The 72,089-nt window shown below is 43.7% G+C and overlaps 1 protein-coding gene across 2 annotated transcripts; it reads right to left on the bottom strand.

The window, feature by feature from the left end:
* Window positions 1–30,569: 30,569 nt before the first annotated feature.
* On the bottom strand, window positions 30,570–49,825 carry LOC148473154 (axin-related protein-like). 2 transcript variants are annotated; one of them, XM_088460029.1, is made up of 12 exons: window positions 49,601–49,825; window positions 46,149–46,274; window positions 42,726–43,366; window positions 41,716–41,838; window positions 40,436–40,526; window positions 39,674–39,814; window positions 38,537–38,826; window positions 38,184–38,378; window positions 37,072–37,251; window positions 34,761–34,850; window positions 34,000–34,161; window positions 30,570–33,908 (listed from the first exon to the last, which is right to left on the bottom strand). In XM_088460029.1, the coding sequence occupies exons 2-12, from the start codon at window positions 46,251–46,253 to the stop codon at window positions 33,782–33,784; spliced, it is 2,145 nt and encodes a 714-aa protein (XP_088316155.1). In that variant the 5' UTR covers window positions 46,254–46,274; window positions 49,601–49,825; the 3' UTR covers window positions 30,570–33,781. The 2 variants fall into 2 exon arrangements, with proteins under 2 accessions (XP_088316155.1, XP_088316154.1); XM_088460028.1 differs by having other exon boundaries at window positions 46,149–46,278.
* Window positions 49,826–72,089: the final 22,264 nt, after the last annotated feature.

A 72,089-nucleotide genomic window follows, 5' to 3' on the forward strand; every position in this document is an offset into this window, starting at 1 on the left:
CACTGTGTAGGATGGGGAAGGGGAGCACAGTGTGGGATCTGGATAGGGGAATGAGAGCACTGTGTGGGATGCGGATAGGGGAACGAGAGCAGTGTGTGGGATGTGCATAGGGAAAGCAGAGTAGTGTGTGGGATGTGGATAGGGGAAGGAGAGCACTGTGTGGGATGTGGATAGGGGAAGTGGAGCAGTGTTTGGAATGTAGATAGGGGAAGGATAGCAGTGTGGGGGATGTGGATAGGGGAAGGAGAGCTGTGTGTGGGATGTGGGTAGGGGAAAAGGAGCACTGTGTGGTATTTGGATACGGAATGAGAGCACTGTATGGGATGTGGATAGGGGAAGTGGAGCAGTGTGTGGGATGTGGATATGGGAAGGAGAGCAGTGTGTGGGATGTGGATAGGGAAAGGAGAGCACTGTGTGGGATGTGAGTAGGGGTAGGAGAGCACTGTGTGGTATGTGGAAAGGTGAAGGAGAGCACTGCGTGCGAAATGGATAGGGGAAGAAGAGCACTGTGTAGGATGGGGATGGGGAGCACTGTGTGGTATGTGGATGGGGGAAGGGAAGCAGTGTCTGGGATGTGGATAGGGGAAAGGGAGCAGTGTGTGGGATGTGGATAGGGGAAGGGGAGCAGTGTGTGGGATGTAGATAGGGGAAGTTGAGCACTGTGTAGGATGGGGAAGGGGAGCACTGGGTGGGATGTTGATAGGGTAAGAAGAGCACGGCATGGGATGTGGATAGGGAAAGGAAAGTACTGCATGGGATGTGGATAGGGGAAGGAAAGCAGTGTGTGGGATGTGGATAGGGGATGGAACGCAGTGTGTGTGATGTGGATAGGGAAAGGGGAGCAGTGTGTGGGATGTGGATAGGGAAAGGGGAACAGTGTGTGGGATGTGGATAGGGGAAGAAGAGCACTGCAAAGGATGTGTATAGGGGAAGAAGAGCAATGTGTGGTATGTGGATAGGGGATGGAAAGCAGTGTGTGTGATGTGGATATGGGAAGGAGAGCAGTGTGTGAGATGTGGATAGGGAAAGGGGAGCATTGTGTGGGATGTGGATCGGGGAAGTCGAGCACTGTGTAGGATTGGGAAGGGGAGCACTGTGTGGGATGTGGATAGGGGAAGGAGAGCACTGTGAGGGATGTGGATAGGGGAAGGAGAGCAGTGTCTTGTAAGTGGATAGGGAAAGGAGAGCAGTGTGTGGGATGTGGATAGGGGAAGGGGAACACTTTGTGGGTTGTAGATAGCGGAAGTTGTGCACTGTGTAGGATGATGAAGGGGAGCAGTAAGTGGGATGAGGATAGGTAAAGGGGAGCAGTGAGTGGGATGAGGATAGGTAAAGGGGAGCAGTGTGTGGGATGTGAATAAGGAAAGGAGAGCACTGTGTGAGATGTGGATAGGGGAAGGGAAGCAGTGTGAGGTATGTGGATGCGGGAAGGAGAGCACTGCGTGGGATGTGGATAGGGGAAGCAGAGCACTGCATAGGATGTGGATAGGTGAAGGAGAGCACTGTGTGGTATGTGGATGGGGAAGGGAAGCAGTGTGTGGTATGTGGATGGGGGAAGGATAGCAGTGTGTGGGACGTGGATAGGGAAAGGGAAGCAGTGTGTGAGATGTGGATAGGGGAAGGGGAGCTGTGTGTGGGATGTGAATAGGGCAAGAAGAGCACTGCAAAGGTTGTGTATAGGGGAAGGAGAGCACTGTGTGGTATGTGGATGGGGGAAGAGAAGCAGTGTGTGGGATGTGAATAAGGCAAGAAGAGCACTGCAAAGGTTGTGTATAGGGGAAGGAGAGCACTGTGTGGTATGTGGATGGGGGAAGAGAAGCAGTGTGTGGGATGTGGATAGGGAAAGGGGAGCAGTGTGCGGGATGTGGATAGGGAAAGGGAAGCAATGTGTGGGACATAGATAGGGGAAGATAAGCACTGTGTAGGATAGGGAAAGGGGAGCATTGTGTGGGATGTGGATAGGGGAAGAAGAGCACTGCATGGGATTTGGATGGGGGAAGGAAAGCACTGTGAAGGATGGGGAAGGTGAGCACTGTGTGGGATGTGGATAGGGGAAGGAGAGCACTGTGTGGGATGTGGATAGGAGAAGGAGAGCAGTATCTGGTATGTGGATAGGGAAAAGAAAGCAGTGTGTGGGATGTGGATAGGAGAAGGAAAGCAGTGTGTGGGATGTGGATAGGGGAAGGAGATCACTGTGTGGGATATGGATAGGGGAAGTGGAGCAGTGTGTGGAATGTGGATAGGGGAAGGATAGCAGTGTGGGGGATGTGGATAGGGGAAGGAGAGCAGTGTGTGGGATGTGGATAGGGGAAGGAGAGCACTGTGTCGGATGTGGACAGGGAAAGGAGAGCACTGTGTGGGATATGGATAGGGAAAGGAAAGCAGTGTGTGGGATGTGGATAGGGGAAGGAAAGCAGTGTGTGTGATGTGGATAGGGAAAAGGGAGCAGTGTGTGGGATGTGGAAACGGAAAGGGGAGCAGTGTGTGGGATGTGGATAGGGGAAGGGGAACACTTTGTGGGATGTAGATAGGGGAAGTTGAGCACTGTTTAGGATGGGGAAGAGGAGCAGTATGTGGGATGTGGATAGGTAAAGGGGAGCAGTGAGTGGGATGTGGATAGGTAAAGAGGAGCAGTGTGTGGGATGTGAATAAGGGAAGTAGAGCACTGTGTGGGATGTGAATAGGGGAAGGGAAGCAGTGTGTGGTATGTTGATAGGGGGAAGGAGAGCACTGCGTGGGATGTGGATAGGGGAAGAAGAGCACTGCAAAGGATGTGGATAGGGGAAGGAGAGCACTGTGTGGTATGTCGATGGGAAAGGGAAGCATTGTGTGGGAAGTGGATAGGGGAAGAAGAGCACTGTGTAGGATGGGGAAGGAGAGCAGAGTGTGGGATGTGGATAGGGAAAGGGGAGCAGTGTGTGGGATGTTGATAGGGGAAGTCGAGCACTGTGAAGGATGGGGAAGGGGAGCACTGTGTGGGATGTGGATAGGGAATGAGAGCACTGTATGGGATGTGGATAGGGGAAGTTGAGCAGTGTGTGGGATGTGGATAGGGGAAGGAGAGCAGTGTGTGGGATGTGGATAGGGAAAGGAGAGCTCTGCTTGGGATATGGGTAGGGGAAGGAGAGCACTGCATGGGATGTGGATAAGGGAAGGAAAGCAGTGTTTGGGATGTGGATAGGGGAAGGAAAGCAGTGTGTGTGATGTGGATAGGGAAAAGGCAGCAGTGTGTGGGATGTGGATCGGGGAAGTGGAGCAGTGTGTGGAATGTGGATCGGGGAAGGATAGCAGTGTGGGGGATGTGGATAGGGGAAGGAGAGCAATGTTTGGGATGTGGGTAGGGGAAGGAGAGCACTGTGTGGATTTGGATAGGGAATGAGAGCACTGTATGGGATGTGGACAGAGGATGTGGAGCAGTGTGTGGGATGTGGATAGGGGAAGGAGAGCAGTGTTTGGGATGTGGATAGGGGAAGAAGAGCACTGCAAAGGATGTGTAAAGGGGAAGGAGAGCTCTGTGTGGTATGTGGATGGGGAAGGGAAGCAGTGTGTGGGATGTAGTTAGGGGAAGTTGAGCACTGTGTATGATGTGGAAGGGGAGCACTGTGTGGGATGTGGATAGGGGAAGAAGGGCACTGCATTGAATTTGGATGGGGGAAGGAGAGCAGTGTGAGGGATGTGGATAGGGGAAGGAGTGCAGTGTATGGGATGTGGATAGGGAAAGGGGAGCAGTGTGTGGGATGTGGATAGGGGAAGTCGAGCACTGTGTAGGATGGGGAAGGGGAGCACTGTGTGGGATGTGGATAGGGGAAGGAGAGCACTGTGTGGGATGTGGATAGGGAAAGGAGAGCAGAGTGTGGGATGTGGATAGGGAAAGGAGAGCAGTGTGTGGGATGTGGATAGGGGAAGGAGAGCACTGTGTGGGATGTGGATAGGGGAAGTGGAGCAGTGTGTGGAATGTGGATAGGGGAAGGATAGCAGTGTGGGGGATGAGGATAGGGGAAGGAGAGCAGTGTGTGGGATGTGGATAGGGGAAGGAGAGCAGTGTGAGGGATGTGGATAGGGAAAGAGAGCACTGTATGTGATGTGGATAAGGGAAGTGGAGCAGTGTGTGGGATGTGCATAGGGGAAGGAGAGCAGTGTGTGGGATGTAGATAGGGAAAGGAGAGCACTGTGTGGGATGTGGATTGGGGAAGAGAAGCACTGCATGGGATTTGGATGGGCGAAGGGGAGCAGTGTGTGGGATGTGGATAGGGGAAGGAGAGCAGTGTGTGGGATGTGGATAGGGAAAGGGGAGCAGTGTGTGGGATGTGGATAGGGGAAGTCGAGCACTGTGTAGGATGGGGATGGGGAGCACAGTGTGGGATGTGGATAGGGGAAGGAGAGCACTGTGTGGGATGTGGATAGAGGAAGGATAGCAGTGTGTGGGATGTGGATAGGGAAAGGAGAGCAGTGTGTGGGATGTGGATAGGGGAAGGAGAGCACTGTGTGGGATGTGGATAGGGGAAGTGGAGCAGTGTGTGGAATGTGGATCGGGGAAGGATACCAGTGTGGGGGATGTGGATAGGGGAAGGAGAGCAATGTTTGGGATGTGGGTAGGGGTAGGAGAGCACTGTGTGGGATTTGGATAGGGAATGAGAGCACTGTATGGGATGTGGATAGAGGATGTGGAGCAGTGTGTGGGATGTGGATAGGGGAAGGAGAGCAGTGTTTTGTATGTGGATAGGTAAAGGAGAGCACTGTGTGGGATGTGGATAGGGGAAGTGGAGCAGGGTGTGGGATGTGGATAGGGGAAGGAGAGCACTGTGTGAGATGTGGATAGGAGAAGTGGAGCAGTGTGTGGATTGTGGATAGGGGAAGGAGAGTAGTGTGGGGGATGTGGATAGGGGAAGTGGAGCAGTGTGTGGGATGTGGATATTGCAAGAAGTGCAGTGTGTGGGATGTGGATAGCGAAAGGAGAGCACTGTGTGGGATTTGGGAAGGGGAAGGAGAGCACTGTGTTGTATGTGGAAACGGGAAGGAGAGGACTGTGTGGGATGTGGATACGGGAAGAAGAGCAGTGTGTGGGATGAAGATAGGTGATGGGAAGCAGTGTGTGGTATGTGGATTGGGGGAAGGAGAGCACTGCGTGGGATGTGGATATGGGAAGAAGAGCACTGCAAAGGATATGGATAGGGGAAGGAGAGCACTGTGTGGTATGAGGATGGGGGAAGGGAAGCAGTGTGTGGTATGGGGAAGGGGGAAGGAGAGCACTGCATGGGATGTGGATAGGGGAAGAAGAGCACTGTGTAGGATGGGGAAGGAGAGCAGCGTATGGAATGTGGATCGGGAAAGGTGAGCAGTGTGTGGGTTGTGAATCAGGGAAGGAGAGCACTGTGTGCGATGTGGACAGGTGAAGGGAAGCAGTGTGTGGGATGTGGCTAGGGGAAGGGGAGCAGTGTGTGGGATGTGGATAGGGGATGAAGAGCACTGCAAAGAAAGTGTAAAGGGGAAGGAGAGCTCAGTGTGGTATGTGGATGGGGAAGGGAAGCAGTGTGTTGGATGTGGATAGGGGAAAGGGAGCAGTGTGTGGGATGTGGATAGGGGAAGGGGAGCATTGTGTGGGATGTAGTTAGGGGAAGTTGAGCACTGTGTATGATGTGGAAGGGGAGCACTGTGTGGGATGTGGCTAGGGGAAGATGGGCACTGCATGGGATTTGGATGGGGGATGGAGAGCAGTGTGTGGGATGTGGATAGGGGAAGGAGTGCAGTGTATGGGATGTGGATAGGGACAGCGGAGCAGTGTGTGGGATGTGGATAGGGGAAGTCGAGCACTGTGTAGGATGGGGAAGGGGAGCACTGTGTGGGATGTGGATAGGGGAAGGAGAGCACTGTGTGGGATGTGGATAGGGAAAGGAGAGCAGAGTGTGGGATGTGGATAGGGAAAGGAGAGCAGTGTGTGTGATGTGGATAGGGGAAGGAAAGCAGTGTGTGGGATGTGGATAGGGGAAGGAGAGCACTGTGTGGGATGTGGATAGGGGAAGTGGAGCAGTGTGTGGAATGTGGATAGGGGAAGGATAGCAGTGTGGGGGATGTGGATAGGGGAAGGAGAGCCGTGTGTGGGATGTGGGTAGGGGAAGGAGAGCAGTGTGTGGGATGTGGATAGGGAAAGAGAGCACTGTATGTGATGTGGATAAGGGAAGTGGACCAGTGTGTGGGAAGTGCATAGGGGAAGGAGAGCAGTGTGTGGGATGTAGATAGGGAAAGGAGAGCACTGTGTGGGATGTGGATTGGGGAAGAGAAGCACTGCATGGGATTTGGATGGGTGAAGGGGAGCAGTGTGTGGGATGTGGATAGGGGAAGGAGAGCAGTGTGTGGGATGTGGATAGGGAAAGGGCAGCAGTGTGTGGGATGTGGATAGGGCAAGTCGAGCACTGTGTAGGATGGGGATGGGGAGCACAGTGTGGGATGTGGATAGGGGAAGGAGAGCACTGTGTGGGATGTGGATAGAGGAAGGATAGCAGTGTGTGGGATGTGGATAGGGAAAGGAGATCAGTGTGTGGGATGTGGATAGGGGAAGGAGAGCACTGTGTGGGATGTGGATAGGGGAAGTGGAGCAGTGTGTGGAATGTGGATCGGGGAAGGATAGCAGTGTGAGGGATGTGGATAGGGGAAGGAGAGCAATGTTTGGGATGTGGGTAGGGGAAGGAGAGCACTGTGTGGGATTTGGATAGGGAATGAGAGCACTGTGTGGGATGTGGATAGAGGATGTGGAGCAGTGTGTGGGATGTGGATAGGGAAAGGAGAGCAGTGTGTGGGATGTAGATAGGGAAAGGAGAGCACTCTGTAGGATGGGGAAGGAGAGCAGCGTATGGGATGTGGATCGGGAAAGGTGAGCAGTGTGTGGGTTGTGAATCAGGGAAGGAAAGCACTGTGTGCGATGTGGACAGGAGAAGGGAAGCAGTGTGTGGGATGTGGCTAGGGGAAGGGGAGCAGTGTGTGGGATGTGGATAGGGGAAGAAGAGCACTGCAAAGGATGTGTAAAGGGGAAGGAGAGCACTGTGTGGTATGTGGATGGGGAAGGGAAGCATTGTGTTGGATGTGGATAGGGGAAAGGGAGCAGTGTGTGGGATGTGGATAGAGGAAGGGGAGCATTGTGTGGGATGTAGTTAGGGGAAGTTGAGCACTGTGTATGATGTGGAAGGGGAGCACTGTGTGGGATGTGGATAGGGGAAGAAGGGCACTGCATGGGATGTGGATAAGGAAAGGGGAGCAGTGTGTTGGATGTGGATAGGGGAAGTCGAGCACTGTGTAGGAAGGGGAAGGGGAGCACTGTGTGGGATGTGGATAGGGGAAGGAGAGCACTGTGTGGGATGTGGATAGTGGAAGGAGAGCAGAGTGTGGGATGTGGATAGGGAAAGGAGAGCAGTGTGTGGGATGTGGATAGGGGAAGGAGAGCACTGTGTGGGATGTGGATAGGGGAAGTGGAGCAGTGTGTGGAATGTGGATAGGGGAAGGATAGCAGTGTGGGGGATGTGGATAGGGGAAGGAGAGCAGTGTGTGGGATGTGGATAGGGGAAGGAGAGCAGTGTGTGGGATGTGGATAGGGAAAGAGAGCACTGTATGTGATGTGGATAAGGGAAGTGGACCAGTGTGTGGGATGTGCATAGGGGAAGGAGAGCACTGTGTGGTATGAGGATGGGAGAAGGGGAAGTTGAGCACTGTGTATGATGTGGAAGGGGAGCACTGTGTGGGATGTGGATAGGGGAAGAAGGGCACTGCATGGGATGTGGATAAGGAAAGGGGAGCAGTGTGTGGGATGTGGATAGGGGAAGTCGAGCACTGTGTAGGAAGGGGAAGGGGAGCACTGTGTGGGATGTGGATAGGGGAAGGAGAGCACTGTGTGGGATGTGGATAGGGGAAGGAGAGCAGAGTGTGGGATGTGGATAGGGAAAGGAGAGCAGTGTGTGGGATGTGGATAGGGGAAGGAGAGCACTGTGTGGGATGTGGATAGGGGAAGTGGAGCAGTGTGTGGAATGTGGATAGGGGAAGGATAGCAGTGTGGGGGATGTGGATAGGGGAAGGAGAGCAGTGTGTGGGATGTGGATAGGGGAAGGAGAGCAGTGTGTGGGATGTGGATAGGGAAAGAGAGCACTGTATGTGATGTGGATAAGGGAAGTGGACCAGTGTGTGGGATGTGCATAGGGGAAGGAGAGCAGTGTGTGGGATGTAGATAGGGAAAGGAAAGCACTGCATGGGATTTGGATGGGCAAAGGGGAGCAGTGTGTGGGATGTGGATAGGGGAAGGCGAGCAGTGTGTGGGATGTGGATAGGGAAAGGGGAGCAGTGTGTGGGATGTGGATAGGGGAAGTCGAGCACTGTGTAGGATGGGGATGGGGAGCACAGTGTGGGATGTGGATAGGGGAAGGAGAGCACTGTGTGGGATGTGGATAGAGGAAGGATAGCAGTGTGTGGGATGTGGTTAGGGAATGGAGATCAGTGTGTGGGATGTGGATAGGGGAAGGAGAGCACTGTGTGGGATGTGGATAGGGGAAGTGGAGCAGTGTGTGGAATGTGGATCGGGGAAGGATAGCAGTGTGGGGGATGTGGATAGGGGAAGGAGAGCAATGTTTGGGATGTGGGTTGGGGAAGGAGAGCACTGTGTGGGATTTGGATAGGGAATGAGAGCACTGTATGGGATGTGGATAGAGGATGTGGAGCAGTGTGTGGGATGTGGATAGGGGAAGGAGAGCAGTGTTTGGGATGTGGATAGGGAAAGGAGATCACTGTGTGGGATGTGGATAGGGGACGGAGAGCACTGTGTGGGATGTGGATAGGGGAAGTGGAGCAGTGTGTGGATTGTGGATAGGGGAAGGAGAGCAGTGTGGGAGATGTGGATAGGGGAAGTGGAGCAGTGTGTGGGATGTGGATATTGCAAGGAGAGCAGTGTGTGGGATGTGGATAGCGAAAGGAGAGCACTGTGTGGGATTTGGGAAGGGGAAGGAGAGCACTGTGTGGTATGTGGAAACGGGAAGGAGAGCACTGTGTGGGATGTGGATAGGGGAAGAAGAGCAGTGTGTGGGATGAGGATAGGTGAAGGGAAGCAGTGTGTGGTATGTGGATTGGGGGAAGGAGAGCACTGCGTGGGATGTGGATATGGGAAGAAGAGCACTGCAAACGATATGGATAAGGGAAGGAGAGCACTGTGTGGTATGAGGATGGGGGAAGGGAAGCATTGTGTGGTATGGGGAAGGGGGAAGGAGAGCACTGCATGGGATGTGGATAGGGGAAGAAGAGCACTGTGTAGGAAGGGGAAGGAGAGCAGCGTATCGGATGGGGATCGGGAAAGGTGAGCAGTGTGTGTGTTGTGAATCAGGGAAGGAGAGCACTGTGTGCGATGTGGACAGGTGAAGGGAAGCAGTGTGTGGGATGTGGCTAGGTGAAGGGGAGCAGTGTGTGGGATGTGGATAGGGGAAGAAGAGCACTGCAAAGGATGTGTAAAGGGGAAGTAGAGCACTGTGTGGTATGTGGATGGGGAAGGGAAGCAGTGTGTTGGATGTGGATAGGGGAAAAAGAGCAGTGTGTGGGATGTGGATAGGGGAAGGGGAGCATTGTGTGGGATGTAGTTAGGGGAAGTTGAGCATTGTGTATGATGTGGAAGGGGAGCACTGTGTGGGATGTGGATAGGGGAAGAAGGGCACTGCATGGGATTTGGATGGGGGAAGGAGAGCAGTGTGTGGGATGTGGATAGGGGAAGGAGTGCAGTGTGTGGGATGTGGATAGGGAAAGGGGAGCAGTGTGTGGGATGTGGATAGGGGAAGTCGAGCACTGTGTAGGATGGGGAAGGGGAGCACTGTGTGGGATGTGGATAGGGGAAGGAGAGCACTGTGTGGGATGTGGATAGGGGAAGGAGAGCAGAATGTGGGATGTGGATAGGGAAAGGAGAGCATTGTGTGGGATGTGGATAGGGGAAGGAAAGCAGTGTGTGGGATGTGGATAGGGGAAGGAGAGCACTGTGTGGGATGTGGATAGGGGAAGTGGAGCAGAGAGTGGAATGTGGATAGGGGAAGGATAGCAGTGTGGGGGATGTGGATAGGGGAAGGAGAGCAGTGTGTGGGATGTGGATAGGGGAAGGAGAGCAGTGTGTGGGATGTGGATTGGGAATGAGAGCACTGTATTTGATGTGGATAAGGGAAGTGGACCAGTGTGTGGGATGTGCATAGGGGAAGGAGAGCAGTGTGTGGGATGTAGATAGGGAAAGGAGAGCACTGTGTGGGATGTGGATTGGGGAAGAGAAGCACTGCATGGGATTTGGATGGGCAAAGGGGAGCAGTGTGTGGGATGTGGATAGGGGAAGGAGAGCACTGTGTGTGCTGTGGATAGGGAAAGGGGAGCAGTGTGTGGGATGTGGATAGGGGAAGGAGAGCACTGTGTGGGATGTGGATAGGGGAAGTGGAGCAGAGAGTGGAATGTGGATAGGGGAAGGATAGCAGTGTGGGGGATGTGGATAGGGGAAGGAGAGCATTGTGTGGGATGTGGATAGGGGAAGGAGAGCAGTGTGTGGGATGTGGATTGGGAATGAGAGCACTGTATGTGATGTGGATAAGGGAAGTGGACCAGTGTGTGGGATGTGCATAGGGGAAGGAGAGCAGTGTGTGGGATGTAGATAGGGAAAGGAGAGCACTGTGTGGGATGTGGATTGGGGAAGAGAAGCACTGCATGGGATTTGGATGGGCAAAGGGGAGCAGTGTGTGGGATGTGGATAGGGGAAGGAGAGCACTGTGTGGGCTGTGGATAGGGAAAGGGGAGCAGTGTGTGGGATGTGGATAGGGGAAGTTGAGCACTGTGTAGGATGGGGATGGGGAGCACAGTGTGGGATGTGGATAAGGGAAAGAGAGCACTGTGAAGGATGTGGATAGAGGAAGGATAGCAGTGTGTGGAATGTGGATCGGGGAAGGATTGCAGTGTGGGGGATGTGGATAGGGGAAGGAGAGCAATGTTTGGGATGTGGGTAGGGGAAGGAGAGCACTGTGTGGGATGTGGATAGGGAATGAGAGCACTGTTTGGGATGTGGATAGAGGATGTGGAGCAGTGTGTGGGATGTGGATAGGGGAAGGAGAGCAGTGTTTGGGATGTGGATAGGGAAAGGAGAGCACAGTGTGGGATGTGGATAGGGGAAGGAGAGCAGTGTTTGGGATGTGGATAGGGAAAGGAGAGCACTGTGTGGGATGTGGATAGGGGAAGTGGAGCAGAGAGTGGAATGTGGATAGGGGAAGGATAGCAGTGTGGGGGATGTGGATAGGGGAAGGAGAGCAGTGTGTGGGATGTGGATAGGGGAAGTGGAGCAGAGAGTGGAATGTGGATAGGGGAAGGATAGCAGTGTGGGGGATGTGGATAGGGGAAGGAGAGCAGAGTGTGGGATGTGGATAGGGGAAGGAGAGCAGTGTGTGGGATGTGGATAGGGAATGAGAGCACTGTATGTGATGTGGATAAGGGAAGTGGACCAGTGTGTGGGATGTGCATAGGGGAAGGAGAGCAGTGTGTGGGATGTAGATAGGGAAAGGAGAGCACTGTGTGGGATGTGGATTGGGGAAGAGAAGCACTGCATGGGATTTGGATGGGCAAAGGGGAGCAGTGTGTGGGATGTGGATAGGGGAAGGAGAGCACTGTGTGGGCTGTGGATAGGGAAAGGGGAGCAGTGTGTGGGATGTGGATAGGGGAAGTTGAGCACTGTGTAGGATGGGGATGGGGAGCACAGTGTGGGATGTGGATAAGGGAAAGAGAGCACTGTGAAGGATGTGGATAGAGGAAGGATAGCAGTGTGTGGAATGTGGATCGGGGAAGGATTGCAGTGTGGGGGATGTGGATAGGGGAAGGAGAGCAATGTTTGGGATGTGGGTAGGGGAAGGAGAGCACTGTGTGGGATTTGGATAGGGAATGAGAGCACTGTTTGGAATGTGGATAGAGGATGTGGAGCAGTGTGTGGGATGTGGATAGGGGAAGGAGAGCAGTGTTTGGGATGTGGATAGGGAAAGGAGAGCACAGTGTGGGATGTGGATAGGGGAAGGAGAGCAGTGTTTGGGATGTGGATAGGGAAAGGAGAGCACAGTGTGGGATGTGGATAGGGGAAGGAGAGCACTGTGTGGGATGTGGATAGGGGAAGTGGAGCAGTGTGTGGGATGTTGTTAGGGGAAGGAGAGCACTCTGTGGGATGTGGATAGGGGAAGGAGTGCAGTTTCTGGGATGTAGATAGGGAAAGGAGAGCAGTGTGTGGGATGTAGATAGGGGAAGGAAAGCAGTGTGTGGGATGTGGATAGGGGAAGGAGAGCACTGTGTGGGATGTGGATAGGAGAAGTGGAGCTGTGTGTGGAATGTGGATAGGGGAAGGATAGCAGTGTGGGGGATGTGGATAGGGGAAGGAGAGCAGCGTGTGGGATGTGGATAGGGGAAGGAGAGCACTGTGTGGGATGTGGATAGGGGAAGTGGAGCAGTGTGTGGGATGTGGATATGGGAAGGAGAGCACTGTGTGGTATGTGGAAAGGGGAAGGAGAGCAGTGTGTGGGATGTGGATGGGGGAAAGGAAGCAGTGTGTGGTATGTGGATGGGGAAGGAGAGCACTGTGTGGGATGTGGATAGGGGAAGGGGAGCAGTGTGTGGGATGTTGATAGGGGAAGCGGAGCAGTGTGTGGGATGTAGATATAGGAAGAAGAGCACTGTGTGGGATGTGGATAGGGGAAGAAGAGCACTGCATGTGATGTGGGTAGGGGAAGGAGAGCAGTGTGTGGGATGTGGATAGGGGAAGGAGAGCACTGTGTGGGATGTGGATAGGGGAAGTGGAGCACTGTGTGGAATTGTGGATAGGGGAAGGATAGCAGTGTGGGGGTTATGGATAGGGAAAGGGGAGCAGAGTGTGGGATGTGGATTGGGAAATCATGGCACTGTGTGGGATGTGGATAGGGGAAGTCGAGCAGTGTGTGGAATGTGGATAGGGGAAGGATAGCATTGTGGGGGATATGGATAGGGGAAAGAGCGCCGTGAGTGGGATGTGGATAGGGGAAGGAGAGCACTGTGTGGGATGTGAATAAGGGGAAGGAGAGCACTGTGTGGGATGTGGATAGGGAAAAGGGAGAAGTGTGTCGGATGTGTATAGGGAAGGAGCGCTGTGAGTGGTATTTGGATAGGGGAAGGAGAGCAGTGTGTGGGATGTGGGTAGGGGAGCACTGAGTGGGATGTGGTTAGGGGAAGTGGGGCAGTGTGTGGGATGTGGGTAGGGTAAGGGGAGCAATGTGTGGTATGTGGATAGGGGAAGGAGAGCAGTGTGTGGAATGTGGGTAGGGGAAGGGGAGCACTGTGTGGGATGTGGATCGGGGAAGTGGGGCAATGTGTGGGATGTGGGTAGGGTAAGGGGAGCAATGTGTTGTATGTGGATAGGGGAAGGGGAGCACTGTGTGGGATGTGGATAGGGAAAGGGGAGCACTGTATGGGATGTGGATAGGGGAAGGATAGCACTGTGTCAGATGTAGCTGGAGGAAGGGGAGCACTGCATGGGATGTGGGTAGGGGAAGAAGAGCACTGTGTGGGATGTGGATTTGGGAAGGGGAGCAGTGTGTGGCATCTGGATAGGGGAAGGGGAGCATGGGGAGATGGGGAACCAGAGCACTATGTGGAATGGAGATTATTATTCATATATCAAGATATACACATTAACATAGGAAACCAAGAGCACTCACTTTAGAAAAAAATCCACCATTGATTTAATATGAAATGAACAAAGTACATTATACTGATCATGTCCGGTACTTATCTGAAAGCAGCTCGTCAGTAAATGTCAACATAATCTGGTCCGGTACACATGTATATATTTGTAAATATACACACCCATACATAAATATATAAATAATAAATAATAAATTAAATGTATTTAACATTTGTACTTTATCTAGTTTTCTTCCTTAGAAAAGCCAGGGCCAGTTTTTGGTCCCCTAGCCCGAAAGTTGCCAGCCAGCCCCAGCTAAATGCATCCTAGCAGTCCAGGTTTAAAGGCTATACATGCTTGCACACAGATGGTAAAATTACATTGACTAATTAAATCACCTGTGCTTAAGCCTGAATATCCTTAAAACCTGGACCATTAGGTTGCCTTGAGGACCAATGGCCTGATTCAGACCCGCTCACTATCTGCGTATGGTCGCTGGATGCGTATGCAAATTTGTCAAAGTGACACCACGGGAAGCGAACGCTCGCCAAGGCATAAGCACACCCACCATGTCTTAGCGATCAGCCACTTTGTCTGTGAGTACGCCCAATCGCACAGGCAGAGCCGCCCACCAGCACATGTCTTCTTCAGGAAGTGTATTAAAACATTGGTACATCGAGCACCATCGAGTGCTAACGCAGTGCTTGCGGTTGCTTTACCCACAAGCATTGCGAGGAAATCAGTATAAAAAAAAGGCAAGTGACGTATATTATGATGCTGCCTGTTAATTATGCACGCCTTTTAAGCGGCATTAAAACACTCAGGCACGCCTGCGTTCGCATCTCCAACCCCCCGTTATTAGTGCCCTGCCCTTGTTACCTCCCACAAACTGTCACTCATTACCCTGGGCTGCCTTTGCTGGGCGAACGAGAGGGTTGTGATTGCAGTGTGTAATTTGCGCACGCGCAGAACGAATTGTGCGCATGCGCGTACGCAGAACATTGGGCCGCTTGCGAATGCACAGTGCGAGCAAGAGGCTCTGAATCAGGCCCCAAGTTTGGGAACCACTGGTCTAGGGGGTAAATTTACTAAGAATTGTGTTTGGCCAAGAATAAACACGATAGACGTAGCTGGGATTTGTATGTGTTTTTCAGTGACCAAACTCAGGGATTTACTATGAATGTGTTTGCCTGTCTATTTTGATCTAATCGTGATACTGATCATGTTGTATTGTGTGCCAGTTCAATCGTATTGGCCTATTCACAATAGCCTTTGCTGTGCACTGCACAGATAAGCGAGATCTGTGCAGTGCTTTTTTGTGTGACTGTGTAATAAAAGGGTTAAAAATTAGAAAATAAATCAGCATAGGGGCCCTCCCCCGAAAAGCATAACCAGCCCAGTACTTATGGTACCGGAAATTTGGGATGGGGGAATGATGTTTACTGCACCGTGCTGAACCAGCCAGGGGTTAATGCCATAGTATGGGGACACACACATCACAGGGTGCCCAGCCCCAAACTGGTCACCCCAGCCCTGGGATTCCTCGGAAAGTGGGGACCCGCTTCACAAAAGGCTATTTCTTGCACCCTTGGTGAAACTTGTTGCAGGGTTAATGTGTGATAAATATTTCAAAATATTTTCCATTACAGTGGGACTACAGGTCCAGGCAAGCCTGCTTCGGCATGGCGGCACTTGGAGAAACACAGGTGCCACAACGGCCAGGCAAAAAGGGACTGGTGACACCTATGCCCTCGTTGTATTGTAAAGAAAATATTTAAAAAAAAACAAGACACCGAATAAGTTTACCTTTTATTAACCATTCACGCGCACTCACACTACAAACTTAAGATACCTACTCCATAGCGCCGGTCAGTCCCATTCTCCTGGTAGACATCCAGGGGGCTTGGCAAAAAAAAATACAAAATCGTTATCCTGATGCCATGGACAAGCAAGCACTGTATATACATACAGCGCTTCCCGGAGAATGACAGGACCCATGTGGTTTCCTGAAACTTAGTGCTGATTATCTAAGAGTCAGACCTCTCTCAGCCAATCAGCAGCTGCTGCCATAGAAACTGACCACATGATCACTCCCAGGGGGTCAGTGTAGGAGGAGGAGATGCATTCTGCACATGTGTAGAATGGATATGCTCCATACGAGATGGGGGAGACAGCAGTATTGCATGGCCGCATTGGATGTGATGGTCATCGGTAACATCCTATGCGACAGGAATGTGCAGTCAGGGTAGTCAGGGGAGGCTGAGCCTCCCCTGTCAAACTGCAGTAGTTTTGACTATAAAGATTTTTAGAATAATAACAAAGAAGATATTTATAACTTACAAATATCTTCTTTGTATTATTATGATCATTTTTATAGGCAAAACTCTCCAAAATTGCAGAACTCCCTGGAAATACAGGCAAAGACAAGAGATGAGGCTGTAAGAGCTCATCCTCACCTCTTATAGCTAAGACACTGTTGAGGGCTGGGCCACGAAGCAGCCAATAAAACACAGAGAAAAAGAGCTAATGGAGGCATGCCCCACTGTGAGGGAGCATGCCTTGAGCTCTGACGGACACTTCTGATGATCAGGAGACCAATCCAGCAAGTACTCGGGCATCGGAGCTCAGCAGCAGCACTGAGGAGGGAAGGAAATTGGCATATGCAGACAGAGAAAACACACAAAGGAGGACAAGGTTAGGAGTGTCCGCTGCTAGTAAGAGGTTAGTGTGGGTAGGTGGGATAGGTGTTTGTGGGGGATATCTTTTGTGCTGGTGGGGGACCTTCTGTGCTAGTGGGAGATATGTGTGAGGGGGATCTTTGCTACAATGAATCTGTGTGTGTGCTTAGTAAAAGAAGTAGTGGTGTTCCTACTTTCTCTCTGGAATGATGAATGACTCCCAGCAGCAACTGCAGCAGCGGCAGCAGTGGGTGTAGCAATGCAGGATTTTCCAGAGGAATCCCGGATAGGAGAGTCAGTCATGCCAGTGACATGCCCTGCAGGACTACATCCGATCCTGACTGAGAAGGAAATTGACAAGGAGGGAGTTGACGGTGTGGTTTGCATGCGCTTAGATACAACAGGACAAAGGGATTTAGGTGTCCCTGGACTGCTTCCGGTCTTAGCCACAGTTACTGAACTTGACAGTAACTTTTATGAATACGCTGCAGGTGACGTATAAGGGGGGATGTTCCTAGGTGGTTAATGTCCCTACCCCTACTAATTCCACCTTTACATATGGCACATATGGCAAGACAGTTGTTGTCTGGATTTGGATAGAAATATTTCCAGATCAAAGAGGTGGAATGTTTGGTCTTCTGCCCAGGCTTGACCGTGATGGGCTTTTTCATCCCACGGACAAGAACTGTCTCCCCCGGTGCCTGATTTAAATAAACCAACTCACCATCAGAATCCTCCTTGTCAACTTCCTCCTCAGCACCAGTTACACCAATATCCTCATCCTGTTGTACTTCAACAGTGACATCTTCATTTTGAATATCAGCAACTGGACTGTGGGTGCTCCTTCCAGCACTTCCAGCACCATCCAGTGTTCGGAAGGTCAGGCATCGCAACCGTCACCACACTTGGACTCTCCATGGGGATTTGTGATATCTTCTTAGAATTAGAAAACACAGTTCTTTGCTGTGCTTTTGCCAGCTTAACTCATTTGATTTTTGTTGCGGGAGGAGGGCTTCCATCATCATGTGAAGCTGAACCACTAGTCATGAACACAGGGGAGGACCTTAGCCGTTCCTTGCCACTCCGTGTCATAAATGGCATATTGGAAAGTTTATGTTTCTCCTCAGACAATTTAAATTTATTTTTAAAGGTCATTTTCCTGAACTTTGCCATTTGAGATTTTATATGCCCTCTACTATGACATTGGGCATAGGCCGTGGCAGACAACGTTGATGGCATTTCATCATCTATGTCATGACTAGTGGCAGCAGCTTCACCACTAGGAGGAAGTGGTTCTTGACCTTTCTCTATTTTATTTTTATCAGAAAAATTTTTGTCCTCCATTTATGTGATATTGATACACGTGCGGCTAAGGCGCACACAAACACAGAAAAATATATATATATATTTTTTCAGGCACTTTGGGGGTTACACCACCCTTCAACAGACGAGCCAGCCGGCCCTTTACTTATGACACAGGCGCACGCTTGGTGCTACTTTGTTGATGCACATGCGGCTACAGCACACACGTCACAAATATAGGAATATATATTTTTTTTTTTTTTTCAGGTACTTCGGGGGTTACACCACCCTTCAACAGACTAGCCAGCCGGCCCTTTACTTATGACACAGGTGCATACTTGGCGCTACTTTGTTGATGCACATGCAGCTACAGCACACACAAGTCACAAACACAGAAAAAACAATTTTTTTAGGCACTTTGTGGGTTACACCACCCTTCAACAGACGAGCCAGCCGACCCTTTACTTATGACACAGGCGCACGCTTGGCGCTACTTTGTTGATGCACGTGTGGCTACAGCACACACAAGTCACAAACACAGAAAATATTTTTGTTATTTTTTTTAAGGCACTTTGGGGGTTACACCACCCTTCAACAGATGAGCTAGCCGGCCCATTACTTATGACACAGGTGCACTCTTGGTGCTACTTTATTTATGCACGTGCGGCTACAGCGCACACAAACAGAAAAATATTATTTTTTTGCACTTGGGGGGAAGCACCCCTGATGGACAGAGCACCCCTGGACAACACTACAGCACCCCTTTAGGACTACAGCCTTTATGGAACACTGCACAATACATCCCAGCCAGCCCCTATGGACTTTGGAGTGGACACAGCCCCTATGGACAACAGACTGCACATTAAAGTAACTGAGATGTTTTCTGAATGTGTAAATATCAGCACACTGCCAATTTTTGCACCAGTTCTTTGCTCTTTATTTGGTAAACAAACACCTGCTGGAGAGGTCACGTGTAAACTAGGGATGTGCGCCGACCTTGTGTTTTAGTTTTAGATCTGTATCTCCTCATGTTTTGGATCTGGATTTGGTTTCACCAAACCACCCCTTGCGTGTTTTGGTTTTGGATATGTATTTTTTTTTTTAATTTATAAAAACAGCTAAAATTGCATAATTTCTTTTTTCTTACAGTATTATTAACCTCAATCACATCAGTTTCCACCCGTTTTCAGTTAATTTTGACCACCTCACAATATTGTTTTCATCTGGTTTATGCCCAAAATTTGCACCAAGCTTGCTGGCTGACTAAGCAGCAGTGGGCAGCCACAAACACGTGGCAGTTCAACTTCCAACATGGCACATAAGGAAACATATATTTTCATTAATCAAGAGGCTTGAGGGAGTTGGAGTATGTATGTATTTGAAGGCAGGGACAGGAAGGGTTGATTGGTAGTAAATTTAATTAGATTTTTTGATTCCAAAATCAAAGCAAATTTATAAAGACGGGAGGGGAGAGCATGGGTGAACAATATTGTCCCATGTTTTGCCCACAAAATCAACTTGGTGGTTCATAATTTTAAATTAAAGTGGCCTGCAGGAAATGCTATCTGTGGCCATAAACATTTCTGGACATTTTTGGCATTCAGCAACTGCATGTCAAAGATTGCAGTGGCAGTTCAACTTCCAACATGACACATCAGGAAAAAAATGTTTTTATTATTCAAAAGGCCTGAAGGAGTTAGAGCATGTATGTAGTGGCAGGGAAAGGAAGATTTGATTAGTAGTAAATGTAATTGAATTTTTTGATTCTGAAGTAAATATATGAGGGAGAATTATTTTACTCATTCACATCAGTCCTTGCCCCAGAAGAATCCTCGAGTGCTATGCCTGCTACTGCTGGGAGTGGATTTTCATCCCAGAAGAGGACCAGGAAGACTACTAGTAGTACTTTAAAAACAATTGACTGTTAAACAATCCTTTGCAAGGCGGAGCAAGTATGACAGCAGTCACCCAGTTGCAGAGCAGATCACTGACGCCATAACATTTATGCTGGCATTAGATGTGCATCCAATATCCGCCAATAACTCAGTGGGTTTTTAAAAGTTAATTGAGGTCCTATATGCCCGCTTCCAAATTCTATCTAGATTCCACTTAACTTGAAAAGCAATTCCCAACCTGTACAAGGATATTAAAAAAAAATTAATTAGTGGCCTCCAAAATGCCATTGTACCCACTGTCCATTTAACCACAGATATGTAGACAAGCTGAAGAGAGCAAATGCAAGATTTAAGATATAAGGTTTAAGTCATATGTTGTGTTCTTCTTCCCAATGAACACAGATCTGAAGAGATGCAAAGAGCTGTTTGTAAGCAAATTGTCAGCTCAAGTGGCACATGATGCAGCGATGGCTTCTTTTTCAGTTTCTACAGCAAGTGCATCTGCCAAGAAAAATCTACATTTTCTCAAAAGACCCACTGGTGATGCAGATGAGTCAACACAAATCATAAAAACTTTTGGATGGATGCACTGCAGATGAGTTAACAGGGAGGAGATTACTAGATAAGGTTTCTACCTCTACTTACTCTGGCTTTACAAAGGGTCCAAATTACTTGTCAATTGTTGTCGAAATTTGGGTAGAAATAATTCCACACATAAGAGGATTTTTTTGTCTTGTGCTGTGGCATGACAATGGGCTTTTCCTTATCATGGGCAATAACTTTTTCTTCCACTGATACCTGATTTACACAAACAACATCCTCACCAACAACATCCTTATTAGCATCAGCTACACAGATATTCTGCTCATCCTGGTGCACTTCCACAGAAGCATCCTCAATTTCTATGTCAGCATGCTCACTTCTGCTTACATTTTCACAAGAGGCAGAACCACCAGTCATAAATAAAGGCCAAGACCTTAGCCTTTCCTTGCCACTTCATGTGGTGAAAGGCATATTGACAATTTTATATCTTCCTGCAGCTAACTTTCCCTTTGATGTTTTTTTCTTTACCACTGTAAAAGATTGGTTCTTGATTTTAGATGCCCTGACTTAAGCCCTGTATGCCCTTGGGCAACGACTTTAGTAGATGATGTAGATGGTTTAGTATCGTCATGACTGGTGGCACTGGCAGCAGCTCCAGCACTAGTATGTGGTTCCTGCTCTCCTCCCAACTGATCATTCACCAATTCAACAAACACGAATGAAGTGGGGTACAGCACACACATCAATTTGTACTCATTTTAAATATTAAACTTTAATGTGAATGACCTACAGTGTCACAAGATTTTTATGAATTAAGAAAAGAAAACACACTGCGCTGCCACTTACAGTGATATCATTATGTTTTATATATTTAGCTCTTTGTTATGGTGTTGTAGTCGACGTGTAGACTAATCATTTATTAATAATTGAGGAAATAAGTGAAAAGTTGATTAGGCTGCACTACCACTTAGTATCACAAGATTTTTCATTAGTAAAACACTGCGCTACCACTTACAGTGTCACAATACCTGGACAATAAACAGCAGTCTGGCAGGCAGTGTCACCAAACAATAATAGTGCAGATAAGTTGCTAACACACACACAAAAAAAAAGCACTTTTATTTTTTGGACACTGGGGAAGAGCACCCCTGAATGATGCAGCAGCCCCTTGATGAACAATACAGACTGCACCCCTTTTTTAGGGACAGACTGAGTGCTGAGTGCGGACAGACCAACTGCATAGTCACAAATACATGGATGATAAACTGCAACAGTGTCACTGAACAATAATAGCACAGCTAGGTTGCTAATGCACACACACATACACAAAAAAGTATTTTTTTTTTTACACTGGGGAATCGCACCCCTAATTGACAGAGCACCCCCCTGGACAACACAGCGACTGGACACACACACTGAGTGACTGACTACATCTGCTAGCTTCTCTCTCCACAGCTGGAGTGAAAATGGCGCCAATTGCGGGGACCTTTATTTAATCCAAAATCCACAAGAATCCGACACCGGGAGGGTGATGCATTTTGCCTCATTTTCAGATCTCAGTCAGACGGGAAAACTCGAGCCGGACTCAGATCTCGCCTCGGAACACGAAGTTCAGGTGGGTCCGGTTCTCTGAGAACCGGACGCACTCATCTCTAGTGTAAACCTACCTTTCCAGCGAGTGAGTTTCAGCTGCTGAGCACCTGCATAATGCTGATGCGAAGGAGACTTTGTCCTGCCTTAAACTTTGATATAAAAAAAGGGGTTTGTACTAGAGATGAGCGGGTCCGGTTCCCTGAGAACAGTACCCACCCGAACTTTGAGGATCCGAAGCAAATACGAGTCAGCTTGGGTTTTCCCGTCTGACTCAGATCTGAAAATGAGGCAAAACATCATCATCCCACTGTCGGATTCTTGCGGGTTTTGGATTCTATAAAGGTCCCGCGATTCGCCGCCATTTTTTCATTCCGGCTGTGGAGAGTGAAGAGGGAGGGAGTTGGGAGCTGTGCTGTGCTGTTGTTAATACTTGTTATTGAATTTGTTAATTGCATGCTGACGCTGTGCATAGGGGCTGGCTGCTGTTGTCCATAAGGGCTGGCTGGCTCTATAGAGGGGCTGGCTGGCTGTTGTCGTGTCCATAGGGGCTGGCTGGCTGTCTTTGTCCTGTCCTAAGGGGCTGGTTGGCTGTCATTGTCCTGTCCATAGGGGCTGGCTGTTGTCCTGTCCATAGGGGCTGGCTGGCTGTAATTCTGTGTTGTCCAGGGGGTGCTCTGTCCTTCAGGGCTGCTCTAGTCTTCACCAACCCCCAGTGTGAAAAAAAAAAAAAAGTAGTGTTAAATTATCCACACTTCTCATCAGTGCAGAGGTGCTGTGCTGCTGTCTGTTAAGGGGCTGCTGCCTCTTTTCAGGGGTTCACCCCAGTGTTAAAAAAAAAAAAAATTTTTTTGCGTGGCGTGTTAGCCACACCAGTCATCGGCGTAGCTGTGCAGGGGTGCTGTGCTCCTGTCCGTTGAGGGGCTGCTGCCCAAAATAATGAAAATAAAACAACAATTTTTTTTGTTTGTGGTTGTGTGCGTAGTGAGGATGGAGTACAGTCACATGACCGGAGGGCAGGATCCACATATCAGTCTTGTAGCTGAGAGCATCAGTCATGATGATGCAAGGCCGTCAACATCATCTATGTACCAGGGCTCAGGTCAGCCAAAAAGTCAGGCTAAAAAAAAAAATCAACTTTTACCCTGTTAAAGCAAAAAGAATGTCAAACTAAGTCAGCTTTAGAGAAATAAAAAATTGGCTATATGCCATTCACTACACGGAAAAATAAGAAATCCTAGAGGAGAGTCCAAGTATGTCCGTGGTTGCCATGTGTGAGCCTGACCTTTCTAATACTGTACTTGAAGAGGATCCTCCTTCCACCATTTGTGTGCCTTCTGATGTAGAAATCGAGGATGCTTCTGTGGAATTGCACGAGGAGAATGAGGAGGATATTTATGTAGTTGGTGATAACAACAAGGATGATGAGGATGTTGATGATGATGAGGATGTTGATGGCGAGGAAGTTTGTGCAAAAACTGTAAATCAGGAAACAGTTGTTGCCCATGGTAGGAAAAAATCACATTGTTGCCATGCCTGGGCAAAGGACCAAAAAATCCACTTCTCATGTGTCTAATTATTTCCACCCAAATCCGGACAACCTTTGCCAAGCCAATTGTAACCGTTGCCAAGTAACAGTGAGTAGAGGTAAGGACCATAACCATCTTGGAACCTCCTCCCTGTTACGTCACTTGAAGCGCATTCATCAAATTGGAAAGGGTACAGAAACTTTGGGGACAAAAAAACAACAATAATCAGTCCAGTGTCACCAAGCTGCTCCCTTCTATCTGTATCGAAGTGCCTGCAATATCCACCATGAACACCTGCATCATCATTGACATTCTCATTCATGGTCAGAAGTAGTCGTGCATTTCCGTGTTGTCCAAGGTCCTCAAACCCTTTGAACTTGCCACACGTGAAGTTAGTTGAGACACTGCCATCTTGAGTCAGGTCATTCCCCTCATCAGACTATTGCAAAAGCAGCTGGAGAAACTGAAGGAGGAGCTGAAATCGAGTGATTCCACTAAGTATGTGGGACTTGTAGATCAAGCCCTTCATTTGCTTCGACAGGATCCAAGGTCGTCAATCTCTTGAAGTCAGATCACTATATTTTGGTGACCATACTTGATCCTAGGTTTAAGTTATACCTTGTGTCTTTCTTTCTGACGGACATAAATCTGAAAAGATGCAAAGAGCTGGTGGTGAAAAAATTATCAGCTCAAGCAGAATTGACACGGCAGCATATCCTTCTTCAGTTTCTACAGCTGCCAGGAAAAAAACTACATTTTCCTAAGAGACCCAATGCTGGTGGTGATGCAGATCAGTCAGCAAAATCTAATGACAGCTGGTTGGGTCTGAAAGAACTGCCTACAATGAGTGACATGTCTACTGTGACTCTGTCTGATATGGTCACCATTCAGAGAATGGTGGATGACTATTTTAGGGATAGCATCCAAATAGGCATGTCAGACAGTCCGTTTCACTACTGGAAGGCAAAAGAGGCAATTTGGAGAACCTTACACAAACTGGCTTTGCTGTACTTAAGTTGCCCACTCTCCAGTGTGTACTCTGATAGAGTTTTCAGGGTAGCCAAAAACCTTGTCAGTGATCGTCGTAGGAGGTTACTTCCTCAAAATGTGGAAAAGATGATGTTCACCAAGATGAATTACAAATTCCACGAGGAAGACCTTTACCAGCACTTAAGTCCAAAAAATACAGAAGCGTCTGACTCTGTATTTTTTAAAGAAAATTCTGAACCAATTACTGCTTGTTGTGTCAACCCATCGGCGCAAGTCACACAACAGTGACATCAAGCCAAGGGTTCTCAGCCCTTAAGGCTGCTACATGGCCCAAAGGCCGCATCCTGCTTCACGGCCCAAAGGCCACCTGTCGTCACTCCTCACCAGCCCTCAAGGCTGTAATGGCCGCAACTTGCCAAGGGTTCCAGGCCTCAAGGCTGTTGCAGGACTGGTTCCTTCCTAATCGTAGCTCTGTATTCCACTACTACTCAGCGCGGAGGCTGCATCAACAATCAAATATCAATTCTTCAGTCAGTGGCTGCACCACCAATTATCAATTCTTCAGCCAGGGGCTGCACCAATTATCAATTCTTCAGCCAGCCAGGGTCTGTACCCATTATCAATTCAGCCAGGGGCTGCACCAAGTATCAATTCTTCAGCCAGTGGCTGCCCCAATTATTAATTCAGCCAGGGGCTGCAGCAATTATAAATTCTTCAGTCAGCCAGGGGCTGCACCTATTATCAATTCAGCCTTGGGCTGCACCAATTTTATCAATTCTTCAGCCAGTGGCTGCACCAATTACTAATTCTACAGCCAGGGGCTGCACTAATTATCAATTATTCAGCCAGGGGCTGCACCAGTTATCAATTCTTCAGCCAGCCAGGGGCTGCACTAATTATCAATTATTCAGCCAGGGGCTGCACCAATTATCAATTCTTCAGCCAGCCAGCTAGGGTCTGTACCCATGATCAATTCAGCCAGGGGCTGCACCAGTTATCAATTCTTCAGCCAGTGGCTGCACCAATCATTAATTCTTCAGCCAGGGGCTGCACCAATTATCAATTCTTCAGCCAGGGGCTGCACTAATTATCAATTCTTCAGCCAGTGGCTGCACAAATTATTAATTCTTCAGCCAGGTGCTGCACCAATTATTAATTCTTCAGCCAGCCAGGGGCTGCACCAATTCTCAAATCTTCAGCCAGTGGCTGCACCAATTATCAATTCTTCAGCTAGGTGCTGCACCAATTATTAATTCTTCAGCCAGCCAGGGGCTGCACCAATTCTCAATTCTTCAGCAAGTGGCTGCACCAATTATCAATTCTTCATCCAGGGGCTGCACCAATTAATAATTCAGCCAGGGGCTGCACCAATTATTAAATCTTTAGCCAGGGGCTGCACCAATTATTAATTCTTCAGCCAGGTGCTGCACCAATTATCAATTAATTTATTCAGCCAATGGCTGCACCAATTATTATTTTTGCACAGTCCTCAACTCTATTTATTACTGAGCCAACTAGCTGGATGCAATCGTCTGGCCCTTAACTAGATGAAAACATCATTATTGTGAGCTGTGGGGTTGTCAAAATTGACTGGAAATGAGAGAAAATAATTGTTATTGAGGTTAATAATACTGTAGGAACAAATAAAGGCCCATTTTATGTGATTTTAGCTGGTTTTATGATTTTTTAAGAAATAATCCAGATCCAAAACCAAAATACAAAACACGGAGGTGAGGTTTTGGCAAAACCCATCCAGATCCAAAACATGAGGGTCAGTGCACATCTCTAGTTTGTACACAGCGCTTAGTACAAAACCCTTTTTACCTACAGTAAGTACTCATGCGAGACTAGACCACTTGAGTACCCATCTGCTCCTGGATCATAACATTAGGTTGAGCAGAGCGCTGCTACAGGCAACCCATTATTTACTGCCTTGAACTTTGTTGCGCATAGCGCATTCAGGAGCTGGTGTGGCCATGCATGTGCACATGACAGTCTCGCCAATTTTGGACTGTGCATGCATGGCCTTACCTGCTTGCACAGGATCAGCAAAGCTTCTCGTCTTTATAAATATCGATCCTGCACACAGAGCTGTAACTTGTGCCAGCAGTGAGACTGCCCCACAGCCCTTGCTTCTGGCTAGCAGGGTGCCGGGAATGGTAGTCAGTCTCCAGCCAAAATCACTGCTGTGGTCCTAACACTAACCCTCCTAGCACTCCGGCGATGTCATCCTGGTGCCTGTCAACATGTTGTCATGTCCCTATTCTAGTGTCGACATTATGAATGTCAACATGGTAAGTCTATATAATAGGTGAGAAAGCGTGTCTGTCTGTCCGTCCTTTATGCAGGACCAGAGTTTTAGACCTAGCTCCACCATATTTGGCATGGTGGTGTAGTTTGACCAGGATTAGGTTAATGCCTAGGCTTGAACTTCATCAGAGTCACACACTATTAAATCCAGAGAGTCTGTGTTTGCATGTAAGGGCGTAACTAGAACTTTGTGGGCCACATAGCAAATTTGATCACAAAGTGCAAGGCCAGTTTGGAATTGGATTGAAATGGCTCACAGGATCTAATCCACACCTGATTAGATTGACCCCTTAGTGTGTTTATTGTTTACCAATATTAGGGCATAGTTCATATCGATATGTATTATATATTATTACTTTAATCGTGTTTTTTTCTAAATGCTTAAGGAAACAATAAACCCATCTGCTTAAGGGTATCCCCTACGCCAGCCACATAAGTTATTTTAGGGCCTGATTCAGCTTTGGGAATAGAGTAATGCTGCATACACACGTAAAGATTTTCTCTCCAACCATGCAACTAGTTGATTGGTTGGAATGAAAATCTGCTAACATATGGGAGTAACTGATGATCAGCAGTTTGCTCCTAATTGCCAGAAAACAGATGAAAATGGTCGTCAGACAAGTTTGTTAAAGTTTTGATCTAAACAATTTGTTCAAACAACAGTTTTTGTCCATTTTCCGGCGTTTGGGAGCAAATTGCTGATTGTCATTTGCTTTCACCAGATTCTCATTCCAACCAATCAACTAATTTAATGGTTGGACAGAAAATCTTTACGTGTGTACCCAGCTTAAAATATAGAAGTACCTGTAAACTTGGACAAACCATGTTGCAATGCAAGGGGTGCAAATTAAGATGTCAGTTTGGACAAACCCCTCCCAAATCTAAATCTCTGCACACTTTACATATGCCTCACTTGCAGGGGAGATGGTTTTAGGAGGATGCACAGTTACTTGCTATATTTTATTTTTATTCCCAAAGCTGACTCAGACCCTTAGAACCTTAAATTATACAAGATGAATGTCCTAAAATAAAAGACAAGGGGGTATATGTAATAGGCTGCAGACTTAAAGCATCTGCATAGGCAAAACCAGGTTGATATTGCCTGTTAAATGACTACTAGTTTATAACAATGGGCAGTCTCACATGAGACTCGCCAATGCTTTAAATGCACAGCCTATTATACCCCTTTTACACCAGAGCAAAAACCTGGGTTTTTGCTGGGTCTACCCAGGTCGCAGCTCAGTGTAAATGGGTCCCTGTAAAATAACCTGGGTCAAGTGACCCTGCAATCCAACCCAGGTAGCTACCAGGGTTGGACCCAGGATGGACCCAGGTAATGGTGCAGTGTAAACGGTGCAACCCGGGTTATCTGATCTGGATCATGCCTAAAATGAGCTGATTGGTGGCTGTGGAGCAGTGACCTCCCACTTTTAATGACCTCACAGGTTTAGCAGGGCAGACCTGAGTTCAGTGTGAACAGGGCTGACCTGGGAGTAACCCAGATGAAAGGTGCAGTGTAAATGGGTCTGACCTGGGTCTGACCAGGGTTGGAACCATGACCAAAAATCCAGGTCGGACCTGGGTTTTTGGTGGAAAAGAGGTATAACATATACCCCACAGACACATAACTGTGGCAGAAATTGGTCAGCACAAGTACGAAAAAAACAAACAAACAAATGCATTGTAGGTGGAGATTGTCCAAGGTGCTTATATGAACACAAAATTAGGGTATCCAAATCCACCTTCTAAGCTTGACTACCCATCCCGTGAGGGAGGTGTCGCTGTCCCTGTAAGGGTGATGCAGCTCATTCATACTAGCTACCCTCCAACATGACCCCTTCCATCCGGTGCAATATGCTCTGCTGCTGGACTTCCCACCTAATTAATGATTGCAGACACCTGTGTTGAGCCAGGTAATAAGGCCCCCCCATACAGCAGCAATCGATTATGTATAAAAATCTGCAATGTATGGGCTTCACAGATCACAGATTGCAGCCAAAAAGTGATTGGAATTGTTTAATCAGATTGTCCAACATGTTGGATTTCACAGATGGATTGGGAATGTAGATTGCTAGTGTATGGACATGATCAGCATATTTGCAGACCGTTTCTAGCAAAATGATGGGCCTTTCAAGATTGGCAGATCTGTGTTTGCTGCAATCGATCTGCAGATCACTGAAACAGATCTGTAGTGTATAGGCGCAGATTGCTCGATTGGGAAATCCTAAAATCGGGCAATAAAGCTTCAAATTGTTCAATTGTGGTTTTCAGATTGCTGATGTATGGGGGCCTTTAGATGAGTAGAGGGGGTTTCACCATGGGTGACTGCATTCATCAATTAAGAGAGAATCCAGGAACATAGCTTTTTGTACCAGGTGGAAAGGGTCATGTTGGAGGGTCTGATACTATAGTCAAGGTGGTGAGTGCACTCCAGACAATCAAGACTTGCACCTGGTCTGCTATTCAGCCATTCTTTCCCACCCAAAATAACCAACACAATCAAAACAACAAGGAAGGGAGGATGGGAAAGCTTCACCAACCAAAGAGGCCTGACTACAAATGTGCAGTATAGCAGAGCCCTGGAAACTATAAAGAAGTTGATCTCAAATGCAACTACTTTACTTTTACAAAACGCAAAGACGGGCTCATATTGAAGTCCATGTTCCTGCCCTCATGACTTTAAGCGCTCATGGGCAGTGCCCTCCACCCTCTTGTTCTAACCCTGCACTTCCCATGTTTTAGTATGTTCCCAATCAATCTGCAGCTCTGATTCTTTAGCGCTTCTATTGTCACTACCTTCCATTTAGTTATCTAGAGATCTCAGTAGTTTTTCTCCCCTGTATGGTCTCTTTGAATATATAGTTTTACTCGGGTGTTCTAATAATATTTTTCTTTACAGTAACATGGACACTTTGTGGCACCATTTAAATAACCTATAACAATTTTACGCTATAAGAGCAACTTCTGCAATTTACGGAAAAATAACAGTGTGCTATGCAGTATGGCAGGTATTTTTACACTCCTGAGTCTCTGTATAGACTGCAGATTACATATTTTTTATGGAATTTCTGTCTATGTTTTTGGTAACTGGTCTTTGCCTCTTAGTAAGTGCATATTGTAAGTAAGAGACATGCTTACATTGGCATCTTTCATTAAAGGAAACCTGGTAAGAAAAGTTTTAATTGAAAGAATGTAGTACTTAGTCTGTTTTACACGAGAAAATATCTGTAATTCGAAAGCTGCTTTGCCTGCATGGAGGTAACACTTTCCCTTAAAACACCCCATCCGAAAAGTTGTTGTAGAGCAGGGGTGTGGAGCCCTTTTCTGCCAAGGGCCATTTGGATATTTATAAAATCATTTGCGGGCCATACAAAATGAACTTAAAAATGTGCCTGATAGAGAGAGAGAGATATTATATATATATATATATATATATATATAATATTTCTCTCTATTACACATACACCCACCCACCATTGGCTACAGGCACTGCAAATCCAACAGGCACATGCAGCAGGATTCAGGAATGACTCCTTCTAGGCACTTTAGTTATGCTTTTACGCCCAGTGTCAATAATAAGGTCTTTATGATAGTTATGGGGTAAGCTACTTACATATAGCCAACTGTAGTCACTTGCATTTTTACTTCTTTAAAAAGGTGGATCCTGCCAGTCATGTCACGGTTTAAATTGCTTAGCATTGGATAGCTGTCAGAATCCTAGTGTACATGATGAGACTGTTTAATATTAAAGGACTAAAGGAAAGCTAATTTTGAAACTTACTGTAATAATGACTCATCTTCAGTATATAAAAGGATTGGCTTAATTTCTAACAATGGGACTTTGTATTCCCATGCACTGGAGTAAAGCTTATACATTACAGGCTCCATTTAATACCATTAAGCAAAGCCTTTCATTATGTTCCACAGGACTCCATGTACTTAACCAAGACACGAATATATAAAAATTAAAGTAGAAGAAAAGTTTCCAAAAAATATAAATTTTATTTCAGCTTATTTGTACATTTTGTAGAATAGCAAAAGTTTTTCATTTTATACACCTTAATCACTCTGAAATATATAAACAATGTATTTATATTTATACACATGTATATATTTTAGATATAAAAATATTAATTATTGTATAAAACAGATGGTGAATAATATTGGCCACCACATTGAGTCTAGTGCTACAGGAATTAAAAAAAAAAAAAAAAAAAAATTGGTTTTAATTTTTTCTCTCCTCTGTAACAACCACCGCTTCTTATTGAACACCTATAAAACAGGTGTGGCAATGTATAGACTACCCTGGCAACATTACCAGGATGATAACAATACTTTATTAATATGAATTATTAAATAGTCAATTTAATTTATAAAACATTTACAATTTGTATTTCAGAAAATAAAGTATTTATATGTGTAATGCAGATATTTATCAAATGTAGTGATTTGAGGAGCATTTGCCCTACATCAGATTTTTGAACGAATAACTAACAGCCCCATTGGTACAGAATGGAGCTCTCTAGGTCAGCAACAAATGAAAGGGATGACGCAGAGATGAACATATGCCCGTATGTGGAGCATAGCTTGGGCGATTATGCACTGTGCATGCTCCGTAGCCTAACGTATACATGTATGGGTAATGTAGAGTCATACATCCCCTTGTGACTGAAGGGATGTAATTGGGCACTCACATAGGCAATGTTCAGCCAGAGCGTGTTGACAGAATAGCTGGCTATTCAGAGTTGGCCTGAAGCTCAAGTACACTTATTTTCCGACTTCACTTTTGAACCAAGGGTATGGCGGGTGCAAGTGTGCACTGATTGATGGTGGCAACAGGTATCAAATCAAGGGTCTCTGTATAGGGGTGGTCCAGTCGCAAAGATGCATACTGCCCTGCATAGGGGCAAATATAGGTCTGCAGTTCCAAGAATGCATTTCAGGAACAATTCAACTCTGCTTTAGTCCCTATGTGTGACATAATGGGGACTCATGTTGTGAGGGGGTATGTGGACTGTTTTCTTTAGGAACTAAAGATCATCTTGGAGTGACCAGGCGATATGCAAGGCAGTTGTGAAATTACTCCCTCAATGTGATTAGAATGCCTTTGGATGTCACAGACAAGTGTGCTATGATCAGATTGGGACTATAAAACACCTATTAAAAGTGCAGGTGTTTTTTTTTATTGCTAAAGAGCCTACACACAACTGACCTAGGCTTTGAGAGGTTATATTATTTCCAGGATACAGAGCCTGATCCTAGAAGGTAAATTATACATTTTCATAATAACTATGTGCTTTTCCACTACAGCCCTTCTGGCATTTCTTAGAAGTGCCATATTGCCCACTCCGGGCCTGGTACACTACTAACATAGTCAAATGCTGATCAATGTATTACTGTGCTAGAGAGTAAGCCCATTCTAAGGTTCTGCCCACCCTAATACAGGAACAAGCTAGAACCAAAGATAAACCGCTTCAACTACTTTAGGGATTTGGGATAAATTATCAAATTAAATACCACTAATTTAGCAATTTATGAGTGAACAAAGGTCTCATAAAATACATTAGCTGTGCTATGTCCATAACAGAAGATCTGCCAAGTGTTGGAGCCTCCAAAAAATATTAAAGTTCATATAAAACACTGAGGAAAAGAAAAAGTGGTCTAGAATGATACGGCTCTTAAATCGCATCCATTTTTCTGTTCGCATAGTAAAGTGAGCAAGCTCAGAGTTGTACCTACTAGATCTATATACTGTTCTAATGGCTAAGAACTGGTTTTATATACATCTTCCATAGCTATGCAAGAGATCCAGACACCCAGAAATTGTCCAGACATTTATTATTGCTTAAATAAAAAAGGCATTTTTGTGGGGTTTTTTTTCATTTTCTTTTTTTTTTTTTTTTTTTTTAAATATGTAGAAAAGGCAAACAACCCCTTTAATATAATCAAGGGACAATATAAACCCTTAAAACAGAGTTTGAGACATAGTTTATATGGCTTCAGTTACGTGTGTCCATTACTTTAGATAACATATTAGCTCAAAAGTATCAGTATCAAAAAATTCAATCCTCCTGCGCACATTAAAGATTTTAATGTGCCTTTTCTGGCTGGATCAAAAAGTCTCTTTGAAAAAAAAAAAAGAAAAACTGACAAAATAATCCAATCTGTTCTTAAAACAGAACAAAAAAAAAGTAACTTGATCAGGACCTCCAATTTGCAAGTAAAGTAATTCAGAGGGCCAGCATGTCCCAATATTATAGGCCAGTACCAGATTTAAAAAAAAAATATATATATTATTTCAAAAATGTATTAAAAATAGGCAAAGTAAAAATGGAAGATGGCAATATCCCTATGATCTGTATGGCTGTGAATTCTTGCATTACAAACTAGACAAGAATGCCACCAGCAGTACATTTAGCAGCATTTTGATCAACTGTTTTGCATAGCTTGGGAACTAGGAACTTTTTTTTTTTTTTTTTTAGACGACACGAACGAGTAATTACATTAGAACAATTACTCTTAGTTTTCTCTTAGAAATATTGTTGGAAAGTTTGTTTCGTTTCCTTTAATTGCACCATTTTCCTCTCATGCTCCTTTTAAATCTCGGACACTTGAAGTGTCTGAAGTGATGTAACAATCATTCACATTCAGCATTTATATACGATTAGGGTGCTAGAGCTTCTAGAGGCTCACAAATCAGAATTCCATAGTGGTAATTTTCATTGTAGCAGTAAATGCGCTATGTTCTGTGGCAAGGCCGCTGTTGTCCATCAAAACGAAGCCATGTGCTATATAAATATACCAGAAGTATGTACATAAAATGTACCTGAATAAACTTAGTGGCCATAAACTTTATGGAAATAAGTTGCATCAGTAGGATCAACTTGTTTCCTCTTCCCATGTCAACTTTTGTTCTAGCTATAGCAGAAGCCAAGCCTTGTATCCATTATAAGAAATCAGGTTCGACCCAACGGTCTATCGTACTGCATCTCGCACGCAACACCAACTAGACTACTTCCTTTGTCCTTGCATTGTAGGTAGGCGTTTCATTTCTTTATATAGGTACGCCATTTCAATCTTTTCAAAAGACCAGCCTTTTCCAGTCTCCATTTTGCCGTTCCTAGATCCGTCCCGCATCAGATTGTGTAGTGCTCTCTCAGAACTTTTGACACTGTGGGAATCCACTTACTGCATTGTCTATGAACACAGCGCAGCTTCTCAATTCTAAACAGCAGCCGTAAGAATTGCCTTCCACTTGCATCAAGTGTATGTTCAGCATGCCCTTTCCACCTTGCAGATAATCTTTTCATCATATAATGGCAGCACAGCATCTTCCTCCGATATCTCTTGAAATACAGCATTGCATTCAAACTCTTGGCTCTCCTTCTTGAAGTAATATCTAAAAAATGATGGGTAACTTATTAGCAACTGACAAAGACATCTCTATATTGGTTATACAAACTGTAGACCAAGCTGCAGATTTTACTTACTTGTAACTTCCCTTCTTACTCAGCAGCTCTTTAAATTCTTGCAAAGTCAAAGTGGGCTCCTTTGTTCGAATCATGTATGGAATCCGCTCTCCACAAAAGTAATAGACAATCGCTAGACCTCCTTGCCCTTGGTCACTATTTATCTTTTTGGCTGACTTAAGCCTAGAAGAAAAAAATGTATAATATAATATAATCTATACATACACACATAAAATTATATATAAACGTTTAGGAGATCTAGTAAATTGTTTCATCCAGCACTATAAAGAGTGCAGTTGAGAGATGAACGGGGTACGGGTACTTGTGATGGTTGCAGCCAATTCTGGGTTGGCATGGCCATGCCTCCTCCCAAAAAGTAAAGCCAATAAAATATTATGGCATTTGTCCCCTCAGCAGCTGGCCGGACACCCTCAGGTGACCTCCAGCAGGCCCAGGTATACAGTACCCGTACCCCCACTTGGTTTTGGGTGCCGGGTGTGCAGCTTCCCTGCATCAATGAAACAGCACACCTTGCACCCATGATGGATTCACCACCAGACAAAAAAAGTGTGGAAAAAAAAATGTCCAAAACAGATACAATATAATGTACTCTAAGACAACTGATTGAATAAAGACAGCACATATATTTTTTCTCTATTTCACATCTGTGATTTTACATTACTGAATTTAGATTAACAGAACTGTCCAAGTTCTAGAATATAAAAAAAAATTTACATTTCATGGAAGAGCCAAATAAAACTTTGGAAAACATGATTACTTACTCTTCAGAGAATTTAAGAGTGGAGAAACCAGAAGACGAAGCACTCTCGGCGGCTTTACTTTTTTCTTTAAGTGTCGCAGACTGCACACACCTTAAATACAAACAAACGTTATTAAGCATTGGGAACTTAAACAGCTGTGAGAATTTTATACATTATTTGATTTTCATGTTTGCATAGGTGCTTATTTTATCAAAGTAGACTCTTAAAGCTGTAATACCATGTAATATGTACATTTTAAAACAGCTTTACCAAGTCTAGCTTCATTAATTGTGTCATACTTGCCTACTTTTGAAAACTAGTTTCAGGGAGATTGTAAGTGGTAGCAGAATGTGCTGCACTCCACACTGAGGGGGCGTGTCATTCTGCCCAAAGGGCATGTCTAGCTCCACCTATGGGTGTGTCTACTGTCACTCAGGATATAAAGAAATATATATATAACTATCTGGGATACATGCCTGTGACACTCAGCACCCAGCCACCATAGGCTATATATTTAAATATATATATATATGTGACGCAGTTTCCTTTCCTTTCCTTTCCTTTGCTGAACAGGCCCCTGGAAGTGCACTCACTGACAGTGCACTCTCCACAAACTACATGCATGTAAATTCTCAGTGATAGCTTAGTGGGATGTTGTATTAAAACATTACTGGACTTAGTTGTTGATGTTGACACACACATCCGGTCACAGGTATACAGAACTGCACTCTGAAGGACACTCACTGACAGCCATCCATTTAGTGACACTCAGCACCCAGCCACCATGGACAAAATAGAATATATATGAGACACAGTTGCCTTACTTTGGAGCCGGTTACCGTGGGGGGAGTAAAGGTCACCGCACACCACTGACTGCTGCCCGACACCCGATCACTGCAGCGCTGCTGTTACCTCCACCGGGAGCCGCTACCCATGCATAGGTATGTGTGCACTGATAACAAGCCAGCCACCGCTACCCATTACCCCGCATTGGCCGGCTTCAATAATATGGCGTCACGCGACGTGACGTCCCCCCGCAGACCCCGCCCCCGGCATTCCGGACTCACGCATGCGCAGTCTGGTGTTAGGAAGAAACCGGGAGTTAATGCATACTTTGCGGGGCTGCGGGAGGCTTCACTAAAAATCGGGAGCCTCCCGCTAAAATCGGGAGTGTAGGCAACCATGAATTGTGTCCCCCCACCTCCCCATCTTTCTGGACTTTCTAAATTTCTTCCTACAGTGGTGACCAAAAACCGGAAGGGTATGTGGAAAGAACCCTTCATAAAATTGCAAATCAGGAGAGTGCAGCTTGCAATTAGTCCTCCTGATCACACCCCACTGCCATTTTAAAAGGGGCAAACAGATTAAGTGGTACAGTATATGACATGTGTATCAATTGGAGAGAGATCCAAACCAATCAGCTCCTGACATTTTTCAAAGCACAGCCTGTAAAACAATTGGTTGGTACTTTAAGGTTTAGTACATAGACCCCTAGGTTTGAAAAATGACAGTTAGGTGCTGATTGGTTGGTACTTTATCTCGCTCTCCAAGTTTAAATAAATATCCCTTTAATTTACTGGTTCTATACTACAGGATGGCGGAGTCCTGCATGTAGCAGCCCTAGAACTCTAGCAAGGTTTGGAAGAAGGTTAGCAAAGTTGATAGAATATGTGGAAGTGTAGCAGCTTTAAATGTGAAGCATCTATTGTAAATGAACTTGCAAAGAAAAAATCTAATAGCAGCTGTGACACTGAGTAACAAACAGACATCCAAATAACTCTGCAAGAGGACGCTTACTTTATCAGAGAATGGTGGTATAAACAGAAGTAGGAGTACTGTATTGCCTATTTGGAACATATGAAAAGTAACTGCTAGCCGTTTCCTAAAAGATTAATAAACCTAACATAGAAGTAACAATCTCCTATATACTTTCAAAAGTCTTGGTTATATATCAGAACTGAATATATAGGATGCAAAAATTCTCATCAACTGTATATAAAACAGAACTGGACATTTCAGGATTTAAAAGGGCTGATCATATAAATTTTCCCTACATCTGTGATATTAAACCATTTCTAGATTTATTAGTCAAATTTCTTTTTCTTCGAACAGATTTATATATATAATAGATCATCTTCTAGATTTAGATCACCCGTTATAAAAGTAGGGTTGGAAATATTACACCAAAAATAAAGAGGCTCACAAATGAGAATTCCATAGTAATTTTCATTGTAGCAGAAATTGCGCTACGTTCTGTGGCAAGGCCGCTCTTGTCCATCAAAACGAAACTACAACTACAACTACAGTTCAATTGGACAAAATTAATCTGTACCTGGCCTTGTGAACTTTAGGAACTCTCTTGTCTTCAACAAGACGGCGACGCGCTTCTTCCAGTTGGTCCAGAGTGTTTGGCGCATTAAGTGGTGGCATAGAAGTATCCTGCAGGAACAGATGTGCTGGCTGGGATGCTGCCCTGTGTGTGGTCTTCTTTACTTCGGGACAGTGGCTTAAACTTTGAAGAAAAAAAAAAAATTATAATAATTATATATAATTTCAAAATTGCTTCTTCAAACATTACGCTGTTTTTATTTATTTAAAATGCCAATTTAGGTTGTATCTGTATATATGCAGCTTTTCATTTTTGGAAAAAAGTTTGTTGTAGAGGGGCCTATCCATTACACAACTTTTTGAACGATCTGACCAAAACCAGGTTTTGGTACACCCGGTTTTGGTGTTGGTCGCATTGTTCAGAAAGTCGTCTAATGGATAGCCAGCAAGGACCAGCGATGCGCGTGCACGCCGGGTCCTTGCCGACCCAGACTATCTACGGAACATGCCCGTCAACCTGACGACAATCGTCAGGTTCCACATGTTTCCAGATAGGAGGTCGGGATCCTGCACTGAAAGACGTTCAGTGAATGCCGTTCAGTGCAGGCACCGCACCCGGCGACCTGAAGGATTGCACGCTAGTCGTTCAGTTTTTCTGGTCGCGTAATGGATAGGCCCCTTAACATTGTTACTGTAGTCGTCCATAAGCCTTTATCGAGCACACTTTCCCAGTATGGGAAATACTTGTTGACTTTGTAACAGTCAGCATCTGTGCTTATAGGGTGATGACAAAATTGTGATTATTAGGAGGGAAATGTAAATTTAAAAAAAAAAAAAACAACAACACACACCTTCTAAAGACTGCAGAAGCAGACAAGCTGCTCATGGCAACCAATCACCTACTACCCATCATTTTATAGAATATACTTGATAAATGCTAGCTAGAAGCTAAACGCTATGGGCAACTTCTTCACTTGTCCAATCTTTAGAAGGTTCGATACATGTCCCTCAATTATGTACACTACCAGATAAGTGTATTACTAGAAGTTAAGTTGTAAGTAACACAAACCTGTGTGGGGGGAAAAAAAAAAAAAAAAGTACTAGTGTTTAGCTTACCCTGTGTTAACATCACGGTGATGTTTTTTCATCATCTTTGCGCTCTCCAGAACCCACTGCAAAACGCTGTGGCTACGTTCTACTTCTTGCTCAGGTGAAAGTGGAGTAGTCAGTCCTGCAGGTGGGTTTCCTTCTTCTAATTTAAGAGACTGCCCACATCCTTCTGTCTTTCTGTTACTCCTTGTGCCATGGGAACTGTAACAATTGCCACATAAGTACACAAGTATGGGACGATAAAGCACAAGCAGTGAAGAGACTTTAGAATCATGTGTTTAGATAGATAAATATACATATATATGTAGCAAGGAAAGTATTAAAATGAAAGACAAAGGCATTCTGGCAGGTACACATACCTCACAGATCCCCGCTGCTCCATATTCTGTGCAACAGGTGTTTCCATCCCTGGAAGAGCTTTTGGCCTTAAGTGACAGGAAGCTAAACTTTGACCTTTGCCAAATGTTGGTTGACCTTTGGCTTTCCTTTGAATGAAAGGAGACTGTGACCTAGGTGACAGATTTGCTGGTGTCTTCAAAACTCTTGAGACATGGTCATCAAGGATGGATTGTGGGTCATCTTCAACAGAAGCAGCTGGCAAAGTGTCATGGCTGGATGCGGGGATGTCATAATCAACTTTCTCTTCTTCCTATTGAATGAGAATTACAAATTATGATAATTATTATTTTCGCCTGCGATTGTTCTTTCGGAATTAATCCATGCTTTATGGTCACATCTTTTATTCTGGCTTTAGAGAAATATAAAGTAATTTAAGCTACTAAAGTCTTTTATGCAGAACCTTGCCGAAAGTTATTCTAGTAGCGTTCTACACTTCTGCATGCCTCAACCCGCTGTCCTGTCATAGTGCCAGGTGCATACTAGCATTATAGACTCACATTTTCTTTTACGTAGCTAATTATCACTTCAGATACAACTTCAACATTTTACACACATTCGATGGCAAATAAAGCTAAAAAAAGTGGACATAAATATAAGATTTTTTAATAACATCCAATAATATAAATATATACATTTGGAGCGTGTCAGAATTGAAGCTATATTAGATAAAGGTGGTACAGCGACACATCTAGGGGTCTATTTATTAAGCTTTGTTAGGAGATAAAGTGAACAGTGATAAGGTACCAGTCAATCAGCTCCTAACTGCCATGTCACAGGCTGTGTTTGAAAAATGGCAGTTAGGAGCTGATTGGCTGGTACCTTATCACCATTCACTTCATCTAACAAAGCTTAGTAAATAGACCCCCCTAGTTAGTAGTCCCATTTAAGCGCACTGCAATCATCTGCTTGTAACAATCTATTTCACAAATAACTGATAATAGCTTGAATGTAGCTGTATAACAAATATAAATATAGTATCTATATATCTCAAACCCTGTTAAAGTAGGGAAAACATTATATAAATAGTGTTGCGAGTAACTGTTTTCTAGAAGAGGACATGCAGCATAGGTCTAGTGATCTTCACACATTTTCTTTACCTCCTTTAACCTTTGCAACCGCTCTTCCAGTTGTTCTTCAGCCTCTCTCTGTTTCTTAACTTTTTCCAAAGCCATTGTCAGCTTAGCTGCAAATTCCACAGGATTGGATGGCAACATATCAGCTGGGGGGCGCATAGTTCTCTGCAAAGTACAATAAGAGAACGTTAAGGGAAGAGTTTGTGTCAAAGTTCTTGTATTAAAACAAAAAAAATAAATCTCTAAATCCTACAAAAGGTGGCCCGATTCGCATTTTAGATATGGACTTCATTATAAAAAAACCTTCAATGTTGCCCACAAAATGGTAGCAAGAAAAAGTGGGACATATTCACTACTCTTGCAGTCTCTCCTCCGAGAGAAGCCCAGAGGAGAGACGTAGCTGACTGAAGGGGAAGTTTGGGACCGCTGCTACATGTCACTACGTCCAGCCCCATAGCGGGGGAATGCTGCGAATAGCAGGTTGTCGAGAGGGGGCGTGGCCAATATGACATGATTCCATAGAAACACATCATAATGGCCTTGCCTCCTCCCAATTTACCTGCAATTTGCTGCATTATCCTTCCCACAGTATCCACTTCGCTATGGAGTGGTCAGGATGTGAGAGGGTAGCCAGCCTACTCTTCCGGGAGACTTAACTGCATATTTGGGAGTCCCACGCACCTTCCGGGAGCGTAGGGAAATATGACATGGTATGTGGTTATTTTCCCATTCACAGGTCATATTTTCTTTTAATAAAAACAAAGAAAAACTTGATGGAAGACTTACTGGAACAAAAGGCAGAGGCACTTGACCATTAGCACTGACACTTCTATGGATTTCTCGTTGCTTTTTGGAACGGTATGGTGGAATTCCATCTCTGTTAAAAAGTATTGAAATTAAAAAAAACAACAACACAGTTCTAGAGGTATGCAGTATAAAACGTGATGTCTTGTATCTGAGTGAATGAAATAGCTTAGGCTGCCATTACATTTAACCACAGCCACTGTATGTGGTCCCTACTCAACTCTTCCCTGTTCACCTCCAGGTCTTGTCCCCCTTCCCCCCCAACCCTTTAGACTGTAAGCTCTTATGAGCAGGGCCCCCTTGACCCTTGAGGTTCACACCCTGCGCTATTTTTGTCCACAGTGCACTCCCACACACAGCTAATGATTCTGGTCCCTTCTGTCCACTCTTCCCAGTCACAGGATCAGAGTGATAGTTATTTTGTTGTGGAAATGATCTACCCGTTTAATTTTTGCCTCTGTATTGTCATTTGATAGATTTTATACTGAATTGTTTGTATACTCTGTAGTAAGTCTGCATGTACAGTACTATGGACAATTGTTGGCTACGTCCGACATGCACAGTGAAAGCCAGGATGCATGCGTCGCAGGAGCCAAAGGCTCCCATTACAGCGGCAGGACAGACCTTAGAGGATAGACTATCATTCTGTGGATGCCAGGCATGGGGCAACTTTTAAGCGGGGGCAGAATGGAACAGGGGAGCGGACCAAGGTTGCCCAGCATATGCCAGGTTTCTTCACTAGTATTATCATAGGTGGACCTGTAGATTGAAACTTAATGTTACAATTGAGGTCTGATAAAGATCTACACTATACCAAGTGTGTAGATCTAAGCAATAAGCAAAACATATCATAGGCCCTTTCTGCTATGGAGATGCCAAAGAGCCATGTGCACCGACATCACCTCTTGGCAACTTCATCAAAGTGAGCAGCAAATTCCATTCATTGTCCTCAACAATAGATAGATAAAAGGAAAGAGGCCTCATGTTTCTTGACCTGTACCCTCTAGCAGTCTACTTGTTGAAAGAACATAGACCAGCCAGCAAGACCACCTTCCAAAGAGGCCTAAACGTGTCTACGCATGTGAAATTATAATTTCTGTGGGGTTAAAAATGTACTTTTCTAAATAATTTTTATTGTTCAATTTACACATTATGTTGCCATTTAAAGCTATATTTGGACATGTTCCTCACAAAAAAGAATTTTCGGCCCCATCAGAGAAAAACCATTAGACTGGAATGTTGCGTAACAAGCAGATACTTACACACTACCATCTGTTATGGACATGCTGTCTTCAGTTAGGGCATCACTGGAAATCTCACTGTCATTGATACTAGCTGCTGGAGCAAAGTACTGGTAAAGTGGTTCAGTTCTACGCAGATTGGACCTACATTTTTTAAAAAAGAGCACAGTTCACATAAAATGGTAAGAAATCCATTGTAATATCAATTGTAGCTGAGACTTTATTGAGTTACTGTTAGATACACATTTAAAAAAAAGGCACCCATGTTGAATGTGAAATAACTCTGAAAATCAAAAAGAAAAAAAAAAAAATTCAGTCATGTCTTGTGCCATCTATTCACTCTATTCCTTTGTGGAACAATACATTTTCAATCACTACTGCAGATAGTAACTCAGTATATCACATCTTAAGTTTTATTTTTATGTTATTAACTATTCATTTAAGACTTTAGTCATTTTCAGAAAGTGAGGCTGGAATCTTACACAGTTTTATATTTCTGTTCAGCAAGATGTTTAGACAACCAAAAAGCTGCAATTCAAATATAAATCTGCCAAACAGATTTACTATCTAATCCAGCACAAGCCATAAAAATAGAATAACTGTTATAAAAGAGAAAAAAAAAAAAACATCATAAGATAAGAAGGCTTTGAAACAAGCAAGGCATCTTGGGAGGGAGGGGGAAGTGTATAGGGAGAGAAAAAAAAACCCGGCCCGCTTTATGGATGTGGTTCTTTGATCTCTGGAGCAGGGAAAGATTTTGTTCACATCAAAGATATGTGAGCTCAGGGAAAGGAATAACAGCTAAGTTAACCTTTAACACAAGGAGGGGAGGAACAGAAACAGAAACAAAGAAAATACAGAAAAAGTGCCTGAGAACAAACAACAAAATAGGTCGAAGTAATAAAAATTAACCCATCATTCCCTAAGACGACCAATTTAACAATATCAATGGTAATAAATGACAAAGTAATAAAGGGCAGAAAGCAAGATCAAATGCACTTCGCATTTCCAACTTGTCTTTCAGTTCTTACCTTTGGTTTCTTGGTGGGATACGTGTGAAGGCACGGTTTACTTTTCCCATGGCACCCACACCAGCAGGAATGTGGTGTAATCCACCAAATTCTTCTTCCTCAGCCAAGGTTGGAAGTCCAGGTCCTGGGCTGTCTGGGGTGGGACTATCCTCAACAGCATGAGCATATTCCTTGCAAATGTCAGACTGTAAAAAAGATGGAAAGGCCTCCTGCTCCATGGCCCTCTGAATCTCCTGCTGAGCCTGGTCAAACAAAGTTCTATTCAGCTGTTGGTTCTTAACACAGTCCTTGACTTGAGCCCGTGTGGCTGGCTTTAAACGTCCTGAAACAGCTTGGCTATTTTGTACATACCAACGATATATGGCTTTGGCGGTCTTTGAAGTTTTGGGTTCCTCTGGGTCCATGGCTCTAAAGCCATTACAAGCAAACCAGAAACTTAAAAGATCCACTAGGCCCTGGCCTTCCAGGTACATTCGAAAAAGTGTCGCCCCATCCTGATCATCTAGCAACAGATTGAGGGATCTTCCCCATCGGGAGAAGCGGGAATCTTGTGCTGCACAACCTTCTGCTTGCCGAAGAGAGTCTTCCTTATATTTCATTGGCTGTTCCAAGTGCTGGAGGTCCATACTGAATTTCTCAGTCTTAAGTCATAGAAAGAAAGAGGATTTGATTAGTCGTATATCCACAGCAAGATCTGGATAGTCATAATGGTAAACTGTATATGGTCAATAGTTATTTATACACCAATCGTGAATAAATTCAAGATGAACAAAACTAGTTAAATAGTAAAGTTAAGTGCAAAAAAACTGCTCTTTTGATTGTGTAACTTTTGTTACTAAAAGACCATTAGAACTTCATAGTACAATTCTTACTGTAAGCATTTAACAAAAAAAAAAAATGACATGGGGAGATTTATCAAGCCTTGGAGAGCGATAAAGTACCAACCAGTCAGCTCCTGTCACTTTATAGGCAGTGTTTACAAAAAAAATGAAAATTAGGAGCCGATTGGTTGGTACTATATCTCTCTCCAAGCTTTGATACATTTCCTCCCAAGATGGAAATGTATCTAACCTTTTAAAGTGTTTCCCAACCTGGGTCCTGAAGGCACACTAACAGTCCAGGTTAAGAATATCCATGCCAAGTCACCTGTGCGCAAGCATGGCTATCCTTAAAACCTAGACTGTTATGCTGGGCACACACTGGCAAATAAATTGGCTGATCAATTGATCGGCCAATATATTGGGTGCCCGTCAGCCTGTTTATACCAGCGATAGGTCTGTGAATGACTTCGTTCACAGACATATCGTGTCAGATGTGCTGCAGATATATTGGGGCATCATGCTGTGTGTATGGGCGGTCAGCTGACCTCCCGTACACTTGCAGTGGCGGGGAGTGGGGCGCGACATGTCCCCGGACAGCAGGACCCGCCCTCCTCCAACACACAGAACACAGGTGATGGTTGTTCAGTGTGTATTAACAACCATTATCTGCAGATCACTCGATCTGCAGATATATTTGCTAAGCGTGAACCCAGCTTAAGTGTGCAATGAGGATCAAGGTTGGGAAACACTGTTCCAAAGAGTGGAGAAGTGAACAAGCAGAGAAATTGCCTATAGCATCAAATTACCTTTTAAAATGATCAGTGGAAACGGATTGGTTGCTATAGGCATTCTTCAGGAAAATGAATACTCAAAAAGAGAAGTAAGAAAAATGGCCCAAAGACACATATATATACATATATATATATACACATACACACATATATACACACACTGTACCAGTCAAAAGTTTGGACACCTTCTCATTCAATAGTTTTTGGTTTATTTAAATTATTTTCAACAAAGTAGATTAATACTGAAGACATTAATACTGTGAAAGAACACATATGGAATTATGTTGTAAACAAAAAAGTGTTAAGCAAATCAAAATATGCTTTATATTTTAGATTCCTCAAAGTAGACCCCTTTTGCTTGGATGACAGCTTTGCACACTCTTGTCATTCTCTCAGCTTCATGAGGTAGTCTCCTGGAATGGTTTTCCATCAGTCTTGAAGGAGTTCCCAGAGGTGCTGAGCACTTGTTGGCTGCTTTTCCTTCACTCCGCGGTCCAACTCATCCCAAACCAGCTCATTTGGGTTTAGGTTGGGTGATTGTGGAGGCCAGGTCATCTGACGCAGCACTCCATCACTTTCCTTCTTGGTCAAGTAGCCCTTACATAGCCTGGAGGTGTGTTTGGGGTCATTGTCTTGTTGAAAAACAAATGATGGTCCCAGTAAGCGCAAACCAGATGGGATGGCATGGCGCTTCAGATTGCTGTGGTAGCCATGCTGGTTAAGTGTGCCTTGAATTTGAATAAATCACCAACAATGTCACCTGCAAAACACCCCCACACCATCACACTTCCTCCTCCATGCTTCACAATGGGAACCACACATGCAGAAACCATCCGCTCACCTTCTTTGTGACTCACAAAGACACGGAGGTTGGAACCAAAAATCTCAAATTTGGACTCATCAGACCAAAGTACAGATTTCCACTGGTCTAATGTCCATTCCTTGTGTATCTTGGCCCAAACAATTCCCTTCTTCTTCATGTTCATCCTCAATAGTGGCTTCTTCGCAGCAATATGACCATGAAGGTCTGATTCACACAGTCTCCTCTGAACAGTTGATGTTGAGATTTGTCTGCTACTTACTTTATGTGGTCTCTAATCTAAGGTGCTGTTAAGTAGCGGTTTCTGAGGCTGGCAACTCTAATGAACTTATCCTCTGCAGCAGAGGTAACTCTTGGTCTTCCTTTCCTGGGGCGGTCCTCAGTTTCATCATACCGTTTGATGGTTTTAGCAACTGCACTTAAGGAAATTTCAAGAACTTTGAATGTATCCTCATCGACTGACCTTCATGTCTTAAAGTAATGATGGACTGTCGTTTCTCTTTACTGAGTTGAGTGGTTGGTGCCATACTATGGATCACAACAGTAGTCAAATAGTGGTGTCCACTGTGTACTAAACCAACCTCTGCACAACTGATGGTCTCAAACACATTAAGAAGGCAAGTAATTCCACAGACTGACTCTTGGCAAGGCACACCTGTTAATTCAAAACCATTCCAGGAGTCTACCTTATGAAGCTTACTGAGAGAATGCCAAGAGTGTACAAAGCTGTCATCCAAGCAAAAAGGGGGCTACTTTGAGGAATCTAAAATATAAAACATATTTTGATTTGTTTAACACTTTCTTGTTTACAACATAATTCCATGTGTTCTTTCATAGTTTTGATGTCTTCAGTATTAATCTACTATGTTGAAAATAATTTAAATAAACAAAACCCATTGAATGAGAAGGTGTGTCCAAACTTTTGACTGGTACTGAGAGAGATAGATAGATAGATAGATAGATAGATAGATAGATATTCTAAAAGGAATACCTTGTAATTTTTTGTCTCCTGGCCAGGCACCGGTGGGCGCAATGAAGTTTCCCTGAATATTTGTCTTGAGTCTGGCATACAGGTCAGCACCCCAGAAGAACTCATGGCTCCCAGAAATTTTGACTCCTGGCTGAAAAAAAAAAAAATGCAGATTAGCATGTGACAATTATAGGAGAGGGCTTTTATCAAATTAGAGTAGGGTATGTTGCTTTCAAATCTGTTACAAAACAACACTAAGTAATACCCCTTTTACACCGACTAAAAAATCCCAAAGTTGATGCACGTGAACACGCATCAACTCGGGATTATAGTCGGTGTAACCGGATCAACCCGGGTCCAGTGACCCAGCTACCTTACAGGGTTGAGCACGGGTCGTTCCCGTGTCACCCTGCAATGTAAACTGCGAGGCCCAGGTCACGATGACCCGGGTCGCACCGCATGCCGCCTGATTGGCCGGCTTCAGTGGTGCTTGGAGATTACATCATCTCCAAGCGTCCACTGCCGGGCCAACCAGAGCGGAGCAGCGCACCCCACCCACCCTTCCTGCCTCCGGACCACTGCGGACTAAGGTAAGTAGGTCGCGGAGGGGGGAGAAACTCTGCTCACCTTTGCCAGAGAGCTAGGTCAGTGCTGACCTGGATCCTGTGTGAACGGTGCCGACGGGGCATAGCCCGGGTCGGCGCCGCGGTGTAAAAGAGGGGCTGTCCTGGGTCTGATCCAGGTTGAAAACGTGTTCCAAATCCCAGGTCAGACATGGGACTTTGGTGTAAAAGCGGTATTAGAAGAGCATAGCGGAGTGTGTCTGGTCAGGTGACCTATTGCCAGAGTGACCAGGGAAAGATACTGGAGCCCGTAATTTGATAGATGGTACGATGTAAATATATGTATGTCACCACAGACAGTATACTGGGAGTATACTGGGCCCTGGGTGTACAGGATGTGAAGGGGGAGATTTAATAAAGCTTGGAGAGAGATAAAAATTGTGAGAGGAAAAGCACCAACCAATCAGCTCCTGTCATTCTTCAAACAGAGTCTGTAAAGTGACAGTTAGGAGCTGATTGGTTGGTGCTTTTTCTCTCACAATTTTATCTCTCTCAAAGCTTTATTAAATCTCCCCCTAAGAGACTTACACTGCAGAGGTGCTAGTGGCATTTAGTCCACACGTGGTGCAGCTTAACCAGGTTTTAGGTTTATTTAACCAGGTAGAACAAGGCGGCATACAAACACAGAGATGAATAGGTATATTAACAATGCTGAAGCAGCCTAGAAGTGTAGTGTGCCGGGTAGCAGGATGGTGTATACCCCAATTGTTAGTGGCACTACACCCCTTACCAATAGCGGTGGTGATACAGAGTATCACAAGTACCCTATATGACTCTTATGGCTAGGATTTTCAGTGGGCATGTCCAGTCTTGTGGAACGCTGAGGAGGAATGATGCGCCAACAGGGTACGCATGCACAGTAGCGCATGTCGGCGGTCAGGCCCCTGCTGAGCCATGGCAGGTCCTAGAGACCATTGAGTCTGCTGCATGGATAGGAGGCAGTGCAGAGCACTCCTCATCCCCCAAGGGTATAACAACAACAACAACAACAGATAAAACAAATGCTCTACTACAAAGTGAAGCATGGTAGTGAAAAGCAGAATTTAATCTACACCTGTCACCTAAACACAGTGAAGGCAGCCATGTTGTAGTCTGAACCACTTTGTGCCTCTGTTTGTAGTAAATTTGTTAATCGATAAGACTTTTTCAGTCCGCAAATTGGCTGCCTGCGGTTTACATTGGGGACAGGTTCACAAAGATAATATTTGAGTTATGTACATTATTAATGTAATGAAAACCTGATACCACTTACTCTTTTCTAGTATTAACTTGGGGACAATTCCCTCAATTTAAGAAAACCACAGCAAAATAAAAAGATTTTACAAAAGTATTATTTAATGTCAGTCTTCTAATGTTCTCAGGAATCATTAAGAGAAGAATCCACTTTAAAACAGAGCCCATAACTCCTCCGGAACTGCAAGTTTCTATTACAAGCAAATGAACATCTGGGAACCATTTTCCTTCTTTCCAACATGACTTACGCCATACCCTGTCGCCCTGTAGAGTTTTTCAATAGAAATTATTCACAACAGGTGGGCCGAAGACTCACTCTCTATCCCTGCATACCAGCTAATGTGTCCAATATATCCAGATGTTTGAACAGTTTTATAGGTACAAGTTCACAGACATTTGTGGATAAAGGAAGCTAAAAAAGGTATTTCACCAATCCTCATGAAATACTATACAGATGAGGCCCATATTGCCCCCTAGCTATAAGGCAGCCAGAACACACCATACTTTGAGCAATTGTCACATCTCTTTGGGCACATTGAGACAATTAGTTCATTTACCTACATCTGACCCCCAGGTAAATAGTCTATTTGTGACCAGTTAACTTAATTTCAAAGTGTGACGCTTGGGGGTTAACATTCATGGCCTCCTGCTGGGACACATTGTAAGCATTAGATTGTAGTGGACATAAAAGCCTCTTCACAATATGATGCCTCATTTCTCACAGTGGGGTAGGTAAATACTTTTCAGAAAATATTTATTTTGATGGGGTGCTACTGCTGCAACAGTGAGTACAATGGACATCAATAACCAAGAGCGTGCATACCAGTCTGTCCACAAAACGTAATAAAATCACCCAGCACTTTTTTTAGTGTTACCCTCACAGGTATTTTGGACTAGCACATGCCCATGAAAATGAACACTTCGGATTTATTCACATTTTCTAGGCCACAACACAAGGGCACCACAAAAAGCAGCTATTTAGCTTAAAAAGGACATGTGGGCAAATCAGGAGGTCTTTACTCCACTGCTGTATCCATTACAAACCACATGGAGAAAAAGTGAGCTAATAAAGTGTATCCAAACTTCCCAGGAAGAAAAAAAAAAAAAAAAAAAAAAATAGAAAATATAAAAAAACACCCAAAATCTCAATAAAAAAAAACACAACAAAAAAAAGGGTTTACAAAAGTGCTTAAAATTTTATATTTCAAATATTAAAACTGTTTACAAAAAAAACAAAAAACACAACTATAAAAAACAGAGGCAGCTACAAGGTAGGAACAATAATGTGATAAAAGATTGTGATTAAAACATAACAAAAAAATATACATATAGCTGCTAAATATAACCATATGTTCTCTGCAACAAAGCAGGAAAATTGTATCCAGCTCTTTGGCAGTCTCCAAACCGATCACGGAGACTGGGACCAATGCTAGCCAGCAGGGAGGGAGGGGGACATTTAATTGTTTTTGGTCGATGGGCTATTTGGGTTGGATTTGCAGGACAGACAGAGAGAATAGGGCCACTGCCTGTACAGTGCTCTCCGGACAGAGGCACAGATCACACAGCAGCAAAAGTTTGTAGTGGGGAAGAGGAGGGGGGTGCAAATCTCGCACTTACCTTGATGTTTTTGGGGGGTACTGGTTCTCGACCCACGGTCTGTAAACTCCTTAGAGCAGAGGAGAAGTAATCCAGGGAACCAAGGGAAGACGGGTCATGGCTGCAAGCGCTGAAATAATCCAAGTCGCAGAAAAAAACATGATCCAGCCTGGAGAGGGGAAGGGAAAAGCAGGAGAAAGGGAGAGAAAAAGCTCACACCTTCCTTGAGTGAGTTAGGACTGGAAGGATTTCTCTCCCTCTCCCTCCTCTCTGAACTTTTTTTTTTTTTTAATCAAAACCAAAAAGCCCTTTTTCACTCCCCCTGGGGACAAAGCCAAAAGAACAAAGGGGTGTTATGGCTTTAATGAAACATCAGTGGAGATCACTGAAGGCTGTATCCTGGAAGCCCAGTAGAGGGGCAGCAACAGAAAATCCGTCAGAAAAGCAGTTAAAAAATCGAATTCCTCTTCCTCCTCTCTTCCCGGATTGAAATAATAAATCAATCTTGATTTTTGGGGCGAAAAAGCCCCTGTATAGATTTTTCCGGGCGATCTTTAGCCCTTGCATGCGAGCAGCTCTCTGCAAGGACCTAGGATTTCTGAATTCCTTTCTTAAAGCCAGACTCCCCCCTCTGGTTAAGAAAAAGAGTCCTTTGAAGGCAGCCGGGCCAATGAGAGCGCAGAGTCTCCAGCAGCTATTCCTTTCATCCCATCTTCAAAGAGCCTTCAATCACTTTTAACCCCTGAAGTGCTGCAGAAGCAAGAGAGGCTGAGAAAGGGAGGGAGGAGAAGGGATTTAAGGGTTTTTTTTTTTTAAACTTGATAAATCAACTGTTCTAGAACTCGATGAGCAGACAGAGAAACGATATAAAAAAAAAATTAAAGGAAACAAAATAAATAAATAACACGTTAAAATTACGGGCTTGAGAAATCCCATGCACTCAACATTTGTGAATGATTATGGAAGTTTTTTTTCTATTTTTTACTGTTAAATGGTAGCATGTGTTTTAATTCCTATGTTTCTTGTTTTTGGAACTCAAAAGAGTATTTATGTTATGCTGCAAGATTGCAGTGCTTTTGTGAAGCTTCCATTAAAGTGTTAACTGTGTTTGTATGGAAGTTATCAGAGACATTTGTAAACATTTGTTACTGTACCTTTTTGTTTACGCTCATTGATATACAGTCCTTGATCTAGCTAAACACCAAAAGTGACACATTTTAGCAATGCAAATTTTTTTTTTATTGAATGAAACACATTTGGAAAGTAAAAAGTAATTGACTTTTTCTGAATGTGTGAAATAGTGGATTTCCGTGGCCACTACTTGCTTTTACATGTATAATAAATAAACATTAGAGAATATTATGAAAATACAATTTTTCCCTGGACATTGTAGGAAAAGACAGGACAAAACAAAGTCTTTTAACTTTTTGAGCAACGTGAAGGGCGTGAGAAATGGAATGCAGGGTTCTCTGTCAGAGTGAGTGTGTGGGGAAGACAGAGGGGGTTATTTGGTAACTGAAGGTGCAGCCCACTTCCCTTTACACACATCCGTATACTTGGGCAACATAGCGAATTAATCGGTAACATCGAGTAACATCGGACCCATGTGCACAGATAAGGCAGGTCAGACCTCACTCAGGAATTGCTAACTTCAGTGCACGCTATGGGAACTCAGGCTGCGTCTGGTACTGTATTTCCAGACCATGGGGCTCATGTTGGGTTGGATGTACATCAAAAAAGGAAGCGCAAAAGGAGGTTTTTCATACTGTGGGCCTGATTCAGCAAGGAACGAAGTTGCTAATACACATGCGATGCATTGATTAATTCGCACTGCGCATGCACATGCATCGCAGTGCGCAAACTAGCAATTGAGATGGGAAGAGCAGAGTGATTGACAGGAAGTGTTGTTTGTGAGTAGTGACGGGGGGACAGGGGGTCGGGCGAACGCATGCGTGCCAGTGTGTCTCAACGCCGTTGCAGGGGCGTGCATAAATTAGCCACTGTGCTACAAGAAGCAGCCTGAGGTCTCAGTGTGCACTGAAGTTAGCAATTCCTGAGTGAGGTCTGACCTGCCTTAACTGTGCGTATGGGTCCGATGTTACCGATTAATTTGCTATGTTGCCCATGTATATGGATGTGTGCAAGGGGAAGTGGGCGTCCTTATGTTAAGCTGTGATCGCAATGCAATTGCAAACATTTGCATTTCACCACTGACATTAGCAAATGCGTAGCATGTGTATTTGCAGAATAGCGATCCTTGCTGAATCAGGCCCTGTGTGTGCCCAGTTAAATGGCAAATGTCTAAGGGCCTGATACAGAGATGGACGCAATGCCAATATTTACACAGATTGAGCGATTACACAGGTCTGCGATGAAAAAGCTTTTTTAACGAATTTATGTGATACTTATAGATTTTTGGCTTCTGAACATGAAAATGACTCCCGATTTTGCATATCACATCATGTTTTCTGCAAAACATTTATGAATAAGTCATTTTTTTCATATTCTTTAAAGTAATAAATGTATTCTGCCTACATTTATTATAAAACATTGTCTAAATGAATTCAGTCGGTAGTTTAGAAAGTTGCAATTCAGTTCTCGTCATAAAACTTCCCCCCGCCCAGTGCCAGATTAAGGTCCACATGGGCCTGGAGCTGAAATTTACAAAGGGCCTAAACCCCATAATGGAACATTGCACACACACAACAAGTACAACTACAAGGTGAGCTGGCAAAGGTGGAACCAAATACAACAGATGCAACACAGTTTTGCCCTGTGCTGGCTCATTTTAGCCCCTGCTTACCACCGCATACACAAACAGTACACATCACACACACAGTACAAATGATTTAAAACATTTTAGGCAATGTCAAGGATCCAAACTGCAAAGAAATTGTCAGGGAAATGCTTAATAGTTACAGAAACCTTGGCTGCAATATGAGTTTAAAGGTACATATTTTGAATTCCCATATTGAGCATTTCCCGAATAATCTCGGAGACTACAGTGAAGAACAGGGTGAACGTTTCCACCAAGACATTAAAGATGTAGAAAGAAGATACCAGGGTCGTTGGGACGTCAGCATGACGGTTGACTACTGCTGGATGATACACAGAGACGACACAGAAAAAGCTTGTAAGCTAAAAGCGAAGTTTGAAGACAAAATAAACAAGATATTAACGATTTTTCAATAATTATGGTTTTGTTCTATTATTGATTTTATTGTTATTTTATTATGTAATTAAGACAAAAACACAGTGATATAATCTATACTTCTTTGTATTTCACAATAAATATGTCAAAAACAATTAAACTTCTTGTTTTTTCTTAAAAATGTATGTAACCCCCTTATAGGTAAATGTGATGTGGTAATTTTTTTTTAATATACTATTTCTTGATGTACACAGGAGTATAATTAAGAATATAAAAGTATTATTAAAAAAGCTTTCAATACCTTCAATTTTGCAGACCTGTGTTATTTGCCATTGCGCAAACATGTAAGCTGCACTGTGCATGCACAGCAATTGAATTGTGATTAAACTCACACAGAGGATTCACTCGCAAAGTGAGTGACAGGTAGTCAGATGAGATGTGTCTCCCTATGCTTAGACAGTTAGTACAGGGGGAAGTAAGGGGTATATTAACATACCTTATATAGGTGAAACGGGGAAGGAAGGGGCCTATTATAGCACTTTATATAGTACACAGGTGGAAGCAGTGCATATAAGCATCTTAGAATGTGTATCGTTGCTACCCCCATGGTGCAAGGCCCATAGTGATAGTGACGTTCAGCACAGACCTTGCTTTGCTTGTAAAAATAAATAAAATATTGGTGCCTACCCCCCCCAAACACCCCTCATCCCCAAAGTCTGAAACCAGCTCTATTGTTGCCAAGCTAATCTGATGTCGGCAAAATGGGGGAGACAAAATCATACTCTCCATGAAATTGACACTACCAGCACTAGGCCATGCTAGTCAGGGCTCTTGGCACTTCCTGCCATAGTACCAAAGGGTCCACACAAAAAATAAATACAGGCTCCCCCCAATTAGATGTGCTGATAGTGCTAGAACTATTCCTACAACCCTGGATGGTGGGTGTGGGCTAAGTTTAAAAAGATGAAAAGGTTTAATACTAGAGATCCCAGCATGTCCTGGCCTCCTTTAAACAATTGTGTCACACATCAGGGTCCAGGTCCTTCTTATCGGGTCTGGCGGTGTTACTTTACTGCTTTCTGTGACTACTGGCCATCTGCTGCATCCCTGAGACTAGTGGTCTCTTATCTGTAAATGTGGTTGGCATTCCACTCCCGGCAATTTCTGTTGTGCTGTATCTTGGGCGCCACCATAGTGGACTGTATGACATGATTGATTCTTACTAATAAGCTCTCAATGTTCACCCTTCCTATCACCACTCAGGGTGCTCTATTTAAACCAGGTACTGCTGACAGCACATTGCCAGTACATCTTTCTTTGAGGATCAGTACCTGCTCCAGTACTGCTTCATAGCATTCTGCTCCAGTAACTTCCAGAAAACACACTCAAGTATTGCTTCACAGCATTCTGGTCCAGTGCTATCCAGAAAACCTGCTTCAGTATTTCCTTCATAAACATTCTGCCTCAGTGTGTTCCAGCACACCTGCTCCGGTAATTGCTTCTCAGCATTTCTCTCCAGTCTAATCCAGCAAACCTTCTCCAATATTGCTTCACAGCATTTCTCTCCAGTCTCATTCAACAAACCATCTCCAATATTGCTTCAAAGCATTTCACTGCAGCCTGCTCCATTAGTGCTTCAGCATTCAGTTCAAGTGTTTCCTGCAGCCTGCTTCATTTGTGATCCCAACACTCAGTTCCAGTATAATTGCAGTCTGCTCTATTATTAGCTTTTAATTTATAGGGCACCTCAAGGTGTCCGCAGTGCTGTATAATTAAAACAAAATTAAAATGAAAACAAAATTACAAACATATTTAAGAAATACAAAGGACAACCATAGTACAATAAAACCAACAATGGTTGGGCAGAGGAGAAAGCTTGAAAGAAAGCAATAATGGATCACACATGGGGGAGTAGGGAGCAAATAGCAATTAATAAGCCTGTAACCACTAAGCGGGGAGTGAAGACCGAATCAGAGTTGCCAAAGGGAAGAATGGAGACGGGGGAACAGATGCGCACAGGGATAGGAGCAGAGAATGAGGGAAATGGGCCCTGTCTATCAAGGCTTACAGTCTATGAGGGGGTTTAGTAAATTGGAGGGTGGACTGGGTGAGATGGTAGGTAGACGGTCAGAGGTACTGAAAAGAGACTTATGATGGCTTGTGTAATGTAGTGAGTCTCAAGGGCTTGTTTGAAATTGTGGAGACTGGTTGAAAGTTTGATTGAGCATAGGAGTTAGCTCCAAAGCGGTGGGGCAGCATAGGAGAAATCTTTGATACGGGAATGAGAATTGGTGATGAGAGCGGAGGTGAAGCAGCGGTCAATGGAGAAGCAGAGAGGGCAAGAGGGAGTGTGGACAGAAATGAGGTCAGAAATGTAGGAGGGAATGGAGCAAGTGAGGAGGTTTGTATGTGAGGGTGGGGAGTCACCTCCACCAAACCGTCACTTTCTGTCAATCACTCAGTGATGGGTCTGCGTAGTCACTGCGATCCCAGTCCTATCACAGTGAAGTCTTCCTTGCACTACGATGCATACGCATGTGCAGAACGTAACAATCGTCCGATTGCGTGTGTAATCGCAGTTGCGATCGGTAATGAATCAGGCCCTTTGCACTGTTTTAAAAAAATTCAAAACATACACACTTTACATGGTTTGCACAATTGCAGGCATTTTAAAATACCTGCAGCTTTTCATATTATGTAAATTGCTACCTTTTTATAGACACAGTTTACACCTATGTTTTTTCTTTTTCTATAGATCTATACTGATAATCATTAATTGAATCAATGGAGGCATTATACAGTATTGTGATGATGGGTAGACTTGGGTGGCCAGGGGTTGTCTCTCACCTTTGCGGATAGGTGCAGTGGCATGCCCGAATATCCATTTATATGCCATTTGCAATGATATGTGTAGATGATCTGGAGAAGTGGAGACAGAATATGTTCAAGCATATTTGTAGACCTGGTATTTTCACCACTTGGAGGTGGCAGAAATTTATACTTTTAAAGAAATTTCATTTCAATGCTTTGATTTTTCCAGGCACCAGCGATGAACAATGGGCCCGATTCATTAAGGATCTCTATTGCGATCGCAGCTCCGTAATTGAATGCAGATCTGCTGCGAAAATATGCTAATGAATGCTATTGCAATGCCGTTGCACTGCCAGCATAGAGACACCCACTGCCTCCCACTACCGCTATATCACTTCCGTAATACCTCGCAGTCGTCCATAAACATTGATAACATCAAATACTATCGGCATCTCATGCAGAATTACAGCAGCCCTGATCTTACTGAGAAATTGCTAACCTCATTGCACGCAGTAAGTACTGAAGCTGCGTATGCAAATGTGCTGGTTAATTTATGCACGCCCATGCAACGGCGTTCAAACGGACCGACTCGACATGCGTTTCTCCGAACACTCTCCCATCACCATCCCCAAATGTTCACTTACTATCAATCACTCTGAAAAAGCTCTCCGTGGTCTGTGTGATCACAATGCGATCGCAGTGGCGCCTTCAAGCACGCACACTCACTGCGATGCATGCGCTGTACGCAACAATCGGCCTTCTGCATATGCTTTAGCAATAGCGATCCTTATCAGGCCCTATGTGCATAAATTGGATCATATAGACCAACAAAAGTAAATGAAATATTTATCATTTGAAAAAAGGTTGAGTTGTACTTTCATGAGCTATCTGAACCATAATTGAGGTTTAAATTATCAATTTACTGGGGAAATATAATGAGGGAGGAAACCATATGTAGGTTGTGATTTTTATTGAAAAGATTGTGTAAGACATAAGGCTCATACACACTTAACGATATGCTCTATGAGCGATATCGTTAAGTGTTTCCACTGCACTGCCAGACTCAATGTCATTAACGACATTGAGCATACACACTGAACTATATCGTTAATGATATCGTTCAGTCACGGCACCCTCCCTCATCCCCGCACTTGCAGAACCTGACGATATTGTCAGGTTGCCCTGCAGGAACGGGCGATGAAAGACATAATTAATGATCCGTGGGAGCGTGCATCGTTAACGATGTCTTGCATACACACTGGATGATATTGAACGCGATGAATGATAACAATATAATTATCGTTCATATCGTCCAACTTATCGTCTATTGTCTATGCAGCATTAACCCTTTGACTTGAACTGTAATGAATGGGATGGACCAAGAACTTGCTCAATAGGACTGCACAATTGTGTATGCGTGAACCTGTAAGCTGGTGCAGGTGCACATATACAGATTCTCTGCACAGTTTGTCATGCTCTTTTTAAATGACCACTGAAGGCAGGAAGATGTTTTCTCTTTAAATATTATGGGGGAGATGTACTAAGTCTTGGAGAGAGATAACGTGAAGAGAGATAAAGTACTAACTAATCAGCTCCTGTCACTTTACAGGCTGTGTTTGACAAAATGACAGTTAGGAGCTGATTGGTTAGTACTTTATAGTTTTCCACTTTATCTCTCTCCAAGGCTCAGTACATCTACTCATATTAAGTGATATGTTCTTCAGGATATATACAGTAGGTAATTGGATATTCTTGTCTAAAATACAAGAGTGTAACAATAGTTGTAAGAACTTTTGTGTGGCCTATAATGAATTCACACACTAAGGGCACAACAAAATGCAGATAAGACAAGGGCACTTTGGTTTCCCGTTCCTTTTAGGCTAGGAAACTGCATTGATGCAATGAATTTTCGTACACAGAGCAGACAACACACACATTGAGTTCCAGACATACGAGCACCGATTTGCTTTTTGAAAGCTAATAAAAGCATACGCTGACAGTTCCCTAGGCTAATGATCAGCGTGTGCCGTGAGCCTACTCAATGGAGTATGCATCTACACACAACAGATGGTGTTGGAAACAACAGTGAAGTCTGGGCCCTTCAAAACATTACCATGGGGCCAAGTGGCCTCGAGTTATACCCCTGCTAAAACCACATGGGATACAGTAGATCAAACCTTTCTATTATATGAGGGGGCAATGGAAATGGTATACTTTATATCACTTACACAAACTACTATAGACACTTGTGTTTGTGTAGCCTGTACTATAGGTCATAAGAAATGTCACTTTAACCATTACTATATCTACCAATGAGGTGGTCACTAAATTTTGCCTCCTTCCATGACAGAACAGAATTATAAAATTGCTAAATTTGTATAACTTCAGATTGCTAAATTTGTATAACTTTGGTTATCTCCACTTGTTAACGTTAGTGCTTTGTGATGTTTCTTTGTCCTTGGCCACTGTCAAGGTTTTCAACCACCAGTAAGTTATTGTGATAGAAAAGTCAAATAAAAAACAGAGTTGGATTCATGAACTTTTTTCAGGGTTCCAGTCAATAGATCTGCATTAAAAAGGTTGACAAAGTCTAGATAGACAACAGGGTTAGGCATGTACCCTAATGGTTAGGGTTAGGCACTAGGAGGGATGGTTAGGGTTAGCCACTTACCCCAATGGTTAGGGGTAGGCACCAAGAGAGAGGGTTAGGTTTGGACACCAAGAGGAGGGTTAGGATTAGGGTGAAGATTAGGGTAAAAAAAAATTGTGTCGACCACTTTGTGTCGACCTTTTAACTCTGTCGACCTTTTGTACCTGTCGACCTTCATCCATGACGATCTTTTCTGAGTCAACCTTTTGTCCCTGTCGACATATTGCCTGTCTAACATCTGTTGTCTATCTAGACATTGTCTATGCTTTTCTTGTAGATCTTTTATACCAAACCCCTTTTTTCATACAGAGAGAAGTGCCTTTTTCTAACACCAGGAGCCAGGCATCACTACACTACGTTTGGGGAACCTTGCTCCTTCCATTATGTAACTCTCATGACACAGCCCTGTAACATATCTCCCTGTCTCCACTAACAATCACACGAGAGGTCATGGCCGGCCACAAGATCAGCACACTTACTACATTACTAATATACTATGTGCTACTGTGAACATTCAGACAATTTTATGGACTTCAGGTTGTACTGTCTTCACCTACTTCAATTTCAGGAGATCTGGATGTGCAGAAGATGACTGAATGCAATAAATTGCTTACTTTTTTTTTATTAAGGAGACCTCTTTCATTCATTTATTATCAGTTGTTTTGACCTCCCTCACTCACAAACTGTGGACATCTCCTTTACCGGCTGCAGAAGGCACCATCTTCTGTATGCTGTCACACTGACTTTGCTCGATGTGGGTGCCTTTAGCAGGGAGTGGGGGTGGGCTTTTCCCACTGGGTATGACAGAGATGGGGCAGACTATACCTGATTATTGTATTGATTTTTTTTAACAGTTATATAGTGAACACATATTACGCAGTACTTTAAAGAGAATATTCAGTCATTCATATCAGTCTCTGCTCCAGCAGAGCTCACAATCTATACAGCTACTGATTATTATTAATACATTTTGAAACTTTTTAACATTCTCTTTTACATTGTGATAAAAAGGTTGATAATCCTGTAAAGTATACTCTGTTGTAGGTGAATTTGTATTCAGCAACCAGCAGTGTTATGGTTTATGTATAAGTATTTGTGGGGGAAAAAACACAAGTGCCTTCTATGTATATTAAAGCTGATGGAGGAGTAGCATTATTCATTTTATGGTATTCCCCTACAATGAATAGACTAACAAGGGTCACAGCTTCATAAGAAATCCATAAAGTGCAGAAGTGCAGTTACTCCTTCCTTGTGATGTCAGATAGCAATCTATGGCAGAGGTGGCTAGCACGTGTCTCTCCAGGCTTTAAAGAGCTACAAGTTCCAGCATGACCTGCCAGCCCTAATAAACTGTGAACTGTTCTAGCTCTTCCACCATATACAACTTGAGTCTAGCTGAATTGCAGCTGTACTAGAGTGTCTGGAGTTATGTAATTGTAAGATCCCTGACCTAAAATCCTAGCCGATGATCCCTACTAACTTTCATTGGGACTTGCAGTTCCACAACAGCTGGTGAGCCTCAGATTACCAGGCAGAAGACTTCACTATGATATAGAACTTTTTTTTTTACCAATTGGGCATCTTACTTGGTTGTGTTTGGCAGTATATACCACAATTACCAACAGTACGCTATAAGCCTATAAATACACATGGCCACTCTAATTGCAATGTGCTTTGCACCATACATTGTTTATGCGATGTAAAAAAAACTAGCATATTGCTGTTGCCAGTAAATTCAAAGGAATTGTGTTAGAAACAATACACTGTTCAGGGAGGATATGGTTAATGTGATGTTTGGTTGCAGTTCTGGGTTTGGTTTTAATGTAGCTTTATGAAAAGCTGCCAATTGAAACTCGTTTGAATGGAACAGCCACTCATGTTTTGGCAGCTCTGCATACTTGTCTCAGTGACTGTGTGGGTCTATGTGCAACAAAGTGTGTTTTGACTACTAGTGATGCCATCAGCTGGGACATAAGCTTTTAGAATATGTGCATGGCATTTTCCACTAGGTCAGTATTGTCGTGCCATTTTGTAGCAAGTCTGACTATTCAGGTCCTTCCTATCCCAGATACAAGTACGTGCTATATCACGCACAGGCAGCATATATTATGGCTGGAAGTACATGAATCCCCACAACCCACATAACTGGCTATCATCAGTAGCTCATACACTTTGAATTTTTATGTGCTAGGAGAACCTGCTAGCCCACTATATGCCCATGGAATATCTAAGCCCCAAGCCACTGAGAAATAAAGCCATCAGTGATCAATCACTAGACATATTGGCCTACCTTGACAATATGAAAGCTTAGTTATGTTTATGTTATTAAAGTGGCCTGTCAGGGTCCAGGGGTTGGGGCATCTTACACGCCGGGATGTCGACTACATCCCCTGTCAAGCTATTATGCTTTTAAATATAGTATAGTCCTTAGTTTTGTTTGGACTCTACAGAGGTTATACAAAGTGAAAGTGCCACCCTCATGTACATCTGTGCGTGTTTGTGCAACTGCACCTTGATTTCTACCAGGGCACATTGGTCAACGGGGCAAGAGGGCTTCATTTGGCAGGAGCAATAGTGCAAAATAAAGGGCGTGTTAGTGCAGTATGGAAGATGCACACAGGTGCGCCTTGTTACCCAGAGCAGAGTAGAAACAAGATCACAGCTTGCAGAGTGAAATCATTGCAATGATATAAAAAAGTGCAGAGGGCGCATTTCCAAGAGCTTCCATTGCTGTGGATGTCAAAGGGACTCGAATACTGAACTAGCTCAGAGCTAACAAAAGTCATATCTCTTTCTATACTGAATAATGAGACAACATAGTTCACATGTGCAGTGCACTGTCGCAAATAAATGATTGAAAATAATTGAAGAACAGGTAATGTGAGCCTCTTCCCAAATTCACAACAAGCCATGCACTAGACAGTCTAACAGGGGTATTCAATATGGGTGCGATAACATTGTTTTTGCGTTAATATCGCAATTATGACGTCATTATCGCAGGTTTTACTTTTACACCCTATTCAGTTTCAAAGACTTATCGCAGTTTTGAGAAGTCTTTGATAAAAAACGGTGATAACTTTTCACCATTGAATAGGTGTCGAAAAAAAGTGCAGAATTGGGGTTTAGGGGTGCAGGCTTAAAAAAAATAGCCTGCACCCCTGAGAATGACGTTAAAAAAAGAACTGTGTCAAAAAAAGTAAAAAAAAAAAATAGGGACACCCCAAAAAATTAATTTAAAAATTGGGGTGCAAAAAAAAAAATGGGAAAAAATTGTTAAACAATAGGGAAATAGGTTCAGGGCTATTCTGCATGTATGCGGCTGGTGTTTTCTAGAATAAAATTATCTAGAATAGAATTATAACGGCAGGTGCACTTATTTTAGGGACTTAAAAATATGCTAATACCCATTTTCATGTACCCCAAATTTGATGGGACCACTCAAAAAAACAACAAAAATAACCTAAGTGCTCTTCTGCATCACTTCTTCAATGTCGGGAAAAAAGCACCTGCTGCGGCTATTTAAAACCCCAACTTACAATTAAAGGCTAAAACGGGGGTACCCATACTGTTCCCCCATGTTTTTATAACTTTAGGGGGGCCTTACAATTATTTTAAGGAAAAATTCATAACTTTACGCAAATCCAACTTCGGAGTTTCCCGTTTCGTTAATTTTATTTTGAATACGGGGATAAGCGGGAGCGCGCATCATACTTTTACGCAGAAAAAAACTCCGATATGAAACGTTAACGTCGCCTGGGAAGTTAACCTTTCATATTGAATACCCCTGTAAGTCTGTTTCTGCTCTAACTATGAGACCCTGGACCTGATTCAGAAATGTACGCTAACCCGATGGTTAGCGCACATCTACGATGGTGGGAGGACTGCACTTGCGCAGGATGTGTACTGCATATGTGCAGCCCTCCATCTGTGAGTTTGCTCGCAGAACCCCCCACCAACAGCTTGATTGACAGGTTTCGGCATTTGGGAGGCTGAGCATTCTTGGGCAGCGTTCCCTGAAATGGGGGGGGTGTCGCTCCCATTTTCCAGGAGAGACGATGCTAGGGTCTGCATCAGTGTCTGACACCTCCTACTGAATTTGCATTTTACATGGACGGAATTGCACAGCCGCTTGTGTGCGCTCTGCAATTCCATCCATCTCTGAATCAGGCCCCATGAGCATTAGGTTCACCTTCTTCAGTTAAATTTAGCCTGGATGGGCTCAGAAAAAGCATGCCTCCCCTCCCAGAGCAGCACTACTATACACTGAGCAGTGCCGGAGCTCTTCTCAACCTCCCTGGACTATGGGTGCCTAGGTAATTAAACAGGATTGTGATTCCTGGAGTGGCATCTTTCCCATCTCAGTGTTACCAGTATATTGTGCATCAGCCACTATGGGGTCATTTTAATTAGACGCAAGTTGCCATTGTAACGGTGAGGAAATGCCGCCAACAGCACCGCAACTTGCCCCCCTTGCTGCCCGATGTCACCCAAGACGCTTCTAAGGCTGGTATCCACTAGATGATATGCTCCATAAGCGATATCGTCCAGTGTTTCCCCGGCAGTGGTGTGCTCAATGTCATTAACGATATATTGTTCAGTGACGTCACGCTCCCTCATCCCCGTACTTGCAGAACCTGACGATATCGTCAGGTTGCCCTGCAAGTATGGGTGATAATAGATGTCATCAACGAACAGCGGGAGAGTGCATCGCTGGTCGTTGACGGCATATCCACTGCACGATATTGCAGACGATGAACGATAACGATATCGTTATCGTTCAAATTGTCCAATTTGTCATATAGTTGGTATGTGCCTTCACTTTCGGCTGCAAGTAATTCGCAGCTAATTGAATTGACCGCTATGAATGCAAGGCAATGTGAAGATAATATGTCCCGGGACCTAAATAAGTAGTGAAAAACATTCAATGTATAGGCCTTTTATATTTGTTTTACTCACTGTAAAGATTCATTTTATAATGACTAAGAACATTTACAAATTGCCTACAGACCGAATGCTGACAATAATTCCTTCTATGGAATAGGTTATAACAAGTATGCCGATAAATTGATGTATACAAGTGGTTTCCTGTGCACTGAGCAAGTAGATTTGTGGCGATCTGCTAATACTCATAGGCTACCCTCTGCCTATAGGTAATTAGTTCAGTAAAAATAGTAAATAGGTGCAGCACTCAACCTATTGGTGGCTGGACTGAAATAATCTTAATCCCTCTATATGAGTCAAGCATAGTAGATACAGTGTAGATTTAGTATAAAATATTTTACTAGTAGATAGATCAATTGTGTTGTACAAGATGTAGGGCAGTAGATATCCTATTAATGACCAAGAAAATTAGTACAAAAGAAAAAAATAAAATAAAATAGTAATCAGACACAAATGCTAATAATAACTCATAAATAGATCCAAATCTGCCATATAATAGACTGATTGGATGTGGCAATAAAGTAAAGTTCAGGTTCTTTGGTAATAAATCTCAATGGAGAAGCTCAGATATTCGTTTTACTGTAGGTAGTCAAGCAGACCTCGGCATCCCGCTAGTCTGTTAGGTAGTTGTAAGAGTCCGTGCACATACCCGTTGCAGCTGATGTTGCTCTCGGTGACGAGAGATGGACTCCTTCTTGGTTGGACCCCGGAGTGTGGATGGTGGTAGGTGCTCTGGGCCTAGCCTGATCTTCTCCATAGAGATTTATTACCGAAGAACCTGAACTTTACTTTATTGCCACATCCAATCAGTCTATTATATGATAGATTGGGATCTATTTATGAGTTATTATTATCATTTGTGTCTGATTACTATTTTATTTAATTTTTTTCTTCTGTACTCATTTTCTTGGTCATTAATAGGATATCTACTGTCCTACATCTTGTACAACACAATTGATTTATCTACTAGTAAAATATTTTATTCTAAATCTACACAGTTTCTACTATCCTTGACTCACATAGAGGGATTAAGATTATTACAGTCCAGCCACCAATAGGTTGAGCGCTACACCTATTTACTATTTTTACTGAAGTATGCTGATAAATAAAATGTGATTCTCAGAGAATGTATAGCATTATTGAATTACAATATAAAGATATTAGTCGTACTGATGTAATATTTATTCATTTAAAGAGTTTGAAACATATAATTACTGTTTGCTATGTTCATTTGATCTTTTAAGTATTTTTCCCTTGTTATATACTATTTTTTCCTTACAGCATTCTTAAAATCTTCAGAGCATATTAACTGAGTCCAAATATGTGTTTAGCAATGGGCGCCAAAATTCCTAAAACCAGCTATGCTTATGGAAAAGCAGCTCCTGATAATATTGTCCATTGTTCTATCTGTGCTTGAAATATGCAGGGATCCAGCTGCCGCAATAGGAAGCAATGTAAGGCTTTCACAATATTTTGTTGTCTGACAAAAGCATTTTATATGTTAAAGCTACCGGCTGCATTTGTAGTGCAATGTAAATATTTTTCACTTTTAAAAAATGGGGGCGGGGTGGAATTAAGCTTCTTGGCACATAAATTGCATTTTCAATCAGAAAATAAAATGACCTGGAGTGAACTGTGACTACACTAAAATTAATATCTCAGGGTAATGGATTTAAAGGGAGTGAGAGAGTCACCCCTCTGAGATGTCCCATGGCAGTAATACATTTATCAGAGTTTTTACAACTTGCTGTGTGATACAGTTTCAGCATACTCACTTGGTTAGTGTGATAAATGAATACTACAAGCACAATGACAGGATATAAAACTAAAGTTGTCTTTCTAAAGAGTCTACTAAACTTCATCTGAAGTGCCTGTCCATAGCGGATAAAATGCAAGCTACAGTAGCAGGGTCAGGCTGCAACAGCTCCCCCTATCATCTGTGCTGACTTAGGACCTCATTCAGAGCCGGACGCTATTTGCGGTCATTTGTTCAGAAAAAAGGGGTGGCTATTCAAATGAACCGTTCGCTCTTTGCGGTCTGTTCACGCCTCTAGGTCTGAACGAGCGAACAAAACTTGCGGTCGTTTTTTGGATAACTACGCCCCTTGGCCGCTCGCATCCTACGTCATGTCCGCTATTTATTAGATTAATCGAGTACATCGACCAGCGTATGAACTGCTCGCTATTCTTGTGGTTGGTTTTTCCTACCGCAATCTTGCGAGCAGTTCTGACTATAAAATAACCCAGTGACGTGGTTAATGACGCTACTGTATTAATTATGCACACCCATAAAACGCCCATTTTGACCTTTAAGCACGCCTGCGTTCGGATCTCCACTCCCCGTTTTCAAGCACCTTCCCCTGTTACCACCCACATACGCCTCCTCCTGTCACTCAAAATAGCAGGCATTCGCTATTTAGCGAACAAACGATTTTCGGCCGCACTGACTGGTTCGCGCATGTGTATTACGATCCGTACGCATGCGCAGTTGGGCAAACATCGCTCAGAATGAACGAGCAGCCGCTTACGAGCGGCTCTGAATCAGGCCCTTGGGCTTTTGACATTTCCTAAGTAGTATAACTGAAGTTACACAGAACCCAGTGTTTTCAAGTTTGTGTCAAGCAGCCAAAATATAATCTCCTTGTTGTTATATAATTTATATATAAAAATAAAATAAATAAACCTCAGATTATATTGTTGGCATATGCACCTGTCGAGCTATAAATTCAAGGTATACTGTACATTGTCTGCTAAAACCGTGATTTTAGAGTGAGATGTACTAAATGTTCTTTCTTCTATAAATTCCTTTCTTTATACCTGCAAAAATGTTCACAAATATGTTTATAAATCCCCAATATTAGCAGCTGTAAAAACAAACCAGTAATACATTTGAATTTATGTACAATAAATAAATTATTATTAATGCATATAACACATGTAAATAACATCTGTAAAAACAGTGATTTCTGATGTCAGTGCTTATAATCAATGAGTTCAGACTCCTTCCCTTCGGTGTCAATTTAAAAAGAAAAAAAATCTGTTATCTATATAATCCTACTTCCTCAGCCAGCGATCTGCTCAATTCCTTCCCTGAACCCCTGGCACCTTCTCTTCATTATTATTATTATTATTATCATCCTTTATTTATATGGCGCCACATAGGTTCCGCAGCGCCTTACACAGTACATAAATGAGCACACAAGAAAAACAGTTATTAGCCATACAATACAATGCAGGACAAGGACATGGTTTATAGACATATCTGCATAACACAAGCAGCAGGACATAAGCAACCAGGTGTTAGGTGCTGTTGTGGGGAGTTACAGTAGGAGTAAATTATACTATACGTAAGGGGAGGAGAAGCACATGTGGGACGAGGGCCCTGCTTGTGAGAGCTTACATTCTAAAGGGGAGGGGCAGACAGACAGGGGTGACACAGATGGGGTAGATAGTGAGGAAGGAGCATGGAGCAGTGGGTTAGGATGTGTGTGCTGCGGAAGGTGTGTGCTGCGGAATGTGTGTGCATAAGATGACCTGATGTTATGTCAAAATGAAGTCCATCTTTCATCTATCTCAATGTCAACAAATAGATTTTGATTATGTATTATTTACATGAGAGATGTACAAAATAAAGTTGTAGCACCTTAATTATTGTGTGTTACATTGTAGCATCTAAATACAGTACATCCAGATAAAAATGCATATATTATGGGACTGTCCTGCCATCCTAATACAGTAGTGACTACTTTAATCCCAGCTGCTGGGTGCTATGCCATGCTCCCATCAGTGGGTGCACCTCACATGCTAGACCCACCCACAAATGGGTGTAGCCATGCCCAACATGTTGTGGTCCCACAGTTTGTTGTTGTGCCTGGGCCCAGAATTTCTCTTGGCAGCCCTGGAGGTGACAGGCAGAACCAAGAGGGCATATGGCTTAGTGGTGGGGTAACAAGACCATGGAGGGAGGGAGGTGGTTGATACTGGAGGAACAGGAAAGGAAGGGGAAAGGAGCAGAGGGTTGGAAGGCAGAGTGATGAGAGAAAAAAGGGGGAACAACAAGTGGAGGAGACAAGAGGGGGAAGATAGAGATGGATAAAGCAGAGGATTATGTGGGCACTTAATATTGGGGGTGTTTGAAGTAAGGGTGTTCATGCTGTGGACGAGGTAATAAGTGAGATGAAAACTGGAGTTATATGTTCAGAAATACAGGTAAAAGAACAGTGCTGCTAATGTATTAGTGCAGCTACAAAAGTGATATATAAAGAGAGGTGTGTGAGTAGTGGGTGCAGGAATTAGTTATTAAAAGAATGATTAAGGTGAACATATGTGACGCAAAGGAAAAAGGCAATACAAATGAGATTTTGTAGTATGAGGGGAAAAATTACAATGTACAGAGACCATCCAGTCAGAAATGTTATGAACAACAAAGATCAATCAATAGGAGCAGCACGCAGATATGGGGGGACTTGCTATGTCCAAGCAGTGAGTGCAGCAAGGAGAGTCCTAGGTATTCATACAACGGCAGACGGTGATTTTGGAAACTCACATAAATATGTTGCTTGATGTCGGTCAGAAGGTGTTCTGGCTTTGAGGATGTTTTCCCTCAGTTTAACTCCAGCGTAACTGCGTCTTAGTTATTAAATTGTAATTACACTTATAATCTAACACTTTGAATCTAATGCAGCCTACGTCTTGGCAGCCTTACTGATCACTAATAACTAAAGTTTCAAACATGTGTCTGTGTGCTCACTGATTGGGACCCCACCCCCAAAGCTCAACACACTAAATAGGGATGCAATAAAGTCTAAGATAAACAGTTTGTGAGAAGGGAGTAGACCATCACAGATTCACAAAATATTCCTAACTTCCTCTATAGAAATTGCTCCTAATATAGCAGTAGTGATAATTTACCTAGAGTAAAATCTTTAAAGCTGTGCCATAGCAATCAAGGTAACAGCATCTGATGAGGATTGTAGTAGCAGATCTTCATTAGATCCCTCATATGAAGATGAAGTATTTACACTCTTCTCATCTTCCTACTCTACTAATCAGTATAATTCTGTGTCCTTTGCTCATCCCAACCTTAACTAAAATCTGTAATCTCTCTCTCTCTCTCTACTGGTATTTCTCCATCACAATTCAAGCACGCTGTGATCACTCCTATTCTAAAAAAAAAACAAAATTCTGACCCTAACTCTCCCATCTCTCATATCCCTCTAAGCTACTTGAGAGATTTGCCTATACCAGCCTTACACACTTTCTTCACACGCACAATTTATTGGACCTACTTCAGTCAGACTTTCATTCCAAACACTCCACAGAGACAGCACTGACCAAGGTAGTTAATGATTTGATTACTGCTAAGTCTAAAGGTCATTAATCACTTCTTATTCTTCTAGGTATCTCTGCTGCATTTGATACTATTGACCACTCTCGTCTCATACAAACACTACAATCCCTAGGTCTTCAGGAGACAGCCCTATCCTGGATCTCATACTACTTATTTAATTGCTCTTTCAGTGTGAATTTCTCTGAATGCACCTCCTCTTCGTTACCTCTATCAGTTGGAGTACCACAAGGCTCAGTCTTAGATCTTCTGCTTTTCTCAATTTATTTATACCACCTCTTTTGGCAAACTTATCAGCACTTTTTGATTTCAGCATCATCTGTATGTGGATGATACTCAAATCTACCTATCCTCAGATTTGTCAACATTTGTATTGGTCCGAGTTATTGAATGTATTTCTGCCATTTCATCTTGGTTGTCATCTCATCATCTCAAATTAATAATGCTTACACCGGCCAATAGTAGTTACCAACCTGATATCACTATCACTATTAATAACTCACAAATCAACCCCACCACACAAGCTCGGTGCCTAGGTGTTATCCATGACTCTGAAATGTCCTTTGTTCCCCACATTCAATCTGTTTCTAAATTATGTTACATACATCTAAAAAAATATATCCAGAATATGACCATATCTTACAAAAGACACTGCAAAAATTCTAATTCATATATTCATTATCTATCACATTGGTTATTGCAATAGTCTCATTACTGGTCTTCCCCAAAACAGACTCTCACCAATATAATCCATTTTGAATGCTGCTGCAATGCTGATCTTCCTTTCTAAATGTTAATTGTCTGCTGCTACGCTCTATCAATCCCTCCATTGATTACCAGTATTTTACCAAATTCAATGTAAAATTATTTACTTACACATAAGGCTATTAACCAAACTACACCATCATACAACCCTTCTCTTATCTCAAAATATATCCCAAACTGATCTCTCCACTCTGCGCAATATCTTCCTCTCTTACATGACTTTTTTGGGCTGTACCCACTCTGTGGAATGCTCTCCCACACACAATAAGACTTTCCTCTAGTCTCCAAACCTCCAAGTGTTTCCTAAAAATTCATGTCTTCAGACAAGCTTATCAAATTCCAGAGTCACCCACTTAAGTTCCATAAACTATCCTACCCAATAACATGCCATCTAGACAGTCCACACATAACTTTACATATTTTCTCTTTCTTCAGTCTCACATTCTCCTAACTTTGGCAAACTTTCTTGCATGACTGTATCATACAGTACGCCAAGATCTGCAATCTGGCTGGACCATTATGTTATAGGTAGCACCTATCCTGGTGTATAAATGCCTATTTCCCTATAGTTGCAAGCTTGTGAGCGGGACCTTCTATGACTGTCGGGATGTACCGGCACCGGAATCCCAACTACAGTTGCAATCCCGGCTCCAGGAACCCGACTGCTGACCTCCCAATGGTAAGTATTAGGGTTAGGGGGAGGGCTAGGTTTAGGGTTAAGGGTTAGGCACCAGGGGGAGGGGAAGGGCTAGGCTCTGGGGGGGTTAGGCTGCGGGTGAGGAAGGTTAGGGTTAGGCTGCAGGAAAGGTGGGTTATGGATAGGGTTAGGGTTAGGACACTTAACTACTTGTGTCAGGATTCTGACTGCCAGTATCCCAACTGCCAGGATCCCATACCCAACCTTGTCTGTCTGTTACTACTATTCAGAGGTATATTTACTAAAGTGAGAGTTTTTAGTAGTAGAGATGTTGCCCATAGCAACCAATTAGATTCTACTTAACATTTAACTAGCACCTTCTAGAAGATAATAGCTAGAATCTTGCCATGGGCAACATCTCCACTTCTAAAACACTTTCGTTAATATACCCCTTAGCCCTGTTTTATTATTGTTTATTCCCAATTGTAGAGTGCAACAAAATTTGCTGGCACTATATAAATAACTGTTAATTATTATTATTATTATTATTATTATTATTAATAATAATAATAATAATAATAATCTGTGTCTTTGAGTGGCACGCTCGTGCATGCCCCCTGAGAGCTCCCACTGTCAGTACTAATGAAAAAAGGCACACCATCCACTTTAACTCACCCAGGGTCAGAATTTGTAGCCCAATCACACACCTCCCCCACTTACCCAAACATTTGACCACGGCTGCTGTTTGTCCACTTCATTATGGATCCTTCAGTGTGCACGCCTGCATTTAAAGTATGTGCGCTGACCGTGTACATTATTGTAATAAAAATACATTAAAATATAAAAGTCAGGCAACATGAACAGAAGGCGAGACTCTAAGGGAAAGATGTGGAGAAGGAAAAGAAGGGTAGAGGAATATAAAAGAGGGGGTGAGAGCCTTGAATAGCCTCATCATAGTCCCACTCACTTCACTGGAAAACTTAGGGCCTCATTTATCAATGAGCTTTATCATATATCTTCATAAAACTCATTGTGTACAATAAATGGTGCTCCAGCCAATTAGCTCCCAGCTCAAATTTTTGAAACGGAGGGCAGTGAGCTGATTGGCTGGACCACCATTATCAGACACAATGAGTTTTATCACTCTTTGTGAATAATACAACTTGTTGATAAATGAGGCCCTTTGTGAGTCAGCCACATGGGATCATTGAGTGCCAAGAAACACATTTTATCCTTTAAGATCAATCCATTTGGTATAACCCCTACATGACTAGATCTGTACAATATGGCATTCCACTTGTATCCCAAATCTGGCCACATATCCAGTCACTGAGTGTTTATGTGGAATCATATGATTACAGTATTTATGATCAGCTTCTATTATGCTGCAGATTTAATATGTACTGTATCACTAGGTGTATGACTTGTCACCCGCTATACACCAGCAATACATATTTCCTCTTTCTTCCAACTTATTGAGTTGCAAGTGCTTCCAGCATAACTGGCAAAATAAGAAAGTTGCCAATGACACCACCACCAATATGCCAAAAACAATCATCCTCACAGCTATGTTGGGGTATAAAAGGAAGCAGCTGTGAATCCTGCATTTTTCCTGGTATGCCTCAGTAACAGTCCTGTTTATTTTGCAAAGTTACCCATACATTTAAAATCCTTCAACATGGAGTATTTCTGTGACTTGTGTTAGATATTATGTTGATCATTACAAAATAATTGAAATGAAAGTGCACACATTGGTTGTTAAATTTAATTTATTATTATAGGGGGATCTTCACCAAGATGTACTGTAAGTGCATGTCAGACCATGATAAACTAGCCCACTTGTGAAACGGAAATGTACTTTATACTAATGTACATTTTTGCAGTTATTAATATGCCCAAACAGGGATGTAGTTACTTTGCCTACAGCCTGAATGCCGACCCTCGATAAACTACACCCGATTCACCACTGCCTGCCAGAAGACTGGCGCCGGAATCCCAACAGTAGTGGAAATGGCGACGCTGGAATCCCGACAGCCACCATCCCTATCGCAAGTATAGCGGAGCCGGATATGGCTTGGCCGTGGGGGGTGGGTGGGGAGGGTTAAGTTTTGGTGGAACTGGGAGGGGTTAGGCTTAGCCTAAGGGAGGGAGGTTAGGGTTAGGCACCCCTGGGGGTGGGTTAGGGTTAGGCACCGGGGGGGAGGGTTA

Source organism: Taudactylus pleione, unplaced genomic scaffold, assembly GCF_031769625.1.
Source record: "Taudactylus pleione unplaced genomic scaffold, aTauple2 ptg000960l, whole genome shotgun sequence".
NCBI lineage: Eukaryota > Metazoa > Chordata > Amphibia > Anura > Myobatrachidae > Taudactylus > Taudactylus pleione.

What these genes read in the sequence shown, in the direction of transcription:
- LOC148473154 (XM_088460029.1), bottom strand. Translation starts at nt 46,253, where the DNA reads ATGAGTTCTTCTGGGGTGCTGACCTGTATGCCAGACTCAAGACAAATA. An exon ending in AGGAGACAAAAAATTACAAG is followed by an intron (nt 43,367 to 46,148) that starts GTATTCCTTTTA and finishes CTATGACTTAAG; the next exon opens with ACTGAGAAATTCAGTATGGA. An exon ending in TGCCTCTGCCTTTTGTTCCA is followed by an intron (nt 39,815 to 40,435) that starts GTAAGTCTTCCA and finishes TGTACTTTGCAG; the next exon opens with AGAACTATGCGCCCCCCAGC.